At 41.6% G+C, this 71,562-nt stretch overlaps 4 protein-coding genes across 8 annotated transcripts; 1 reads left to right on the top strand and 3 right to left on the bottom strand.

Moving 5' to 3' along the window:
• Positions 1-12,104: 12,104 nt before the first annotated feature.
• On the bottom strand, positions 12,105-24,116 carry slc22a17 (solute carrier family 22 member 17). The gene is made up of 10 exons (XM_071328661.1): positions 23,607-24,116; positions 22,166-22,685; positions 19,960-20,063; positions 19,346-19,500; positions 17,033-17,198; positions 16,261-16,376; positions 16,028-16,133; positions 15,180-15,403; positions 14,391-14,502; positions 12,105-14,185 (listed from the first exon to the last, which is right to left on the bottom strand). Exons 2-10 carry the CDS (start codon positions 22,625-22,627, stop codon positions 13,909-13,911), a joined length of 1,722 nt encoding a protein of 573 aa, XP_071184762.1. The 5' UTR covers positions 22,628-22,685; positions 23,607-24,116; the 3' UTR covers positions 12,105-13,908.
• Positions 24,117-31,854: 7,738 nt separating this feature from the next.
• cebp1 (CCAAT/enhancer binding protein (C/EBP) 1) lies at positions 31,855-33,540 on the bottom strand. Its single transcript, XM_071328660.1, has 3 exons — positions 33,379-33,540; positions 32,796-33,113; positions 31,855-32,627 (listed from the first exon to the last, which is right to left on the bottom strand). The coding sequence occupies exons 2-3, from the start codon at positions 33,111-33,113 to the stop codon at positions 32,310-32,312; spliced, it is 636 nt and encodes a 211-aa protein (XP_071184761.1). The 5' UTR covers positions 33,379-33,540; the 3' UTR covers positions 31,855-32,309.
• A 1,004-nt stretch (positions 33,541-34,544) lies between these two features.
• On the top strand, positions 34,545-44,890 carry ngdn (neuroguidin, EIF4E binding protein). Of its 2 annotated transcripts, none has more exons than XM_071328658.1 (11): positions 34,545-34,634; positions 39,572-39,631; positions 40,342-40,413; positions 40,537-40,674; positions 40,876-40,960; positions 41,080-41,132; positions 41,631-41,748; positions 41,909-42,083; positions 42,230-42,380; positions 42,641-42,707; positions 44,739-44,890. In XM_071328658.1, the coding sequence occupies exons 1-11, from the start codon at positions 34,560-34,562 to the stop codon at positions 44,750-44,752; spliced, it is 1,008 nt and encodes a 335-aa protein (XP_071184759.1). In that variant the 5' UTR covers positions 34,545-34,559; the 3' UTR covers positions 44,753-44,890. The 2 variants fall into 2 exon arrangements, with proteins under 2 accessions (XP_071184759.1, XP_071184760.1); XM_071328659.1 differs by lacking the exon at positions 34,545-34,634 and adding an exon at positions 39,174-39,272.
• Positions 44,891-51,793: 6,903 nt separating this feature from the next.
• pabpn1 (poly(A) binding protein, nuclear 1) lies at positions 51,794-67,737 on the bottom strand. Of its 4 annotated transcripts, none has more exons than XM_071328655.1 (7): positions 67,245-67,737; positions 65,496-65,604; positions 63,681-63,748; positions 63,320-63,426; positions 62,025-62,112; positions 61,244-61,398; positions 51,794-53,230 (listed from the first exon to the last, which is right to left on the bottom strand). In XM_071328655.1, exons 1-7 carry the CDS (start codon positions 67,389-67,391, stop codon positions 53,191-53,193), a joined length of 714 nt encoding a protein of 237 aa, XP_071184756.1. In that variant the 5' UTR covers positions 67,392-67,737; the 3' UTR covers positions 51,794-53,190. The 4 variants fall into 4 exon arrangements, with proteins under 4 accessions (XP_071184756.1, XP_071184755.1, XP_071184757.1 ...); XM_071328654.1 differs by having other exon boundaries at positions 51,794-52,332; XM_071328656.1 differs by lacking the exon at positions 67,245-67,737 and adding an exon at positions 66,857-66,969 and having other exon boundaries at positions 51,794-52,332.
• Positions 67,738-71,562: the final 3,825 nt, after the last annotated feature.

Raw genomic sequence — 71,562 nt, 5'->3', positions numbered from 1 at the left:
TTGGAGGCGCGCTGTGTTAAGAAGCAGTGCGGCTTGGTTGGGTTGTGCTTCGGAGGACGCGTGGCTTTCGACCTTCGTCTCTCCCGAGCCCGTACGGGAGTTGTAGCGATGAGACAAGATAGTAATTACTAGCGATTGGATACCACGAAAATTGGGGAGAAAAGGGGAGAAAAGTTTTTTTTTAAGAAAAAAAAAAGAAAAAAAGATTGAAAGGAATGTGAGTCTTATTCATTACATGTAGATGTTGCTTGCTTTTCTAAAGTCTACCAAACTTGCCAGCAGTTAGAACTTGATTGATAGCCTGAAATGCAAACTTGCAAACTTGATTGATAGCCTGAAATGGCTTCTTGGTAGCTAGTTATGAGTTTGGGGACCTACAGTATCTGGGCTGGCTAAAGCCAACTTCATAAAATGACTAGGTATTACAGCGAAACAACAACATAAAAAAAGATGAACTGGACAGCTCTGAGGGTGACATTCCCCTGTGCCCCCTATGGGCATGCCACCTTTGGTGTCTACTACGGAATGTGCATCATTTCACAGTCATAGTAGAAGTGATTATAATTTCACCCAGGTTGAACTAATACACTATTATCAGATCCCCCAAATATAGTTAGTTGGATTCCCAGGTATTCATAGGAAATTAGTGGGTGTCATGGTCTGTCTCAAAGACTGAGAAAATAGCCTTCATTTTACAGGACCTCACTTCAATGTTATCTCTCTTTTTTGGTGTAGGACAGTCCATGAGTTCTGTTAACTTACCAGAAGTGGCAGGAGAAGCCAGTACAGAGGTGGTTAATGGTACAGCTTATTTTCTACCTTCCCCAAGTGGGCAGTGTGGGAAGTACAGGGAGAACATTCTGAGTTTACAGCCCAGGAGGTCACACACACTGGTTTCACCCGTACTGTAGACAGGGGAAAACAGAAGAAGTGTTAGCTCGTTGTTTCCTTGTAGTCTTTGTATTTTTAATTAAAGGTAAGCAAAATATTTTACTCCTTAGTGGGAAATAGATGTTCCTATATTTACCATCTGTAATAATATTTAGTTGATTAGTACAGTAATGTAATGAATGTTTTGTTGAATAAATATTGTGTTCATCAATAATGAGTAATGTCATTAATTGAATAAATTAATAAAGCAGAACTGTTTCAGTAGCCTAAATGTCTCTTTAATATTGTGCATTAAATTTTTTTAAATTTAACATTCATGTGACCCACAAAATAAAAATATGTATGGTGTCTTTATACAGTAAGATATGTAGCCATGCTTGGTTAGTTGTCCATAATCTATGATCTAATCATATTTATTATAACCCTACCATTGACATTGGCAAGCCTAAAATGGTCCGATTGACAAAACTTTGCCTTCATGTCATGCGAAATAGACATCATGCGTTTGAAAGGTTGGCTAGGCTCTTTTGGCTGTTCTGAGACACTTGTTTCATGCTTTGACACTCTCTCCAGTGTTAGAGCTATGTACAGCAATATGGCAAAACAAAAATGACTTTACTATAAGATTTCTGCAGTGACGCATGGGAGTGAAGTAGCTTAAGTTAATTACATTGACCTCTCAGACTGAAGTGAATCCCTTGCGAGCAGAACTTGTGCATTGCAGGCAGAAAAGCATGCACAAATTCAAAGGATCAATGCAAATAGTAGAAGCTCACACAACCTTCAACATACAGTGCCCTCCGTAATTATTGGGACAGTGAAGCATTCTTTCTTCTTTTGGCTCTATACTCCAATAGTTTGGATTTGAAATCAAACAATGACTATGAAGTTAAAGTGCAGACTGTCAGCTTTAATTTGAGGGCATATTCATACATATCAGGTGAACCATTTAGATGGTAACATCCACATTCATGTAGAAGTGTTTAGAAACATTCTATTCTTATTTACAATACAAGTGACTCCAAAATGACATAATACATTATTTACCATTCATTTCAATTGAGCACAAAATAATCTGAAACACAACCAAAACAAACAGCAAATGCATCCAACAAGTTTGTAGAGTCACACGCTTGTTGTAGTCATTGTGTGCTATGAATATGGGACCAAATACTTAACTCTTTACTACTTTAATACACATATAAGTGAATTTGTCCCAATAATTTTGCACCCCTAAAATGGGGGGGACTATGTACAAAAACTGCTGTAATTTCTAAACGGTTCACCTAATATAGATGAAAGTACACTCAAATTAAGCTGATATTCTGCACTTTAACCTTGTTTCATTTGAAGTATAGATTTGATGTATAGAGCCAAAAGAAGAAAAAATGCTTCACTGTCCCAATAATTATGTATGACACTGTATGTTCATGAATTTGACAGAATGTATTTATTCCCCAGCCCCATCCCACAGCTTGTGGTGGTGCTGCAGTGTGCTTGTTAAGATTCAGCTTCAGCCTACTAGGACTATTGTATCAAAGTATCACAGCATTTTCAATTGATCTGTTTTTGATCATTGCCAGAAAAATAATACCTACATACATTTACATTTTAGTAATAGAAACATTATCAAATCTCAGAGAGAAAACATAAAATCGGATATCAGAATCCTGAGCCTACCTTGTGCTGAGAAGTCTACTTGCTGTGGAGAAGTATTTTAATTTGCCGTAGAGGAGCCTGCTAATAATAGGACCTGATTCAGGTCTGCGAGCAAAGACATTAATCAAACACTCCTATGAAAGTCCACAATTGCTAATTTTTAATATGGTAAATACATGCAGAATCTGCAACAATGTAATTTTATTTTACCGTTATGTTAAACCTTTCAAAATGCAGGTTGTTCATCAGAAATGTATGTTAGATAATAGCCTAATTGGTCAATGCAGCTTTTGTGTTTCACACTTGTTCACTATTTTCAAAATCAATAACCCAAGTTATTAAGAAATTATATTGAAAGAATTGTATTACTGTGTTTATTTCCAGATCAGCTTTTACCTTGTCTGACCAAGTGGAGCGGTTTACTTTGTTAGTGGACACAATACAGACATTACATTTATTTTTTTAAGACTTTCTACCCTCTACATTTTGAGGATGTATCTGTCACAAAGATTGTGTAAGTAAATAAGACATCCTAAATGCTTTACTATTGTGAGTAGTGTAGTCCTATATTGTTTGTGCTTGTCCAATTCTTTGAAAGTTATTACGATTATTTGATTAGCTAACTCATTAGGGAAGGTATTTTGTAATTAATGTGGCTAGATTTTGTGACCTGAAGAATACAGAAATCCAACATGTCCCCAACAATGCATTCCTTAGCAATCATATGATGTGTTGGTAGACACTGTGCTCAGAGCTATGGCCTCTCTTTATAAAGAGCACTGGTGTCCGTTTAAGTGTTGGTATCCCAGGCATCCCACTGCATCAGTTATTGCTGTTGACTTTATTCATTCTTTCTCACAGTTTACGGAAGAACTGAAGAAATGCAGAATTTACATAATACAACATTTCATTGAAAACAGTGTGTGTAAGCCAAATGTAGAATGTGGGATAAAAAGAATAATGAGGCCTAGCTGTTGCCATCTCTCAACTTGTTGGCTTGTGAGGTATAACCTTAGCTGGATCGTTCCACGAAATGAGTCCCTTTTGCGTCCCTTTGATGTTTTAAGTAGAAATTGTGCACCAATATTGCATTTTAAAAGTCTGTTATATTATGTGACGTGCCCTTTAATATAGACCACATGTAAAATTCAATAAATCTGAATAAAGACTTGCTAAAGTGCCAAAATTCTGTATTTTGACATGTCCCTCTGTCTCTGTGAATTCTAGGAAGATTTTAACCCACTTAACTTCAAAATGTTTCCAAGTTTTCATCATCATTGTAAAGACCTAGTTATTTTGTTGCTTTGACAAAGTCATTACTGAAGAGTATTATTGATTTCATGTGATTAGTGATTCATTTTAAGGACGAAAAAACCTGTCCCTCATTTTAAGGTCAACTCTGTTATGTCAACTGAACTCTTGTTTTAATATGGAGAAACATATTTTAGAAATATTTTTTTCAAAATAAACTTTTAACTTCTAATAGTGAAATTCTAGTGTAAAAAAAGCTGAGGTGGTTCTACTCTTTTTGGCCATTTGCTGGTGTTTTGTGGTGGAAAACTGAGTGGGTCGAGCATAACATGTCAACCCTGTTACCCATAAATAGACAGGCTATTAAAAAAAATTGTGTGAAGCTTACATTCAATTGCCGCTCCCTGTTGCAGCGACAAGCTTCCATTTCAACTGTCACAAAGGGATGTATGGCTGATTTAAGATGAAATCCTCAACCCTGTTACGTCAAACTGTTGCGGTCAACCCTGTTGCTTTATTTGGAACTTAGGTTGATCAACCCTGTTACTTTATTTGGCACTTAATAGGCACTTACTATAGTATAGAAAATATGTTTTGTTATTAGTTGAACATCTGCTCTTCATGACAGAATGTTAAAATTAGGTCATATCAAACGTTTTTTTTCACCAAGTTACACTACGCAAAAGGACTCATTTCGTGGAAAGACCCAGTGGTATTGTTTACGCCACATTGTTTCCCTCCCTTTGTCCTTGAGTACAAAAATAACCCAGTGGAATTCCTGCTGAGTGCCTTTGTTTGATTGATTCGGACAGCTTGTGAAGTAGCATACATTGTGGGTCTATTCAATACACATCGTGGAAATTCAGTTTTACAGCTTGATTGACATTTTAAAGGCAATGTTTCCACTTTAGCGGAGACTGCATTCACGGTAAACGCTGCATATGTCGGCTCAATCGGAAATCACCTTCACATTTCTATCAGGGAATCTGTAACGCTTCAGATTGACTAGAGCCGCAGGTGCTGGAAGCATTCGGTCACAAATTAATCCCACCCACTTTTTCTGACTGCTCTATTTATGTTCCATGATCCTGGTCATGACTTCACAATCACCATCCTATTGCCAGGGAGCTAACATCAACCAACAGTCAAATGGCATGACTTCACAATCACCATCCTATTGCCAGGGAGCTAACGTCAACCAACAGTCAAATGTCATGACTTCACAATCACCATCCTATTGCCAGGGAGCTAACATCAACCAACAGTCAAATGTCATGACTTCACAATCACCATCCTATTGCCAGGGAGCTAACGTCAACCAACAGTCAAATGGCATGACTTCACAATCACCATCCTATTGCCAGGGAGCTAACTTCAACCAACAGTCAAATGTCATGACTTCACAATCACCATCCTATTGCCAGGGAGCTAACATCAACCAACAGTCAAATGTAATGACTTCACAATCACCATCCTATTGCCAGGGAGCTAACATCAACCAACAGTCAAATGGCATGACTTCACAATCACCATCCTATTGCCAGGGAGCTAACGTCAACCAACAGTCAATTGGCATGACTTCACAATCACCATCCTATTGCCAGGGAGCTAACTTCAACCAACAGTCAAATGTCATGACTTCACAATCACCATCTTAATGCCAAGGAGTCAAAGGAAATCTAAATGTATTTTATTTGTCACGTGCCGAATACAATTATTATAATAAAAAGAAAAATAGTAACACAAGAGTTACTATTGATCGGGTACCAGATCAATGTGCATGGAGGGATATAATGTATTTGAGGTAGATATGTGCATGAAGGCAGGGTAAAGTGACTAGGCATCAGGATAGATATTAATAAGACTAAAATAAAGAACAGAGTAGCAGCAGCAGCATATTTTGAGTGTAAAAGAGTGTTTGTGTGTGTTTTGTGTCATTTTGCACGTGTGTGTGTGTGTGTGTGTGTGTGTGTGTGTGTGTGTGTGTGTGTGTGTGTGTGTGTGTGTGTGTGCGTTGTGTCGGTATGCGTGTGTGTGTGTGTGCGTATGTATGTGAATGTGTGTGGGTTTTGTGTGAGAGTGTCAGTGTAGTGTTAGTGTGTATATAATGTGTATATAAAGTGCATTTGGGAACTATTCAGACCCCTTGATTTTTCCCACATTTTGTTACATTAGTCTTATTCTAAAATTGATTACATTGTTTTTTCCCCTCATCAATCTACAGACAATACCCTATAATGACAAAGCAAAAACAAGACTTTTTAAATGTTTGCAAATTTATACAAAAATAAAAAACGGAAATATCACATTTACATAAGTATTCAGACCCCTTACCGCTCTGGAGCAGGTTTTCATCAAGGATCTCTCTGTACTTTGCACCATTCATCTTTCCCTCGATCCTGGTGAGTCTGCCAGTTCCTGCCGCTGAAAAACATCCCCACAGCATGATGCTATCACCACAATGCTTCACCGTAGAGATGGTGCCAGGTTTCCTCCAGATATGACACTTGGCATTGAGGCCAGAGAGTTCAATCTTGGTTTCATCAGACCAGAGAATCGTGTTTCTTATGGTCTAAGTCCTTTAGGTGCCTTTTGGCAAACTCCAAGTGGGTTGTCCTATGCCTTTTACTGAGGAGTGGCTTCTGTCTAGCCACTCTACCATAAAGGCCTGATTGGTGGAGTGCTGCAGAGATGCTTGTCCTTCTGGAAGGTTCTCCCATCTACACAGAATAACTCTGGAGCTCTGTCAGAGTGACCATCAGGTTCCCTGACCAAGGCCCTTCTCCCCCGATTGCTCAGTTTAGCTGGGTGGCCAGCTCTAGGAAGAGTCTTGGTAGTTCCAAACTTCTTCCATTTAAGAATGATGGAGGCCACTGTGTTCTTGGGGACCTTCAATGCTGCAAACCTTTTTTGGTACCCTTCCTCAGATCTGTGCCTCTACACAATCCTGTCTCGGACCTCTACGGACAATTCCTTCGACCTCATGGCTTGGTTTTTGCTTTGACATGCACTGTCAACTGAGGGACCTTAGTGTGTGTGTGTGTCTTCCCAAATCATGTCCAATCAATTGAATTTACCACGTGTGGACTTCAATCAAGTTGTAGAAACATCTCAAGGATGATCAATGGAAACAGGATGCACCTGAGCTCAATTTCGAGTCTCATAGCAAAGGATCTGAATACTTATGTAAATAAGGTATCTCTGTTTTTCTATCTTTAATATATTTCTTAAAACTTCGAAATACCTGTTTTCGCTTTGTCATTAAGGGGTATTGGGAGGGGGAAAAAACTTGAATTTAATCAATTTTGGAATAAGGCTGTAACTTAACAAAATGTGTCAAAGGGAAAGGGTCTGAATACTTTCCGAATGCACTATACAGTATAGTCTTGTGAGTGTACATAGAGTCAGTGCAAGATAAGGTCACTGCAGACAGTCCAGGTAACCATTAACTATTACAGTGAAGGCGGAATTGCCGTGCAATCTGACGTAAGACAATGGGGAGCTGGCACATGCTCCTGGGCATGGGAAACGTCTGGAGTCACCCATACACTGGTAGACTGTTCGAATAGTATAATAAATATCAGAGGACCAGTAGCTTCATCAATATTTATATACATAAGGTAAAAGCATTACCTCAGATTTATTGAGGTTTAACAGAAGTAATGTACAGGTTATGGGAAATAGAATTGAGATGAAATATAGAACAGAGAAAAACATGTTTTTTCCTACATATACACTACCGTTCAAAAGTTTGGGGTCACTTAGAAATGTCCTTGTTTTTGAAAGAAAAACAATTTTTTTGTCCATTAATAACATCAAATTGATCAGAAATACAGTGTAAACATTGTTAATGTTGTAAACGACTATTGTAGCTGGAAACAGCTGATTTTGAAAGGAATATCTACATAGGCGTACAGAGGCCCATTATAAGCAACCATCACTCCTGTGTTCCAATGGCAAGTTGTGTTAGCTAATCCAAGTTTATCATTTTAAAAGGCTAATTGATCATTAGAAAACCCTTTTGCAATTAGCACAGCTGAAAACTGTTGTTCTGATTAAAGAAGCAATAAAACTGGCCTTCTTTAGACTAGTTGAGTATCTGGTGCATCAGCAGTTGTGGGTTCGATTACAGGCTCAAAATGGCCAGAAACAAAGAACTGCCAGTTGAGGACTTGTGAGGCGTCTTTTTCTCAATCTAGACACTCTAATGTACTTGTCCTCTTGCTCAGTTGTGCACCGGGGCCTCCCACTCCTCTTTCTATTCTGGTTAGAACCAGTTTGCTCTGTCCTTGAAGGGAGTAGTACACAGCGTGGACGAGATCTTCAGTTTCTTGACAATTTCTCGCATGGAATAGCCTTCATTTCTTAGAACAAGATTAGACTGACGAGTTTCAGAAGAATGTTCTTTGTTTCTGGCCATTTTGAGCCTGTAATCGAACCCACAACTGCTGATGCACCAGATACTCAACTAGTCTAAAGAAGGCCAGTTTTATTGCTTCTTTAATCAGAACAACAGTTTTCAGCTGTGCTAACATAATTGCAAAAGGGTTTTCTTTTAAAATGATAAACTTGGATTAGCTAACACAACGTGCCATTGGAACACAGGAGTGATGGTTGCTGATAATGGGGCTCTGTACGCCCGTGTAGATATTCCATAAAAAATCTGCAGTTTCCTGCTACAATAGTCATTTACAACATTAACAATGTCTACACTGTATTTGTGATCAATTTGATGTTATTTTAATGGGCCCAAAAAATTGCTTTTCTTTCAAAAACAAGGAAATGTCTAAAAGTGACCCCAAACTTTAAAACGGTAGTGTACATACAACATTCCTTACCCCCAGACACCCAGTACCAGTTAACAATATATCTACAGTGAGACAAAGAAAAGTCTATGCTGTCTATGTATGCAATTTACAACACAATATGAGCCCCATACACTCTTAGAAAATAAGGTGGGAACTAGAACCATAAATGGTTCTTCAATTGTCCCCATAATAGAACCCTCTGAAAATAATTACTTTTGTTCCATGTAGAATCCTTTCACTAATAAAAGGTTTAACGTGGAGCTGTTTCACCACTAAAGGGTTTTAAGTAGAATATTGTTAAGCACAAAAGGCTTCAACCTGGAATCAAAAAGGGTTCTCCTATGGGAACAAACGAAGAACCCTTTTTTTCTAAGAGTGTGTTACAGGAATTACTCCATATGAAAGACACAGATGCAGAAACACTGACCTTTCCATTCTGTCTCTGTCCTCACAGTGTTCCCATGGTAGTGGAGCCCAGACATACTTGAACTCCCGAGTCAGCAGAAGTTCCACACAACAGGTTATGGGATGATGTTTACATTTCAGCTAGTATTACTCCAAATAAAGAAATGCTAACTGGGAAGTTCTCTTGTGGAAGTAGCTTTAGGTTACCCTGTTTAAACCATAGAGCCTGATCCATATGTTTTGTCAGGGCTTTCTCTGGAAAACACGACAGACGAAGCAATACATGCTAGATGACAGTAATGACACTGACACAGTGACAGTGATGTGCCAGTGATTGACTAGTAGATGGATAGATGAAGGGAGAGTTTGACAGACATAGCGTTGAGTGACCTCTGTAAAGGGAGGGAGATAAGGGCAAATAATGAGACAGTGATGAAGGTGAAATGATAGGCACATGCAATGGGGCAGGCAAGACATGCTAACATCCAGTACTCATCCCAGATCCAGAGTAGGCTGTTAGATGTGACACATGGTAGAGGTCAGATTTATACCCCTAGCTGCCCAGCCCTATAAGGTCAAGGACACAGTAGCCATTGCCCCTGCCTAGCCCCTAAATCCATTGGATTACCCTTTCATCCATCCATTCATCCATTACCCAAAGGGGCCATTCCTGGGCCATGGTCTGACTATTCCCAAAGTGTGTTGTCACTAGTATCTGGGACAGTGTCCAGGAATGCAGGATATGTTCTGTGTCATCTGCCTTATCTGGGTTGGACGTAGAACACAGGACATTGGTGGCACCTGAATTGGGGAGGATGGGCTCGTGGTAATGGCTGGAGCGGAATAGGTGGAATGGTATCAATTAAAGTCAAAGAAAAAGCAGAACATGTCCCATCATGCTTTACCCAATACTCACCATTGGGGAAGGCATTTAAGGACATTATCAGAAAGAACTGGTACATTATTGATACTGACCCACAATTGAAACCCATTTTTAAATATCCCCCATGTATGGTCTTTAAAAGACCCCAAACGAGGGAGATATTGTGGTTAAATCTGATAACCCACCAGAGAAAAGGGAAACTTTCTTGGACAAGGTTCCGGAGGGTAATTACAAATGTGGCCAATGTGCTCAATGCAGCTTCACGTACAAATGCAACTCACTTACCCACCCCCGCACAGGACAAAGATTTAAGATCAAAGGCATGATTACCTGCATGTCCACCAATGTTATTTACTTGTTGAAATGTCCTCGTGGTCTGTCTTACATAGGAAAAACTCGTAGAAGCCTTAAGACCCGGATCCGTGAGCACCGCAGCAACATACGGACAGGTGAGACAAAACATCCGGTTGCTGTTCATTTTGTACAAGCTGGATATCCCATTAGTTCTCTGAGATACATTGGAGTAGAAATGGTCAAGATCTCACGTAGGGGACGGGACATTGAGAGGAAACCTCTTCAAAGGGAATCTTTCTGGATCCACAGGCTCAACACACTGTCTTCTCTTGGCCTTAATGAGGAGTTTGACTTGAAACCATTTTATAGTTTCAATATGTCCAAATTGTGTTTAAAAAAAAATCCTAATTGAATATTGTATGTATAATACGGTAAACATTGATCACATTCCCTGTGTATGATCATATATTTTGATACATTGAATGTTAATATTGTGAAACTATGTTATACATTTTTTACCTCCTGTTTCAAGAAGTGATGTCACTGAGTACTGCCCCTGTATATAGGACCTCCCACCCCCGCCTGGGACATGGATGCCTGATGAAGACCTAAGGGTCGAAATGTTGTTGTAAATAAATATCACCTGGGAGCATGAGCAGCGGTGTGCAGCGTTTTCCTTTCTGTTTTCCCTGAGTTTGCCTACAACTCCAGCACCTGCGGAAACTACCTGGATGTGCGTATGTTCTTCAGCTTTTGTACACCAAATACATCAAACACATGGTTGGATGCCATTCCATTCACCCCATTCCAGCCATTATAATTAGCTGTCCTCCCCTCAGCAGCCAACCAGCTAGGTTGTGATTGTGAGCTTGGGTTAGGACACAAGTGTGACGCATATGCTGTATATATTAGAAGCCTGTACACATCCGGAACGATGCACCCATTTAATTTAATTTTCCTAACCCAAGCTCACAATCACAACCTAGCTGGTGCCGTAAAGGACCCGAATCAACTGTATCACTATTATTGCTCCTTGTTAAGCTGTCAATTGTATATTAATGTTTTACTTCTTATTGTATGAATTTGTTGTTTATGGGTGTTGTGTGTCTTGTCTGCCACCAGGTGGCATGTTTTATTATTTTCTCGCACAAAAAAAAGGAAACCGCCAATAAAATATGTGACCGACCAGCTCAAATCGGTCTTATGTAGCAACATTTGAAATTGTGTTTTTTACATTGGATAAAAGTAGAGACTTTTATTGAGGAACAATGGGAAAGTAATTTTGCTTTGAAAGTTGATTAACTTGTAAACTCGCTTTTGAGAAAACGGCCTTTGAATTGTTTGCTACTACTATTGGAGAACTCTACTTTGTCTACACTCATTCAGCATCGTTCACACCCTCTTAAGCTTTAGCCCCACCCATCTCTTTAAGGATTGATCCTAGCGTTCTGTCCTAGCAGTCAAGCACCCAAGCTAACATGCTAGCTACTTCCAGACACAAATAAGAGAACAACTCACTAAACATTACTCACCCTTGCAGAGAAATAGAAGTAAACAGCAGCCAGCTTGTCTCTGGACACATGCACATCATTTTTTAGTGTCACTGTTTTTGTTATTGGTTGACAAGAGCAGTTGAACTGGTATCAGCAATGTTTTGCAAGGTAATAAAGATGATTATATCATTGCCGGCCAGCATTCAATAACACTGAAATTATGTTACTGTCACAAAAACACAATCTGGCCACCAGTCATGTTGTAAATTGTTTTCTGGGGGGGGGGGGGGGAAGGTGTACAAAACAAAAAGTCAATGATACAATGTTAAAGGACTTAAAGGACATGTACAAGATCAATATGATGTGGGGCTGTTAGCTTTCTGACGACATCAATACACAGACAAGACACATAACAGCCCATTGTTTACTTAACATTTTATTTTCAATTAAATCAGGTTCAAGTTATTTACATAATTACATTGCTGGATTACTTAACAGATAATCTTAAGCAAACAGCATTGTCTAACATTTTATTACTATTGTCAAGTTATTAATAGTTATTTTCATCATCAATAATATCAATATTAATATTATAATTGTTGAGTGCATTGTAAAGAAACCACCAAAGACCGGCAGAGGGAGGTGTTTCGGTAGGTAAGTGTATTTTTCCCACCCTAACTTCAAACCCCATCCTGCCTAGCCCTCACCTCTGCCCTCCGCTCAGAGAAGGCTGTGGAATAGATTCAGTGAAGGTCACTATACATGATCTACCATTCATTTCTATTGGGTACAACATAATCTGAAAACACAACCAAAACAAACTGCAAATGCATCCAACAAGTTTGTATAGTTACCAGCACGGTGTATTCATTGCGTGCTACAAATATGGGGTCAAATACAAAAATTTTTACTAAATGTAATACACTATAAGTTAATTTGTCCAAATACTTATGACCCCTTCATATGGGGGGGGGACTAGTTTTAATTTCTAAACGGTAAAACAGACATGTATGAAAATAACCTTAAATAAAAGGTGACATTATCTACTGTCGCCTCATATGAAACATTTGATCTCAAAATGCTGGAGTATAAAGCCAAATGAAAAGTTTCAGCTTCACTGTCTAAATAAACACATAGGGGAGTGTAAAGGTGTGTCCATCTATTCTCTACCATACATGTCTATTTACACAAGGTTTTCAGCTCTGAATGCACAGGCACTCTATCATCTCTTCCTATGTCTTCAGAGGAGCCTACAGTAAGGTGGGTCTGAGAGCAGAGACAAGACCATCAAGATTAATGACCCATAAACAGTATTGGCTCCAGGCCACATCTGAAAATGTAATTCATATAATTTTATCACATCCAATCAAGTTTGAGTTACTACAGTACATTAAAATGTAATTTTCTCTCTTTTTTATTAACTGATTGTAGGAGGACGTCTATTACTATTTATTTGATGCAAGTTCACAACGTTTCCTCAAACTACTCTCTATTATAACGTTACTCAATTCATCTTCAATCGATCAATATTATTTTCCCCATTGCCTTTAAGAGCAGTAGACAGATGTGCTCTATCATCTTGGCTAAGTGCCATGCTTTTGCACAGTACAAAAGCACTCTGCCAAGATCCAGCACTATGTAACAAAACTCCTACTGTTTTTTATCAACAGATAAGCCAGCATTCATTAAGTTAAAGAAACTAGGTTTATGGTATTTACAGGGCAGTAGATCTGCCTCTGTGAGCTGTGTGTGATGCCATGCTCTGTCAGATCATACACATCAAAGGTGGGCGTTCTGGAGCATAAGCATGAAGCAGCTGATGCGCTTCCCTGACACGCAGGCCTTATAGGAAAGGTGGGGGGGGGGGGGCAGGTCACTGCATGACGAGCACTCTCCACGCCGCCATCCGACCAGGGCCACACATACGCGTGCGCATATACACAGTCACGTACACACACACACTCACTTCATTGGCAGAAATGGAGACAGACGAACGACGTATGGCCGCCCCACCCACACTCCTGTGTTAGGAATGACTAGAAAATGATATGTTAGAAAGAGTAGAGTGTGTGGTTGATTCTACCATCTCCCTTCACTGGCTCTACACAACCATCTTAACCAGACAGCACTTCTCCCTCTTCATTTTCACCCATCTTCCTTTCTGCAGCATGGACCTGGTGACACTCTGGGCTGGCGTTATGACTGATGTGTGACGTTTGGGCGGCTAGGTCTCTGGGTTGGGGGTGGCCAGCAGGGGAACGTTGTCCCTCCTCCTCCTGCCCAGCGGGGGGCGTCGGTACTGCTCCCCATCGGCCAGCGTCTGGGGCAGGGGTTTCCTCTTGCTCTCGGGCAGCAGCAGGATGGAGAGCACGGCCAGCAGGGCCAGGGAGGAGTACACCACGTGGTGCAGGAAGTAGCCGTAGTGGTTGCGCAGGTCCATGAGGGGCGAGGTGAGGCGGCCCACGCAGCCCAGGGCCAACACCGTGCCCACGCCACTGCCCCTGGACAAGAGGGTAAGGTCAAAGGTCAGTGATTTCCAAAAGAGGAAGGGCCAGGGAAGAGAGATAATACGAGAACCAAGCCTGACATTACACCCATTCACATTGAAGTCTAACATGCCTTTAAGGCCTAATAATACGCCTAATACAAAGAACAAGCCTAGATCATGAAGACTCATGTGACAGTCTATGAGTTGCTGGTCCTTACCTGATGATGGTGGGCATGATCTCTGCAGTGAAGAGGACACAGAGAGAGGCAGCCGCCTGGGAGGAGAAAAGTCCCATCACTGAGAACACAGTGATGGCCGCCTCACTTAGATCTAAGAGAGGGACAGGAGGGAGAGTTAACTTAGCACTGAACTCCCCAGGCTCTGACTGGCTTGTGATTACAGCTGAAACTGAGACATGGCTTTGATTTTACTGCCATTGCAGTGTCCTACCACCATTCAGCCACAAGGTGGCACCATGCAAAGAGGATCTGTGCTTCCAGTAATGAATGTCCATTGAGTCGTAACTATACTGAACAAAAATATAAACGCAAAGTGTAAAGTGTAAAGTGTTGGTCCCATGTTTCATGAGCTGAAATAAAAGAGTCCAGAAATATTCCATAAGCACAAAAAGCTTATTTCTCTCAAATTTTGTGCACAAATTTGTTAACATCCCAGTTAGTGTGCATTTCTCCTTTGTCAAGATAATCCATCCACCTGACAGGTGTGGCATATAAAGAAGCTGATTCAACAGCATGATCCTTACACAGGTGCACCTTGGTGCTGGGGACAATAAAAGCGCACTCTAAAATGTGCAGTTTTGTCACACAACACAATGCCACAGATGTCTCAAGTTTTGAGGGAGTGTGCAATTGGCATGCTGACTGCAGGAATGTCCAACAGAGCTGTTGCCAGAGAATTGGATGTTCATTTCTCTACGCACGCAGCTTAGAGGAAACAGGGGACATTACATCTATTAAGGGCAACTTCCACCTTGAGCACCAACTTACACTCCATCAGTCCGAGGAGAATCAGAGATGCCAGCCCTGTCATTGTCATGGCGAGGAGCAGGATACCACGGCGACCACACCTGTTCACGGTTGCCCATAACAACAGCCAGGCCCCTCCTCCAGCACAGACGGACAGCAGATAGGTCCAATAGAAGCTGGGGGCAGTGCCTCTGACATCACCCCGAAATGAGCTGTAACAATGACTAATGCCATGGGAAATGAACCTGACAGACAACAGGAGAGAGATGGAGATGGAAAATCATGGTCTGTTTGGCAACTACTATATAATCCTATGTGTGCTTACCAGTACAATGTTGATAAAAGCAAGGGCAAACCTTTACATTAGGTTGTTTGTATCTAAGTGTGGCATACATACTGATACTACTATGTTTGGTTACCAGAATGTTGTTACTACTTGAAATGAGTAACTGGTGCAGTTACTGAGTAGTTACATGTAATTAAACAAAGAACTTAAACTTTCATGTAACTACTGTAGTACTACTAATACTACTATGCGTGCAACTATTTAAGGCTAAAATCATAAATTGAAACAATAACAAAGCAGCCACCCCACCTGTGTGTTGGTGAAAAGCTAAGGGATAGACCTGGGGAAATGTAACCACTCTCAAATTCATAGACGGAGCTATGGATGCAAGGACTGACCATCCATGATATCAAAATTATTGTTGTAACCATCTTTTGAAACTATACCGTGTTTGTTTACATACATTTAGTTTACAATTAATTGAAAAAAGTCCAAAAATGGATGTAGCAACTAAGGAATCCAGCTTTAAAGTGTGACCAAACGTGTGAGGGCTAACTTCAAATGACACAGTTAGGTGACTTACGAGGTAAAGCCGAGCACACACATGTTTTTCCAGATGTTCCTGCTGTGTACAAGCTCTGGGAAGGACAGGTGGGGGTAAGTAGAGGGAGACGGCTCCGAGTCCAACTCTGCAATAATGACAACAATGTCACACCACCATGTCACAGTGGAGGCATCACCAGAGACGTTTTCAAACAATAGACAGCAAATCTCATGAAAAGACCAATGCAGAAAGACAAAATGGTTCCCACACACCTGTGAAGCTCTCGTCATCCCTCTCTCTATCTCTTCTTTCACTGAAGGAATTCAGATCAGCTGATCTCTCAGAGAGAAGAAGCCAGCGAGGAGACTCAGGAAATACTCCTGGAATACTGAAACAAAACAGACATTTTCATGTAAATTCCTAGCTTCCATATTACTATATTCTCTCTCCTGGAACAGCAATGTTGTTATATTAGAATGAAAAAAATAGGAATATGCCACTTAAAGGACGCATTTATCTGAAAGAGACTTTTACAGTCATGCGTGCCCACTACAGAATCGAACCCACTATCCTGGCGTTGCAAGCACCATGCTCTACCAACTGACAGAGGACTGCATTTTATTTTCTCTGTGTTAAATTTGCTATTTGCAATAAAAAGTAATGCTATGAAACAAAAGGCGGCAGGTAGCCTTGCGGCTAAGAGCGTTGAGCAAGTAACTGAAAGGTTGCTGGTTTGAATCCCCGAGCCAACTAGGTGAAAAATCTGCCGATATGCCCTTGAGCAAGGCAATTAACCCTAATTGCTCCTGTAAGTCACTCTGGATAAGAGTGTCTGCTAAAATGTAAACGTAAGAACACTGCACCTTGAAGACAAATGCTAATGTATTCTGACTTGAACTAATTGCTGAATGAAACAGGGGGCTTTAAATCAATACAATGCTCTCAACAAGTTAGTTTGCTTTTAGGTCTTTAATCAAATTACTACCATATTCCGCATTCCCTTGTGCATAGGTTTCTGTCCTCCAACACAGCACACACACTCACCCATAGGTGAGGAACAGAGAGAGTGGTGCAGCCCCAGCTCCGAGTAAGCCCCTCCAGGACTGGCAAGACAGAGCAACACCCAGCAACAGCAGCTCCCCAGAAACCGTAGTTAGTCCTGCCACCATGGTGACCAGCAGACGCAGTGAGGGATCACAGAGTTCAAGACCTTTCAATCAAACAAACAGAACAATGAATGATTACAGACACAACAATGTTGTACAATTAGTAAACAGGTTTGGTCTTCGGTCAATTCTCAAAATAGTTTTAAGATGCAGTAGTGTTTTGATGCTATTATTTAGAGCCTTGTGTACTATGGCAGGGGTTCCCAAACGTTTTCACTCGCGGCCCCCCCCTCCCATGGCGTGCAAATACAATTTTGCAGTTTTAAAGCAAATTTTCTTGCAATTCTATACATTTCAACATGTCTAATGTGTAGTCGTGATATTTGAGTGACAAAAAAATTATCTATGGGCTAAGAAACCAACATAAAAAAATGCTAGCTGACATGGGCGAGTTGATCTGGATATTTCTGACAAGTTATGAATAGCTCTCTAAGGTACAGTGCCTTCGGAAAGTATTCAGACCCCTTGACTTTTTCCACATTGTGTTACGTAACAGCGCTATTCTAAAATGGATTAAATAAAAATCTCAGTAATCTACACACAATACCCGATAATAACAAAGCGAAAACGTATTTATTAAAAAAGCCTGGTTCCTCTAGGTTTCTTCCTAGGTTTTGGCCTTTCTAGGGAGTTTTTCCTAGCCACCGTGCTTCTACACCTGCATTGCTTGCTGTTTGGGGTTTTAGGCTGAGTTTCTGTACAGCACTTCGAGATATTAGCTGATTTTGATTTGATTTGATGTGAAAAATAAAACACAGAAATACCTTATTTACATAAGTTTCACCCTTTGCTATGAAATTCGAAATTGAGGTCAGGTGCATCCTGTTTCCATTGATCATACTTAAGATGTTTTTACAAATTGATTGGACATGATTTGGAAAGGCACACACCTGTCAAAATAAGGTCCCACAGTTGACAGTGCATGTCAGAGCAAAAACCAAGCCATGAGGTCGAAAGAATTGTCCGCAGAGGTCCGAGACAGGATTGTATCAAGGCACAGATCTGGGGAAGGTTACCAAAACATTTCTGCAGCATTGAAGGTCCCCAAGAACACAGTGGCCTCCATCATTCTTAAATGGAAGAAGTTTGGAACCACCAAGACTCTTCCTAGAGCTGGCCACCCGGCCAACCTGAGCAATCAGGGGAGAAGGGCCTTGGTCAGGGAGGTGACCAAGAACCTGATGGTCACTCTGACAGAGCTCCAGAGTTCCTCTGTGGAGATGGGAGAACCTTCCAGAAGGACAACCTTCTCTGCAGCACTCCACCAATCAGGCCTTTATGGTAGAGTGACCAGACAGAAGCCACTCCTCAGTAAAAGGCACATGACAGCCCGCTTGGAGTTTGCCAAAAGGCACCTAAAGACTCTCAGATGATGAGACACAAGATTCTCTGGTCTGATGAAACCAAGATTGAACTCCTTGGCCTGAATGCCAAGCGTCACTTCTGGCGGAAACCTGGCACCATCCCTACGGTGAAGCATGGTGGTGGCAGCATCATGCTGTGGGGATGTTTTTCAGCGGCAGGAACTGGAAAACTAGTCAGGATCGAGGCAAAGATAAACAGAGCAAAGTACAGAGAGATCCTTGATGAAAACCTGCTCCAGAGCGCTCGGGACCTCAGACTGAAGCGAAGGTTCACCTTCGAAACAGGACAACAACCCTAAGCACACAGCCAAGACAACACAGGAGTGGCTTCGGGACAAGTCTCATACCCAAGAAGACTTGAGGCTGTAATCGCTGCCAAAGGTGCTTCAACAAAGTACTAAGTAAAGGGTCTGAATAATTATGTAAATGTGAAATTTCCTTATTTATTTATTATTATTATTTATTTTTAATTCTAAATCCTGTTTTTTCTTTGTCATTATATAGTATGGTGTGTAGATTGATGAGGGGGAAAAAACTATTTAATCAATTTTAGATTAAGGCTGTAACCTAACAAAATGTGGAAAAAGTCAGGGTCTGAATACTTTGTGAAGGCACTGAATGCAATGACTTACATGACAAGAAGAACTATCCAATTTCGAAATCGCACCTTGTGCATTCTACTACTCCAACTTTCAAGAGTACATTTAAAGCCAGACTGAGTTCCTTTGGGGGGGGGGGGGGGGGGGGGGGGGGGACCCCCCTCTGCCAACCCTTCGCACAGTTTGGAAAACACTGTACTATGGCATCAGTATCTGGATAGTACTCACGTGTGATGTAAAGCGTGAGGTAGACACCAGCACTAGCAGCAGCCAGGCAAAAGCGCATGACAATAAAGATAGGGGGGGAGGTAGAGACGCACACAAGCACGCCAAATACCACCGAGAGGGTTAGCGAGGTGAGCAGTGTCTTCAACCTGCCCAGTCTGATAAAAAAACAAGGAAGAGAAAATACAAAGATCTTAGGGCATAAGCAGAGGCCTCCGAACACCATGGGCCAGTTTCATGGAAATTAAAGCCAGGCGTAGGCCTCGTAAACATTCCTGGATTAAGCTAGTAATGAACCAGGGTCATTTTAGATCAAATGTTTTGTAATGACCATGTAAATACATAGTAAAATACATATTATGGACACCTATTGTATATTCCCAGACTTTATCAGGACTGAGACAACAAATATACTCAAACCATGTTCATTCCACCACATTTTTAGGACCATTGTCTGGATTCAAGTGCAGTCTAAGCCTGAGTCAGTGAAACTGACGCCGAAAGCGTCATTCTTGTTAGCTAATTCAATTGGCTTCATCTGACTCTCAATCCTCAAGAGGTCTCACCCCCCTAGTCTAACCCTCACCTTTTCCTTTGTATTTCTAGTGTCATCTTACCTGTCAGCAGCAAAGCCCAGTCCCAGGCATCCTGTCAGAACACCCAGGATGAAGGACACCTCCTCGACTGGGACCAGCCAGTACTGACCACACACTAAATCCCACTGGGAGAGGAGAGAGAAGGAAGGAGGTGGAAAACCAACAAAAGGTTACAGAAAGAGAAGAGAGGGAGGTAGACATATGTTTTGTTACGCACAATCATTCCATCAATAGGACATTGTTCCAGGTAATACAAAACAACTAATTTCAACCAAACTACACTATATTGAAATGTTATTTCAATCATTTCCATTTTGTTAGAAATAACTTGAGCATGGCTTTGTTATTACATCTGAAGTGCTCCATTGGTGCATTCACTACTGTTGAAAGCTAAGTGATTACAATGAGATAGCATAGTTTCTGGGCAGAGTCAGGAAGCTGCTGCTAACAATGCCTTATGTAATAGGACCCTATACAGGGACGCATGAAGAGCCTGTCACATACTATCACTCATCCTATCCCTAGTTCGGCATGGCTGAACTATATACACTGAACAAAAATATAAACGCAACACGTAAAGTGCGGGTCCCTTGTTTCAAGACCCCAGAAATGTTCCATAAGCACAAAAAGCTTATTTTTCTCAAATGTTGTGCACAAATTTGTTTACATCCCTGTTAGTGAGCATTTTATCCTTTGTCAAGATAATCCACTCACCTGACAGGTGTGGTATATCAAGAAGCTGATTAAACAGGTGCACCTTGTGCTGGGGACAATAAAATGCCACTCTAAAATAAGCAGTTTTGTCACACAACACAATTCCACAGATGTCTCAAGTTTTGAGGGAGCGTCCAATTGGCATGCTGACTGTAGGAATGTCCACCAGAGCTGTTTCCAGTTAATTTTATGTTAATTTCTCTACCATAAGCCGCCTCCAACATCGTTTTAGAGAATTTGTCAGTATGTCCAACCGGCCTCACAACCGGCCCACGCCAGCCCAGGACTATGTCTGTCTGCAATAAAGCCCTTTTTTTGGGAAAAACTCATTCTGATTGGCTGAGCCTATGCCCTCCCAGGCCCACCCATTACTGCACCCCTGCCCAGTCATGTGAAATCCATAGATTAGGACATTATTTATTTATTTAAATTGACTGATTTCCTATTATGAACTGTAATTTAGCAAAATCTTTGAAAATGTTGCATATTGCATTTATATTTTTGTTCAGTATAGTTACCTCACAAATGATAGCATTCATATGGACGACGTGCTTGGAAAAAATAAGAAATGCCAAACTTGCACACAAACAAGTTCACAAACTGCCCAAACCAGTTATGAACATGAATCAAAAGCATTATAATACCCTTGGCCCTAGACCTATGCCTTCTGTTTCTTCCCTCTTATACTAAAACCTCAATGTCAAATGAGCATATAGACGTCTGCCCTGACAATTCTACTACAAAATGGTGTTACAAGGCATTTGCTTAAAGATGTTTAGTTCAGTATTTCTACTGAAGCCTTATTGATTAATGGTGGAGACTGGTGAGGGCTGTTCTGGCTTCTGTGAGAAGTTGCTGAAGCAGCATAGTGGCGTTATACTGGTCGATCATGACTAAAGGTAAAAATACACTCGTAAATCAACCGCTGAATCGAGCCTTCTATTAATGAACAGAGAGACTGGATGATATTCCTGCTGTCTACAAGCACATGGTAAAACCGCTGCAGTAGTCTGTCTCTTAAATTACAATGACTACTTTTGACCAGTGTATGTTTAGCTAACCACAGAGGGCAACGGGCCGACAGAACAGCTTACAGAAGCACCAGGTTTCCCACCCGCATCACTCATGGAATTCAAAACAAATAGAGAGAGAGTCCACAGTGAGCCAAGTGAGAGCTAAATACCTCCATGGGAAATTGTGGGTGTGGTGGACAACAGTTCTGCTAAAGACATTAGGCCTGAAGCGTCATAAGACATTTTATAATAAGTACACACATCATTACTGCTGCAAAGCATTGGATCATGTTTTCTGACACTGAGAGTGCTGTGACTGTCTATGACATTTTTAATCAAAGCAGTGTTAATGGTGAAGGCATTTTTTACCGTGTAAGGGTAGCAGTGCTTCACTTCTTATCAGAATCTACTCAGTAATCCATTATGTAATTTGGATTCTGAGACCGGGATATACAAACTAATCAAGAAAACAATGAGACTGACAAAGTTCCTTGAGGTACCTCAGTAACAATGTTAATTCTCAATCCTTCTGTGACATTGTAGTCCCAGCCAGCATCGCAGTTCTCCACCCCGGACTGGGTACCGTTGATATACTGCTTGCACTGAGACAGCCCTCCGCTGTCCCCCACTCTGCCCCCTTTCTCCCAGGGCAGAGAGGCGTTGAGGACCTGCGGAGCAGGCGAAGGTCCCGGGAGGCGGCAGTGGTGGGGCGAGGCGAGGGTGAGCAGGGGATCCGAGGAGAGAAGGAAGGCCAGGAAGAGATTGGGCAAGAGGGAGAGACAGATGAGCATCCTCTGTTTCTTCCTCCCTAGGGCCAGGACCATCACCTCCCCCGTGGGAGGCAGGGAGGGTGGAAGCGGGAGGGAGGAGGAAGGAGCGGGAGACGAGGGAGTGGGAGAAGAGGGGAGGGGGGGAGGCGGACAGGGGGAAGGGGAGGGGAGGGGGGACTCAGGTGATGTCATGACTGAGGGTCAGAGAGGTTGTGGTCAATCCTGGGGGAGTGGGAAATATGGGAAATATCTGTGGAGGGAAAACATTAAAAAAATAATGACACTGACCATGACTACTTTCTCACAAATATATTATTAGCTACAGTGCACCTGCAGAATATGATGAAATAACAACAATTGTTCAGTGAGTGAATGGATCTTCATTCTTATTTATTTACAGACTTAAACAGTCTTTTTTTTTTGTTTTTTTAACTTTTATAGTGCATAATCATAAACCCTGGCAAATTACATCTCCAATCCCAAAATAGAGGGAGCAATGCCAACCACATTAAATCATGTTAAGCTTTGTATTACATTGGTGGATATACCCATTCTATTGCTGGGTGAATCACACAGGAAGTGTTTATTTGTAGCATGGCTATACACGTGTAGGGAATACATTATACAGCTGTATCCTATTGCCCAAAATCAAAACAAGGTATTTGGACATGTTGTTTTAAGCCTACACTATCAGCCACAAGTGCACATGGTCTATTATGTTAATGTTCTAGCCTGCTACAAGGCCAGGAAGTTCTGCTAAAGGAATTCCAGTTACATAAGAGGCTTTTCAGACAGGGAACAGTACTGCATGGAAGGAAAAGAGCAAACGCATAGTTTAATAGAGGTAACATAGAGCAACACACAAACCACCAGAAAAAGAACATTCAAGTAACATTGTACGATCTCACTGGGCAAATACGTCAATTTAACGTCTATTATACGTTGGTTCCACGTCATTTCATTGAAATGACGTGGAAACAACGTTGATTCAACATGTGGGATGAATAAATGTCAAGCCTACACTGAAATGGTGGTGTCATATTAGGTCACTGACAAAAATGCACGCACGCACCTGCCCCGGGCAGACAGACAGCAAAACACATTATTCTGTAAATATACAATATTGTCACAGTTTGGGTGGCATGGGGACAGTAGCAGCAAAATGACTTACCCCTTTCCAGTATTATTATAGTCGTCAGATATTATAATACATCCGGTAGGTTAACGATTGCCCACTGTCACTTTCAAACGTCCGTTTTGGTAAAGCCAAAACATTGCAGGGGATAAAGGGAACAGTGTTCCGAATTGAGTTGGGTTTTCACCGCATTCCCTTTACTCTTCCTATGCGTCTTCTCTCTGTCGGCTGTCGAATATTCCATCCTCCTGTGACATAGGCTACTGTCCCAGGGTAGTATTGTATGAAGCACTGGAAACTAAAGTCATGTCAGAGAAGAAAACGCCGTTTCAACATAGACACCTAATTAAGCAATTTTTGGGCTATATTGTCATGCTCGACTTCTATGGTCCCTGATTTCTAATGTTGTTGCGCGACTTAAGTGTATTGTCCGCCGACATGAAAGAAAGTGTTAAGTAATTAAATAATACATTATTATTTCCGAAATCATCTTAAAGGGGACGGGTGACAGCCATAGTCGAACCGATCCTCTCTGGGACAAAGGGGGTGGAAAACTGCAATGGGGGAAGCGACATTCAGACTCGTGAGAAATCGGGTGAAATCGTTGAGGAGACAGACGTCCCCTCTTTCATTGTAAATTAAGCCATCTGCCGCATGGTGGGGCCATAATTCATAGATTATTCTCAAGGTTGAAAAAACGCACATTATGAGTTGTACTACACTGAACAAAAATATAAACGCAACATGTAAAGTGTTCCATGTTTCATGAGCTGAAATTAAAAATCCCAGAAATGTTCCATAAACACAAAAATAGCACAAAAATACTCTAAAATGAGCACAAAGTTGTTTCCATCCCTGTTAGTGAGCATTTCTCCTTTGCCAAAATAATCCATCCACCTGACAGGTTTGGCATATCAAGCTGATTAAACAGCATGATCATTACACAGGTGCTGCATGCTGCTTCATTCGTAGATGATGTATAAAAAACAGAAATGGTGACGTCTGGTTTGCTTAATATAAGGAATTTGAAATGATTTATACTTTTAATTTTGACACTTAAGTATATTTTAGCAATTACATTTACTTTTGATACTTAAGTATATTTAAAACCAAATCCTTTCAGACTTTTACTCAAGTAGGATTTTACTGGGTGACTTTCACTTTTACGTGAGTCATTTTCTATCAAGGTATCTATACTTTTACTCAAGTATGACATTTGGGTACTTTTTCCAACACTGCCTCAGACCACGTGTATGGTGTCGTATGGGCGAGCTGTTTGCTGATGTCAACATTGTAAACAGAGTGTCCCATGGTGGCGGTGGGGTTATGGTATGCGCAGGCATAAAGTTCGAACAATGAACACAACTGTATTTTATCAATGTCAATTTGAAACCACAGAGATACCGTGCCATTCATCTGCCGCCATCACCTGATGTTTCAGCATGATAATGCACGGCCCCATGTCGCAAGGATCTGTAAACAATTCCTGGATGCTGAAAATGTCTCAGTTCTTCCATGGCCTACATACTGTAACAGGCTGCAGGGCAGTGTTGCCAACTAATTTTCAGGATAATTTAGAGGGAAATTGCGTGCATTTTAGCGTTTGAGTCACTTTTCAAAAGTTGCTAAAAGTTCCAAATACATTTTTAAAAGTAGCTACATTTGTTGCTAGGTGCTATTTAAAAGAAAGTTGCCAGGGTAGTCTGAAAAGTTGCTAAATTGGCATCACTGCTGCAGGGTTAAATGTAACACTGGTCGTAGTCCCCTGCTCAGATGTTTGCATGCATCAACTAATGGTTGTTTGCCACATCATCAACTGTGCCATTGGACACCAGATTGCTCTTACATAATTATGTGGTTAGCTGATATGTAAAATACCTATCCAGGCATTTTAAGATCTGGCAGGGGTCAGCAGCATCTAAGCAGAGGAACACACCAAAAGTCTTCACTGGTAAAGATAAGGGGTAACTGAAAATGATTTGAATCTGATATGAAAATACACTAAATTAGGGCCCTCGCTAGTGGTGCAGCTGTCTAAGGCACTGCATCGCAGTGTTGCGGCATCACTACAGCCTGGGGTTCAATCTTGGGCTGTGTCACAACCGTCCGTGACCGGGAGTCCCATAGGGCGGCGCACAATTGGCCCAGCATCATCCGGGTTAGGGGAGGGTTTGGCCAGGGGGGCTTTACTTGGCTCATCGTGCTCTAGCGATTCCTTGTGGCGGGCCTGGCACCTGCAGGCTGAATCTGGTCATCAGTTGAACAGTGTTTCCTCTGACACATTGGTGAAGCTGGCTTCTGGGTTAAACGAGCGGGTGTTAAGAAGCGCAGCTTCATGTTTCGGGAGGACGCATGACTTGACCTTCGCCTCTCCCGAGCCCGTTGGGGAGTTGCAGCGATGAAACAAGATTGTAATCACGAAATTGGTGGGAAAAATAAGTAAAATAAAAACAATACACTAAATTGTCCAATTTTCTTTACATTTGCATGCCCCCAAATGTGTTGGAAAACAGTTGGTGACATAAAGTGGTTTCTGTGAGGGGGTTTAACAAAATGATTCTGAAATAAATTAATCTAATAATTGATAATTTTTCAAAAGTTATATATATTATAATCTAATTAAGTTAGATCTATATGTATTTTTTTTAATATATACAATAAGGGGAGCCTAAAGAAAAATAATACACTTGTTTAGAGATCAAAATTGAAAACAGTCTTTACAGTTTTTTCTGAGTGCTGAGGCACTATCTTTGAAACTAGGATATTTTTGCAAAACTCTACACACCTTAACCAAACCTTAACCAAACCAGCAAAACATTATACATCTCTTGCAAAAGCAAATAATTCTTGCAAAACTCTTCAAACTCTTTTTAAAAATGTTGTTTTTGCGTCAATACAGTACACACAAACCATCATTTGAATAAGCACACGAAGCACCAACTACGCACTGATAGTATAAATGAAAAACACTTGTGGCTTTTGCTTGTTCTGTGTGCAGGGCATAGCAGTTTGCAAGTTGTGTCATACATATAGTAAACACACATACACACAGGTATCCAAACGTGTAAATATGGATGTGTATTCCGAACATAACACACTATCAATACAAATAATGAGGGGAAAGTTTTTTGTTTTTTCTCAAAATGTTCAAACACTCCTCAAACAACAAAAGCGCAGTAGAAGAAAATAAAAACGTTGGTGCTAGAAAAAAAAGAACAGATTTTTTTGGGCTACATCTCGCCTTCTTTGTGGCTATAAGACTTCATCCACATCACATGCGATGTTGTCTTGAGCTAGGCAGCGTGGAAAGTATCGCCTGGAGTGCCGTATCCAGGCCTGACCCCTGATCCATGTCTCCACAAGCCTCCTCTATTGCCTGTAGAAGGGGTATGCGTTGGTGGGGCTGGCGATCATACATCTTCCAACGCCATGCAGAAAATAATTCTTCAATAGGATTCAAGAACACAGAGTTTGGGGGAGATTGAGTACAATGAGAAGTGGGTGACATGTGAACCAATTGCGTACCACAGCATCCCGGTGGAAACAAACATAGTCCCAGATGATAAGGTACCTGGGCTGCTCTGACCCTGGTCATTAGGGATTAGTCTGTTGTGGAGGGTGTCCAGAAATTTGATCATGTGTGCAGTGTTGTATGGGCCTAGGATTGCATGATGGTGAAGGACGTCATTTGACTAATAGCCAAATTGTTATGTTGCCACCACGCTGTCCCGGAGCATTGATGATGGCACGTGTCCGATGATATTTCTGCCACGGCCCCTTGTTTTTGCAAGGTTGTAACCTGCCTTGTCCACATATATTAGCTCATGATGCACTGCATCTGCTTCTAGCTCCATGACTCTCTTAGAGGGACAAGACAAAACAATGTAGCACAGTAGGAAAAGACAGGGATCAGTCAATATGATGTAGCACCATACACTTCCAGATCCAGTACCAATGATAGGATAGTATAGCTTACCTGCACATATTCATATCTCAGTTGTTTTACACGGTCTGAGTTTCTTTTGAAAGGGACTCTGTACAGCTGCTTCATCCTAATTCTATTGCGTTTCAGTAGACGAGACAGTGCAGAGAGACTCACTTTGTTGAAGTTTTGGAATATGGTGTTATCTGCCATTATGTGGTCCTGCAGTTCTCTGAGTCTGATGGAGTTATTTGCAATGACCATATTTACAATGTGTGTCTCCTGCTCTGGGGTGAACAGTCGACCATATTTTAAAGTATCCTGATGATACCTGCAACAGTATAGCGGCTCAGATTTGGGTGAACCCATTGTCCAGCCTCCCTCATGCTCATCCCATGGTTGACAACATGGTCAACCACAGTCACTCTGATTTCATCAGTTATTGTGTTCCTGATTCCCCTTCCTCTTCCTCTTCCCCGTCCTCTCCTCCCTGTCCTACTTCACCTCTTCCTTCTCCTCCTCCTCCTTCTCCTCCTCCTCTTACTTATTCACTTCCTTGTCCTCGTCTTCCTTGTCCTCCTCTAGTTCTCACCCCTCTTACTCTCTACAGTTTTGCTAGATGTGTGTTATTAAATTGCAAACTGAGTGTAAAGCATTGAGTTGTGTTTACAGTTTTGCAAAAGTGTGTTACAAAATTACAAACTGAGTGTAAACCAGAGAACGTGCATTCAGTTTGGCACACTTGGTAAATGCATTGGCTACAAGTGTTAATGGTTTAGTGTTAAGATTTAAGGTGAGTGTGTTGGGGACAACTAAAAAGAGAAGTGACTAGGCAATCGGGATATATAATAAACTAGCAGCAGTGAAAGTGTGTCTGTGTGAGTGTGTGTGTGACATCAATATATATATGTGTGTGTGTGTGTGTGTGTGTGTGTGTGTGTGTGTGTGTGTGTGTGTGTGTGTGTGTGTGTGTGTGTGTGTGTGTGTGTGTGTGTGTGTGTGTGTGTGTGTGTGTGTGTGTGTGTGTGTGTGTGTGTGTGTGTGTGTGTGTGTGTGTGTGTGTGCGTGCGCGTGCGTGTGCGTGCGTGTTGGAGTGTTGGACGTGTTGGAGTGTCAGTGCAGTATGGGTAGAGTCTAGTGAGTGTGCATAGAGCCAGTACAAAATAATTAAGATAAATAAATAATAAAGGGGGTCAATGTCAATTTTCCGGGTAGCCATTTGATTAACTGTTCAGCAGTCTTGTGGCTTGGGGATAGAAGCTGTTCAGGTGCCTTTTAAGTCACAGACTTGGCACTTCGGTACCATTTGCCCTGCGGTAGCAGAGAGAACAGTCTTTGACTTGGGTGCCTGGAGTCTTTGACAATTTTTGGGGCCTTCCTCTGACACCGCCTGGTATAGAGGTCATGGGTGGCAGGGAGTTCGGCCCCAGTGATGTACTGGGCCGTAGTCATATGATTAGATGTGCATCTTTTAATCGTCTACACCTGTCTGAAAATGTGGGCACAATCAGAATATAGACAAGATCAGGACAAAGGATGCATGTTAGAACCAGGTATAAACAGGGCTTAAGAGGTCTGAACCTCTTGGTTGAAGATATCCCTCTAGTGGTGTGGGGGCTGTGCTTTGGCAAAGTGGGTGGGGTTATATCCTTCCTGTTTGGCCCTGTCCGGGGGTATAATCGGATGGGGCCACAGTGTCTCCTGACCCCTCCTGTCTCAGCCTCCAGTATTTATGCTGCAGTAGTTTATGTGTCGGGGGGCTAGGGTCAGTTTGTTATATCTGGAGTACTTCTCCTGTCTTATCCGGTGTCCTGTGTGAATTTAAGTATGCTCTCTCTAATTCTCTCTTTCTCTCTTTCTTTCTCTCTCTCGGAGGACCTGAGCCCTAGGACCATGCCTCAGGACTACCTGGCATGATGACTCCTTGCGGTCCCCAGTCCACCTGGCCGTGCTGCTGCTCCAGTTTCAACTGTTCTGCCTGCCGCTATGGAACCCTGACCTGTTCACCGGACGTGCTACCTGTCCCAGACCTGCTGTTTTCAACTCTCTAGAGACCGCAGGAGCGGTAGAGATACTCTTAATGATCGGCTATGAAAAGCCAACTGACATTTACTCCTGAGGTGCTGACTTGCTGCACCCTCGACAACTACTGTGATTATTATTATTTGACCATGCTGGTAATTTATGAACATTTGAACATCTTGGCCATGTTCTGTTATAATCTCCACCCGGCACAGCCAGAAGAGGACTGGCCACCCCTCATAGCCTGGTTCCTCTCTAGGTTTCTTCCAAGGTTTTGGCCTTTCTAGGGAGTTTTTCCTAGCCACCGTGCTTCTACACCTGCATTGCTTGCTGTTTGGGGTTTTAGGCTGGGTTTCTGTACAGCACTTTGAGATATCAGCTGATGTACGAAGGGCTATATAAATAAATTTGATTTGATTTGAAGATGTCGCAAGGTGTGTTCACTATGTCGCCTAATTACCCCGTTCCTTCGGGAAAGCATGTCCCCCGCTACATTCTAACAAGTGTCTTCTAACAAATCACTTTTCATGGATGCGCTGGGGTGCCATCCCAATTCTGACACCAATGTAGACTGTCAATACACCAAAAGGTTCGACCATCTTGACATGGTTGCTAGGTATGTTAGGCCTACTAAGGTTGCTGCAATATATAGAAATATGACAAATTAATTTGTGTGCCACTAATCAACCATTTTAAAACCTAATTCTGTTTTTTAAAGCCACACTAAGATGTACATTTTACAGCAAAGAGTGCTGGGACACCAATACAAATGTAATGGAGCAATGCACCTCGTGACATTTTCACATGCAAATAGCACCTGCTTTTTGTTTACAACTCATGGGTCTGAATAACTTTGTAACATACTTGAAATAATAGGCTTTTTGAATGTTAAAGGGGAAATCAGTGATTCAAAGAAAAAAAACAAGCAGGTACTTACTTTGGTAAACAGCTGATGGATGGGGCTGGAGAAATGTAACCACTCTCAAATTCAGACAGAGCTATGGATGCAATGACTGGCCAACCGTGTGATAAAAATCCTGGTTTAAAACTACAACGACAATGACAAACGATATTAAAACAGGCTTATGGACGGGATTCAATCAGAAAACGCATTGTAGTGCGCTTGACATTTAGAGGTATTTTCAGAGTAAGCTGACATCTGCAGAGTTTACCGTTTAATGAGATCTCCGCGAACGCGGGACTATTGTTTTTAAAAGCTGCATTGTCAGCAGCCCTCTAACAATTGATTTATGGCCTTTATTTTGGGGCTTGATGGGGTACGACAGTTTAACTTAGTTCATGTGGCGATTATACGTGAAATTATTCAATTATCAATGGCTATTTCATTCATTTAAAAGTCAAGAAATGGATGTGCCAATCCCAGATTGCCCCTTTAAACTTTGTCTATGATGTTCAATATGACAATAAGTGCTTGAAAATCGTCTGTTAATTTCCTGTTGCAAAATACCCCCTCCATTTATTTTCTAGTTGTGGGTTTATATATCTTTTTCTAACATGCTTGCTGTTGAGTAACTTGGGATGAGGTGAAATACTGTCTTTCCTCATTCTGTGGAGACATTGCAGCAGTCCTGGGACCACAGATTGCCCCACAGAGACATTGAGGGTAATTTCAACACACACATGCACTCTCATAGCCATTGCATGCACCAGCATCAGTATACAGCTAACTATGCATTGTCTTACTCCCTCTTTAACAAACATAACATTTCCTAGAGGTAAAAAAAAAAGAGACTGTGAGCACATGTCATGGTACTTTATCAAAGATGTGTGGCCCCAAAAATGTTTTTCCTATCTATCTGTCCCTTGACTGCAATCGCTGCCACAGGAAGGCTCATTCCTGTGTGCTGATGCTATCTTTTTTGGTTTTCTGTCCTGTGCTGTGTTGAAATATTACCCATCCCACAAAGGCCGGCCCAGCTTTCTACCCATAAAACGACCATGTCATTGTGTTTGTTTTTAACGGCCTTTGTGAACAGAGTGAGGGGGGGGCATCTCTATATGTGCCCTTACATAAAATACTACACTGGAGAAGCAAAATAGCAGGAGATAACTGGGTTTAGGCATAGCCATTACTATAGCCATTTTAGATACAATACAATCACTTGGAGGAGATTGGGCTAAAGTGGAATTGTTATTATATTGGGATGCGTTATGTTATATTATCAGCTAAAAGGAGAAATGGCATATGCCTGGATTCATTTACTCATTTTCATTTCAAGCAGTAGTGGTCACAAATGTTTAGTGTTGTTCACAAAATACTATTTTGGTCTCTTTTTGTACCTTGATTTTACTGTAAGTCAGCTAACACAGACAGTTGAGAAAGAGCTATAAAATATTTTTTATTAAAAAATGTTTGATTTGCACAATTACATAACTTTTGCCTGATATCTAACATTTCTTGACAACTGCCTTATTCTTAGTGGTGCTTAATTCAATGAATCTTTTTGAAACCATAAAAGGTATTGGGTAATCATTCTTGCCATGTAATTTCAGAGAAAAGGTAGTGGAGGTAGAAAGTGTACTGAAATCTGTGTCATCTAACCAAAGACAAAAGGCTTTTAAAGTACTTGGAATTTTGTGTTCTTTGACTCACAGCCTTTGTTGACTTAGGCATTAACCCTGCATTATATCAACATTTGGGATACTCCCAGATGAAAGCACTTATGTGACTGTTTTATAACAATGTACAATTTCCACCAATGTAACAAAAGAGCATATTTTCATACAGAACCACACATAGTTGCTGTCATTCTCTACAACACTCCCCAACACACTCAACAGCCCTCTTCCCTGGCTGCATTCTCACCCCTGGGCTGTAGGTGACGCTGTGACAAGATGTGTTTGAGAGTGTCCAATTCATGTGTGAGTTGCCCTATGAGAATCTGCAGCCGGTGGTTCTCCTCATGGAGCTGCAGAGCCCTTTGGTGGGTGAGCTGTATGCGCCGCCTGGCCTTGTCTCGGCTCTTCCTCACGGCAATATTGTTCCTCTCCCGCCGCAGTCGATACTCCATGGTGTCCTTGGTCAGGCCCCTCTTCTGCAGGGGGCTTCGCAGGGGGCCGGGAGGAAGGGGGAGGAGGAAGGGGGAAAAATCCTGTAGGACAGGGAGGAGGGATGTAGACGGTTTGGAAGGAAGAGATAACTTTGAAATTGAAAAAGACAAAATGGATGCAAGAAGAAAAAAACTTAACATTGAACTACATGCTAACTGCAACATTATGCATTCTCATGAACACAGAACCCAAGCGGCGTATCCATATACCTGTTGCAGTATGTGACTCTGTTGGCCAACATTCTCCGTGGAAGGTGTGTTGTGACAAGGTGCGTAGGACAGGTATGACATTCCCATCATCTGCTCTGTCATTCTGTTACTGCCCGTCCTGACCAATCCCTGAGCCCCCATCGACTGGCTGTATGGAATCCCGTCCATCTGAGTCATATCATTGGTAAAGGGTGCCGGGGTCGATGGGTCAGGGTTCAAGGCCACGGTTGTAGAAGCGTGGGTGGGAGTCTGCCTGAAGGTTGTGAATGTGTCAGAAACTGGAGGGCTATACTCTTGAATCACAGAACACTGAGACATCTGTTAGGGATTCAGACACAATATAGTAACGTTCAGACACATTCATTATCACGTCCATTGTTAATTAATTACATGATAACTATAGGCCTATTGTAGTGTTTTAAATTGTATAACAACATTCTAGTACTAACATTGTCAAGATTAATTTCCATCTATGATGAAATTCTCTTTTTGCACAACACGTAGCCTACAGTACATAACTGTCGGTTTTGTACGCGCTTCAATATATTATGAGCATTTCCCACCAGGATATTGACTGACTTACCTCTGAATTTGTTTATCGTCGTACTGCCTTTTCTGTTTTGTGAGTTCCTCCCTCAATGTTCTGCTCATAAACACTGTAAAGACAGGTACTCATCTGATTATCACACCATCACTTCCTCTAAGTTAAACACCACCTCTCTCTCTCTCTCTCTCTTTCTCTCTCTCTCTCTCTCTCTCTTTCTCTCTCTCTCTCTCTCTCTCTCTCTCTCTCTCTCTCTCTCTCTCTCTCTCTCTCTCTCTCTCTCTCTCTCTCTCTCTCTCTCTCTCTCTCTCTCTCTCTCTCTCTCTCTCTCTCTCTCTCTCTCATCACCCATGGGCTTGTTTTTTCTTATGGCCTTGTTTCTTGCCTTTAATTTACTTCTCCTTTTTTAGGATCACATCCTGACATTAGTATTTTTACATTTACATTTAAACACTCATATTGCAATTTAAAAACACACTTCTAGCAAAACTGTAAACATAGTTCTCTATATTGATACACTATTTCACCAATTGCTTTTCCACATTGACAGATGTGAAAACACTTTTAGATAATGAGGTCACTTACAAATCGGAGCTTGAGCACTATAAATACGCCACAGGTAAACATTTGGTTTGGACAACAATGGAGGCCAATATTGGACAGAGAGTAGGGGGGGTGAGAACTAGAGAAGGACGAGGAGGTGAAGAAGTAAGAGGGGGAGAAGGAGAGGACGGGGAAGAGGAAGATGAAGGGGAGTCAGGAACACAATAACTGATGAAATCAGAGCGACTGTGGTTGACCATGTTGTCAACCATGGGATGAGCATGAGGGAGACTGGGCAACGGGTTCAACCAAATCTGAGCCGCTATACTGTTGCAGGTATCATCCAGATATTTCAAAATGAGAAACAGTAAGTAACTGTAAGTGCTGTAGTCTTACTGGTACAGTAAGATGTACTGTACCTTCATAATGAGAAGGATCTATCACTAAAACCATTCAAATGTTTATACAGAACTGCAAGAAAACCATCATCTGGTGGAAGAGGTCGCCTGTTCACCCCAGAGCAGGAGACCCACATTGTAAATATGGTCATTGCAAATAGCTGCATCAGACTCAGAGAACTGCAGGACCACATAATGGCAGATCACACCATATTCCAAAACGTCAACAAAGTGAGTCTCTCTGCACTGTCTCGTCTACTGAAACACAATAGAATTAGGATGAAGCAGCTGTACAGAGGCCCTTTCAAAAGAAACTCAGACCGTGTAAAACAACTGAGATATGAATATGTGCAGGTAAGCTATACTATCCTATCATTGGTACTGGATCTGGAAGTGTATGGTGCTACATCATATTGACTGATCCCTGTCTTTTCCTACTGTGCTACATTGTTTTGTCTTGTCCCTCTAAGAGAATCATGGAGCTAGAAGCAGATGCAGTGCATCATGAGCTAATATATGTGGACGAGGCAGGTATCAACCTTGCAAAAACAATGGGCCGCGGCAAAAATATAATCGGGCACCGTGCCATCGTCAACATCCCGGGACAACGTGGTGGCTATTAGTCAAAACGGCGTCCTTCACCATCATGCAATCCTAGGCCCATACAACACTGCACACATGATCAAATTTCTGGACACCCTCCACAACAGACTAATCCCTAATGACCAGGGGCCAGAGCAGCCCAGGTACCTTATCATCTGGGACTATGTTTGTTTCCACTGGGCTGCTGTGGTACGCAATTGGTTCACATGTCACCCACTTTTCATTGCGCTCAAACTCCTCCCATACTCTCCGTTCTTGAATCCTATTGAATAATTATTCTCTGCATGGCGTCGGAACGTGTATGTTCGCCAGCACCACCAACGCATACCCCTTCTACAGGCAATGGATGAGGCTTGTGGAGACATCGATCAGGGTTCATGCCTGGATAGGGCACTCCAGGCATTGTTTTCTTCTACTGCGCGTTTGTTGTTTGAGGAGTGTTGGAACATTTTGAGAAAAAACAAAAACACATGTTCCCCTTATTTGTATTGATAGTGTGTTATATTCGGGAATACACATCCATACTTTACACATTTGGATACCTGTGTGTATGTGTGTTTACTACATGTATGACACAACTTTATTGCAAACTGCTATGCCCTGCACACAGAAAAAACAAAAGCCACAAGTGTTTTTAATTGATACTATCAGTGCGTAGTTGGTGCTTCGTGTGCTTATTCAAATGATGGTTTGTGTGTACTGTATTGACGCAAAAACAAACATTTTTAAAAGAGTTTGAAGAGTTTTGCAAAAATTGTTTGCTTTGCAAGAGATGTATAATGATTTGCTGGTTTGGTGTAAGGTTTTGTGGTTAGTGTGTAGAGTTTTGCAAAAATAGCCAATAGTTTCAAAGATAGTGCCTCAGCAATCAGGAAAAAAATGTAATGCTGTTCTATGGTCAGTAATATATAACCATTAATTATTTAAGAATATAACCTATAAATGCCGCATGAACTTAGTACATCTCAACTGTCTTATCTATAGAAGTACATCGCCTACAACATCATTGGTCTTAAAATTGCAACAATTTCTAAAAACATGTTTTCACTTTGTCATTATGGGGTATTGTGTGTAGATGGGTGAAAATGTTTTTTAAATTCAGGCTGTAACACAACAAAATGTGTAATAAGTCAAGGGGTATGCATACTTTATGAAGGTACTGTATCTGTATTTCTGTGGATATACAGTATGTATTATGCACAATGAATGTTCAAAACATTAGGAACCCTGCTCTTTCCATGACAGACTGACCAGGTGAAAGCTATGAACCCTTGTTGATGGCACTTGTTAAATCCACTTTAAATCAGTGTAGATGAAGGGGAGGAGACCGGTTAAAGAATGATTTTTAAGCTTTGATACAATTTGATAAGCTTTGATACAAAAAATTGAGAAATTCATTTTGTATGTACCATTCGGAGGGTGAATGGGCAAGACAAAATATTTAAATGCTTTTGAATGGGGTATGGTAGCAAGTGCCAGGCGCACCGGTATGACTGTCAAGAACTGCAATGCTGCTGGGTTTTTCACACTCAACAGTTTCCTGTGTGTATCAAGAATGGTCCACCACCCAAAGGGCATCCAGCCTAATTGACACGACTGTGGGAAGCATTGGAGTCATCATGGGCCAGCATCCCTGTCGAACGCATTGGACACCTTGTAGAGTCCATGCCCCGATGAATTGAGGCTGTTCTGAGGGCAAAAGGGGGTGTAACTCAATATTAGGAAGGTGTTCTTAATGTTTGTACACTCAGTGTATAAGTATACATTATACCCTTACCAAATCAAAGTTTATTGGTCGTGTACACATATATCAAATCAAACTTTATTTGTCAAATGCGCCGAATACGACAAGTGTAGACCTTACTGTGAAATGCTTACTTACAAGCCCTTAACCAACAGCGCAGTTCAAGAAGAGTTAAGAAAATATTTACCAAATAAACTAAAGTAAAAAATAATGAAAAGTAACAAAATAACAACAACAATAACGAGGCTATATACAGGGGGTACCGGTACCTAGTCAGTGTGCAGGGGGTACAGGTTAGAAGTAATTTGTACACGTAGGTAGGGGTGAACTGACTATGCATAGATAGTAAACAGCGAGTAGCAGCAGAGTAGAAAACAAATGGAGGGGGGGGGTCAGTGTAAGTACGGTGGCCATTTGATTAGTTGTTCAACAGTCTTATGGCTTGGGGGTAGAAGCTGTTAAGGAACCTTCTGGTCCTAGACTTGGCGCTCTGGTACCGCTTGCCGTGCGGTAGCAGAGAAAACAGTCTATGTCTTGGGTGACTGGAGTCTTTGACAATTTTATGGGCTTTCCTCTGACACCGCCTATTATATAGGTTCTGGATTGCAGGAAGCTTGGCCCCAGTGATGTACTGGGCCGTACGCACTACCCTCTGTAGCGGCTTACGGTCAGATGCCGAGCAGTTGCCATACCAGGCAGTGATGCAACCGGTCAGGATGCTCTCGATGGTGCAGCTGTAGAACTTTTTGAGGATCTGGGGACCCATTCCAAATCTTTTCAGTCTCCTGAGGGTGAAAAGGTTTTGTAGTGCCCTCTTCGCGACTGTCTTGATGTGTTTGAACCATGATAGATCGTTGGTGATGTGGACACCAAGGAACTTGAAACTCTCAACCCACTCCACTACAGCCCCGTTGATGTTAATGGGGGCCTGTTCGGCTCGCCTTTTCCTGTAGTCCATGATCAGTTCCTTTGTCTTGCTCACATTGAGGGAGAGGTTGTTGTCCTAGCACCACACTGCCAGTTCTTTGACCTCCCTATAGGCTGTCTCATCGTTGTCGGTTATCAGGCCTACCACTGTTGTGTCGTCAGCAAACTTAATGATGGTGTTGGAGTCGTGTTTGGCCACGCAGTCATGGGTGAACAGGGAGTACAGGAGGGGACTAAGTACACACCCCTGAGGGGCCCCAGTGTTGAGGATCAGCGTGGTAGACGTGTTGTTGCCTACCCTTCCCACCTGGGTGCGGCCCGTCAGGAAGTCCAGGATCCAGTTGCAGAGGGAGGTGTTTAGTTCCAGAGTCCTTAGCTTAGTGATGAGCTTCGTGGGCACTATGGTGTTGAACGCTGAGATGTAGTTAATGAACAGCATTCTCACATAGGTGTTCCTTTTGTCCAGGTGGGAAAGGGCAGTGTGGAGTGCGATTAAGATTGTGTCATCTGTGGATCTGTTGGGGCGGTATGCGAATTGGAGTGAGTCTAGGGTATCCGGGAGGATTCTGTTGAAGTGAGCCATGACCAGCCTTTCAAAGCACTTCATGGCTACTGACATGAGTGCTACGGGGTGGTAATCATTTAGGCAGGTTACCTTCACTTCCTTGGGCACAGGGACTATGGTGGTCTGCTTGAAACATGTAGGTCTTACAGACTCAGTCAGGGAGAGGTTGAAAATGTCAGTGAAGACACTTGCCAGTTGGTCCGCACATGCTTTGAGTACACGTTCTGGTAATCCATCTGGCCTCGCGGCTTTGTGAGTGTTGACCTGTTTAAAGGTCTTGCTCACATGTTATTGCAGGTGCAGCGAAATGCTTATGTTTCTAGCTCCAATAGTGCAGCAATATCTAGCAACACATTAACAATACACACATAATCCAAAAAGTTTACAAATATTTGAAATATCAGAAGAGCAATATCAGAGTCTAGATATAGTTGTATAGGATGAGCCATGACTACAATACAGTATATACATATAAAGTGGGTAAAACAGTATGTAAACATTGTTAAAGTGACCAGTGTTCAATGACTCTATATACAGTGCCTTCAAAAAATATTCAGACCCCCTGATTTTTTCCAAATTTTGTTATGTTAACAATCCTCAGCAATCCACACACGATACCCCATAATGACAAAGCGGAAACAGGTTTTTACCCCGAGACTTGATGCTGTAATTGCTGTCAAAGGTGCTTCAACAAAGTACAGAGTAAAAGGTCTGAATACTTATTTATGTAAAGGTGAAATCAGTTTTTTATTTTTAATAAATTAGCCCCACAAAAATTTAAAACCTGTTTTTGCTTTGTCATTATGGTGTAACGTGTGTAGATTGATGAGCGGTAAAAACAATTTAATCAATTTTAGAATGATGCTGTAATGTAACAAAATGTGGAAAAAGTCAAGGGGTCTGAATAATTCCCGAAGGCACTGTACATGGGGCTGCACTCGTCCATAACCCAAAATATGAGGTTATTATGTTGTGTTAGTTGTTTATGTTTTATTCACCGTGGGCATTTTGCTTAAGTGCATTTTCCATAATTCTTTGGATATGTAGTCAACGTGATACGAATTACGAAACTCTTTCTTGCGATTCCACTGTCCCTTAGCGTTTTCCGTACATGCAACTTTCAATCAAAATGGCGGCTTCTTATAGCGAAAACGTGAGTTGGGCTTTATGTTTTTCGTTTTATGTCAAGATTTTGGATATTTCTTTAAACGTTTCAAGATTATTACAGCCATATCTCATGATTGAAAAGACCGCAATTATCCAGCCACTTCACACAGGGCGCGCCATAGCTAGTTACATAGCTAACTAATTAGCTTAGCTAGTAACGTTAGCTAAATCCGGTAGCTAGCTAACGTTAGCTGTACTAATTAACTATGGGACAGTGTTTGCCTGGGCTTACCAACTTTGAAAGCAGTACTTATTGTAATATTTTGATTTGCTATTTTCTTTCAGGATTTGATTGACAGTGATGGACCCAATGCTGTGCGGCTGTTGAACAGTCTTACTGAACAGGTTAGGTTCAGAATAAAGCTAGCTACAGATTTGACACCAGATAATGAGATATAACCAAAGATTTGTGGCATCTATTACTGAGCGTTAACGTTACAGGTTTGCCTATGCCAAACGACCTATACTGAACGTCTAAAATGTCTGTGACCAGTTGCAGGTGGTTCTTTTAAATTTCGAAAAGGCTCCATTATTAAAATGGTAATTTTGCATCAAGAAATAATCCAACAATGTGTACACCGCCATCTTGTCTATTTCAAATCTTCTCTCATTGATTGAGGCAGGTGGGTCCACCCCAAAGTGCTGCATGTCATGATGACACCCCTGTCTCGATCAATGAGAGATTTAAAATTGACAAGATGTCTGCATACACGTTGGATTACTTCATGGAGCAAACATTTTTTTAAATTTTAAAACCACCTGCAACTGGACACAGACATTTTAGAAGATTCAGTTGAAAAATCTATGACAACGTTTTGTATAGGCAAACCTGTAACGTCCAGTAATAAGCAAAGATTTCTGGTATCAATATCACATTATCTGGTGTACGATCAGTAGTTAGAATTCAGCCAGCTGTTTGTCTTCTGTAGCTTCCTTGCTAATGATGTGACATAGCTACGGTAGTGTTGTTTATCAGTCATATCTATTACTAGTTACTGAGATCTATTACCAGTCACTCGGATGTTTAAGGTCTGTCTGTACACATTCAACCCTAGGTGGCATCAGTTACAGGGCAGGTTCGAGATTTGTTAAAGAGGGTCCAAGGTGGAAAATTCCAAACATCCAAGGTAAGTACTATAATAGGATTCACACATATGGTCGTTGAGAGTTCACATTGGCATGGACTCAAACACGCAGCATTGTCTCGCTCAAATGATTTATGCAAATGTACATTTCCCACTCTCTTGTAGGGTTTGTCTTTCCTTGACCTTAGATATCAGCTGCTGCTGTTTTACCTGCAAGATGTCACTCACCTGATCAGTCTTAAATCAGAGGGTGGTAGTGTGAAAGACAGTGGCGCCCTTCACAGACTGGTCACCGTCAGAACAGTAAGATGCCCTTCATTGCTGGTCACTACATGTTGTACCACTCAGTGTGTGGGGCTGTACATGTGCAACCTCTCCCATTTTCATCATCCCAAATTCAAATTTCTGTTGACTTCTTGCATAGTCTTCTTGGTCTTGTTTGGGCTCAAGAATTCCATCTTGGACCTCTGTTGCTATATTCTAACTATTGTGTTGCTCTACTAGGTTCTGGAGAAGATGCGCCCTCTGGACCAGAAACTGAGATATCAGATTGATAAATTGGTGCGCACAGCAGTGACTGGGAGCTTAGGTGAGATATGATATTGAGTAAAGGAAGCAAGTCTTTAATTGTTATGAAAAATGTATGTACTAATCAGAATGCATGTGATATACATTCCTTGATTGTATTGTAAATTTTTTATTTTGTAGGGGAAAATGACCCATTGCAGTTCCGTCCCAATCCGGATAACCTTGTTAGCAAAGTAAGCACTTCTCATCTCTTGGCATCCCTCAATCTATGTTAGATGAATACAATTATAAACCGGGTAGTTTGACTCCTGGATGCTGATTGGCTGAAAGTTGTGGTATATCAGACATAATAAACTAGGTGGTTCGAGCCCTGAATGCTGATTGGCTGACAGCCGTGGTATATCAGACCATATACCACAGGTTTGACAAAATATGTATTGTTACTGTTCTAATTACGTTGGTAACGAGTTCATAATGGCAATAAGGTACCTTGGGGGTTTGTGGTATATGGCCAATATACCACTGCTAAGTGCTGTATCCAGGCACTCTGCTTTGTGCATAAGAGCAGCCCTTAGCTATGGTATGTTGGCCATATACCACATCCCCTCTGGCCTTATTGCTTAATTATATTATTATTATTCATAGTGTTCTTTGTTCCCTATCACAGAATGAAATCTGGTTTGCACAACAGCTTATGAATGTCTTTTAAATTTTTTAAAAAAATTCAATAGCTAAGTGAATCAGAAGACTCAGGGGATGAAGATGGAGAGAAGGCTAAAGGCGCTGAGAAAAAAGTGCCATCTAGTGGCAAGAAATATGTTCCCCCCAAGATTGCCCCAATGCACTATGGTAATGTCAAATATATATATTTTTTCTTATTTTCTCTCTGTTAAATCGTATGTACACATCCCCCCCATTAAAAATGCACCCAAAGCTGTCTTATTTCTGTGATGGATGATGTTACAAAACCATGGCTGTGATATATAAGACCTCTTTACTTGATCAACAGAGGGAGACCTGACCGATGCAGACAAAAAGAAGGAGCTGGCGGACAAGCAGAGGCGTGCCGCCCTCCGCAGCTCTGTGATCCAGGAACTCCGGCAGCAGTACAGCGACGCTCCCGAGGAGATCCGCGAGCACAGGGACTTCCAGACGGATAGACAGAGCCGAGAGCAGCTGCACAGGTCCGTGCTGTCATCATCAGACACATTGATCACACAATCATCAATTAGATTATTGATTTGTGACTCATTTAACTGTGTAGTACTACAGTAGTTTGAGCCCTCTCATTTGGAGGGAGTCCCTTCATGTATTTATTTTCTTCCTTTAGGAAAAACTTTGAGGAGTCGATGATGGTGCGTCTGCAAGTGCCCCGAAATGAGAGAAGTGCTAAGAAGAGAGGAATGCTGGGCATGTCTGGTCAGCTGAGCGGCATCACACGGTTCAGTGACATCACAGCCCTGACGGGCGGAGAGGGACAGGTGAGTTGGACACATTATGTGACACACACCAGTCTTCTACAGGTCACACTCCTTGCTGACATGCAGTGATTGATCATAAAAGATATATATGCCATTTCGCAGATGCTTTTATCCAACGCGATTTAGTCATGCTTGCATAATATTTTACATACAGGTGGTCCCAGGAATAATGGGCACACTTCAGATTTATTCTCCACTGCTGAGTTATGATATTAATATATGATAGTGTTGATATAAACATTCTCTGTCCCTCCCTTCAGGACACGGATAACCCGGGGCCCAAGAAGAAGAAGAAAAAACTAATGAAGAAGAAAACTAAAAGAAAAGGTGAGCCTGAGTTTTGTTGACATCATTGAATATGTTTACATGCACAGTAATAATTCAATATTAATCTGATTATGGCAGTAGGCAGATTATGCAATAGTCATGTAAACACCTTACTCTGCTTAACTTAATATGCTTACTGTCAAAAACGAAGTAAGCATACACCGATTAAAACAATCTTTCGAATTATTAAGACACGTAAACACCTTAATCGGCGCTCCAGCGGTGTATTTGATCTGCGCATGTGCTAGCACTAGCTGAGCGAGCTTCCCTCTTTAGCCGAGTGAAGTGTTTGGAACAATTGAATGCATGTGTTTTAGAAGTAGTTTTCACATACAAACGTTATATGTCCAAACTCCGATTCAAATATGCTTTCCAAAAATAACATGGACGCTGTGGTAGAACGTTTATTTTGGTTGGCTATTTTATGCATTTATCAGAGTGCCATCAAATTAAAATTAGAACATTTTTTATTGGTTGCATACACATATTTAGCAGATATTGCGGGTGTAGTGAAATGCTTGTGTTCCGAGCTCCAACAGCGCAGTAGTATCTAAAAATTCACAACAATCTAAACGTAAAAGAATGCAATATATAAATATTAGGACAAGCAATGTCAGTGGCATGGACTAGTATACAGTATATACATATGAAATGAGTAAAACAGTATGTAAACACTATTAACCTCTCTTGGGTACGTGAGACGTTAGCGTCCCACCTCTTCAACAGCCAGTGAAACTGCTGGGCGCCAAATTCAAATACAGAAATACTCATTATAAAAATTCAGAAAACAAAACATATTTTACATAGGTTTAAAGATGAACTTCTTGTGAATCCAACCACGGTGTCAGATTTTTAAAAATGCTTTACGGCGAAAGCATACCTTACGATTATTTGAGAACATAGCCCAGCAGACAGATCATTACAAACAGTAACCAGCCAAGTAGAAGAGTTACACAAGTCAAAAATAGAGATAAAATTAATCCCTTACCTTTGATCTTCATATGGTTGCACTCAGCAGACATTAATTTACTCAATAAATGTTCCTTTTGTTCGATAAAGTCTCTTTATATCCCAAAACCTCAGTTTTGTTCTCTCGGTCGCGCGCATGAAAAGCTCTGTGACACTTTAGGGTCCACTCATTCAGACTGATCTTACTTCCTCATTTTTTAGAATACAAGCCTGAAACAATTTCTAAAGACTGTTGACATCTAGTGGAAGGCATAGGAACTGCAATTTGAGTCCTAAGTCAATGGATACTGTAATGGCATTGAATAGAAAACTACAAAACCAACAAAAAAAACTACTTCCTGAATGGATTTTTCTCCGGTTTTCGCCTGCCAAATCAGTTCTGTTATACTCACAGACACTATTTTAACAGTTGGAAACTTTAGTGTTTTCTATCCAAATCTACCAGTTATTTGCATATCATATTTTCTGGGCCCGAGAAGCAGGCAGTTTAATTTGGGCATGCTTTTCATCCAAAATTCCGAATGCTGCCCCCTACCCTAGAGAAGTTAAAGTGGCCAGTGTTCCATGTCTATGTACATAGGGGAACAGTCTCGAAGGTGTAGAGTTGAGTAACCAGGTGGTAGCCGGCTAGTGACAGTGACTAAGTTCAGGGCAGGGTACTGGGTGGAGGCCGGCTAGTGATGGCTGTTTTTCAGTCTCTCGGTCACAGCTTTGCTGCACCTGTACTGACCTCGCCCTCTGGATGATATGGGGGTGTACAGGCCGTGGCTCGGGTGGTTGATGTCCTTGATGATCAGTAGCCTGATTTCAGACCTGTCCATGTAAACAGGATTATTAGGGAACTCGTTTTTCTTGCAAAGCATGTAAACGTTAATTGAACTACTACTAATCTGACAATCAAATTGTGTGTATTGCATTTAACAGTACTCATTGTCAGGCCATCAGTGATTTATTTTGTTAAATTTTGTATTCAATTGATTCTCAATGTTAGACCATTTTACAATAACTTGGAGTGCAGTGATTATGCATTGTTAGTTAATCAACATTGTTCTTTGCCTGCAGCTTTCAGAAGATAGGATCACGAATGGAATCCTAAAACCACAAAGCAGGATGAAGAATGATGATTTAGGCTAAATGGGACAATTTACTTGGAATAGCTTTTCAGGATTGTAGGTGCTCAAACCATGTGTATTATAAAGGAGAATTTCACCCAATGTTTTTTTTCTTCTTATATTCTTATATTATCATTAGTCCTTGTTTGATATTCAGTCCTGTGTGCATTTCAAGATGATGCTCCAAAACATTTGAATATGCAAATTCCCCCCATTTTGAATTCACAGGGCAGATATGTTTTCCTTATTGGGCATCAATGGTGACTGGTTAAGCCACACTTTCTGGACAAGGGATTTATACACTGCTCAAAAAAATAAAGGGAACACTTAAACAACACAATGTAACTCCAAGTCAATCACACTTCTGTGAAATCAAACTGTCCACTTAGGAAGCAACACTGATTGACAATAAATTTCACATGCTGTTGTGCAAATGGAATAGACAACAGGTGGAAATTATAGGCAATTAGCAAGACACCCCCAATAAAGGAGTGGTTCTGCAGGTGGTGACCACAGACCACTTCTCAGTTCCTATGCTTCCTGGCTGATGTTTTGGTCACTTTTGAATGCTGGCGGTGCTTTCACTCTAGTGGTAGCATGAGACGGAGTCTACAACCCACACAAGTGGCTCAGGTAGTGCAGCTCATCCAGGATGGCACATCAATGCGAGCTGTGGCAAGAAGGTTTGCTGTGTCTGTCATCGTAGTGTCCAGAGCATGGAAGCGCTACCAGGATACAGGCCAGTACATCAGGAGACGTGGAGGAGGCCGTAGGAGGGCAACAACCTAGCAGCAGGACCGCTACCTCTGCCTTTGTGCAAGGAGGAGCACTGCCAGAGCCCTGCAAAATGACCTCCAGCAGGCCACAAATGTGCATGTCTGCTCAAATGGTCAGAAACAGACTCCATGAGGGCCCGACGTGTGGGGGTTGTGCTTACAGCCCAACACCGTGCAGGACGTTTGACATTTTCCAGAGAACACCAAGATTGGCAAATTCGCCACTGGCGTCCTGTGCTCTTCACAGATGAAAGCAGGTTCACACTGAGCACATGTGACAGACGTGACAGTCTGGAGACACCGTGGAGAACGTTCTGCTGCCTGCAACATCCTCCAGCATGACCGGTTTGGCGGTGGGTCAGTCATGGTGTGGGGTGGCATTTCTTTGGGGGGCCGCACAGCCCTCCATGTGCTCGCCAGAGGTAGCCTGACTGCCATTAGGTACCGAGATGAGAACCTCAGACCCCTTGTGAGACCATATGCTGGTGCGGTTGGCCCTGGGTTCCTCCTAATGCAAGACAATGCTAGACCTCATGTGGCTGGAATGTGTCAGCAGTTCCTGCAAGAGGAAGGCATTGATGCTATGGACTGGCCCGCCCATTCTCCAGACTTGAATCCAATTGAGCACTTCTGGGACATCATGTCTCGCTCCATCCACCAACGCCACGTTGCACCACAGACTGTCCAGGAGTTGGCGGATGCTTTAGTCCAGGTCTGGGAGGAGATCCCTCAGGAGACCATCCGCCACCTCATCAGGAGCATGCCCAGGCGTTGTAGGGAGGTCATACAGGCACGTAGAGGCCACACACACACTACTGAGCCTCATTTTGACTTGTTTTAAGGACATTACATCAAAGTTGGATCAGCCTGTAGTGTGGTTTTCCACTTTAATTTTGAGTGTGACTCCAAATCCAGACCTCCATGGGTTGATACATTTGATTTCCATTGATATTTGTGTGATTTTGTTGTCAGCACATTCAACTATGTAAAGAAAAAAGTATTTAATAAGAATATTTCATTCATTCAGATCTTGGATGTGTCATTTTAGTGTTCCCTTTATTTTTTTGAGCAGTGTATTTATAAAAAAAAAAAAAAGGCATTTAAGAACAATCAAACATGGTTAAACATTTATCCATACTGAATTCACTCTTGCTCAAATTGAAGTGTATTGTTGAATTACATTAACTCATTGTCTATGGCCCATATTTTGTAACATAAGGGCCTATTGGATAGATTGTTTAAAAAATGGGGGAAAAAATGTTTTGAAAAAAATAAAACAAACATAACACAATCCACAGTCACTGATATGGCAGACAAAATCCAACTTTTTTTTTTTTTTTTTTTTACAGCAGCAGCACTGAGTAATTGCATTAAATATTTCCAGTTTTAGCGGAGACAACCAGCAAATTAGTTTCACAGCACCTTACATGTATACATACACTTCCTTAGTCACCCCATTCATTCTGTCCAGTTTGAAATATAGTTGAGTAATGGAGACCATTGAACCTGGGCTTTCTGTTAGAGGTCATAGGTGAGCTTTTCACAAGAAAGTCAATCCACATTTTAAATGTAGGAGAGGAGTTAAAGCCCGCAGTAGGAGAATACATTTTTTGGCATAGTATGTGATAGTCAAACACTTTCTCTCACATTTCCATTAAGAAGATCGGTACACGGGATTACATCAAACTGTACATCAAAATATTTTCTGTGCAGCAGTATGTATAGATTGCCAAAATTGGGTCATCTCTACAACTCAAATACATGCATATAAGTTCCACTTTCAGAGGTACGTCATTTACAATCAGGAGAAATTTCCAATTTTATGGAGTCCTTACTTCCAAGTATTTGATTGTTTCTTCCTAAGCTAATAAAACCTCATTCACTGCTTTAATACATACAGTAAGGTTTATTTTACATATAACACGTACATGGTATGCTCCACAAATACAAAAACGCAATTTGCCTTGAAGTAAAATGTGTATGTTGTCATTCTAACTGAGGGTGTTAGGCACCTGCATCTTAATAAGGGCGCTGGAAAAGATCAAGGCCACTGTCTTGTCTGTCCTATCCATATTCACGAAGCATAGTCCTGCCTTTCAGGAAGAAGCTTTTACTCTTTTTGCCAAAGTCAAGCATAAAAGTAGAAACTACCATTTTAAAAAACGGCAGCATGCCAACTTTACTTTCTCAAAAGAACTGTAATTGTAATGTCAAAATGAAGATTTCAGCCTAAAAAGACATACACAATATTATTTATCACGAGGGCCATAAACAATACCTAGTAATGCTTATTTATACTGCCAGAAATATTCAAATGAGGGCACACGTACACATGTAAACATGTTTTCCCCATTTCAACAGAAGTGGTGGAATAGGGCTTGAAATGCTTTCCTAAATATAGTAAGCAAATTAAACAAATTACTATATTTAACCCCAACTGTAAAATACATCATACTGAATGACAGTACAAAATTGCCACCATTTCATAACAGAAGATTGATCATTTTTTATGGAGCTAGATAGCTGCCAAAGGTTTAACCAGATAAGCCTGAGGTGTATAATTCAACACTAGCACCGATTGAGGGTAATAAGAACTTAAGCACTGTAATTGTGAGGAAAGATTACAATGGCGGAGTGCACTGCTCTAGCCCACAACTCTGTTATGTTGCTATCTTGTACAAAGATGATATGGTAGCACTTAATTTTAGAAAACATGAATTACCACAAAATGGTAATTTTCACTAATTACCTCAAAATTACTAATGGTTTAGACTAGATATGGCCTTCAAATGAACACCCCTGTATTGGGTCTCTGAAAGTACAGCTAATAGATGAGGTTTGGTTTTCCAAACCCGAGCAAGGCCATGTTATTGTTTCCACGTTAACATCCCCGTCACCTCCATCCTGTTAGCTCGCCAGCTAGAGCCAGCTCCTCTCTGTGTTTTGTCTTAGCAGAAGGTCAGGTTTCCAGAACACCCTGTGACTTTCCCTGAATCAGCTGTTTAGATGTTCGGAGCACCAGAGAAAAAGAGCAGCCTTGGCAGAGGTGACGTCATTAGATCGTAAAAAGCAGAGGTGTAGGGGTGGGGGTAGTAGTTGGGGGGATTGGGGGCTGTATTGGGGGGGGGGGTGATAGGGCAACAGACAGAGGCAGACAGACATAGGGAAAGAGGAGAGGAGCAGCTGATGGTCCAGACCTTAGCATACACAGGCCTCTCAGCTGGTCTCAATACCTGGGTATTGTATTATACCTAGCGGCTCTACTGCTTATTAGGGAGATACTGTATGAGAGGGGAGTAAAACCTCAGTCTTGGTAGATTAATGTACTACCCGCTTGTCTTTTGTTCATATTTGTAGGGCAAGAAGTGTACATACCTGTACTGTACATAAGTTAGGTGGATATTCATCTAGGTTAACTCAGAACTAAAGTCTTGCATAATTGGTCAGGTGCTCTATTAACGTACATATTGTTAGGATTGTAAGAAAAGCCATGCGTGATACATAGACGTGAAATGTAATCTGTGAACGTACACCATGTTACGATTATGGACTAACATTTTAGGCTTGAACAAATCTTGTTGCAATTCTGACATATAATACCTAGTTTTGGAAGTTCTCTCACCAACAACGTACACCAAACGGCCTGTGAGGAGTGCTACTCGAATGAGCATAACGCCGTATTAAAAAAACAAGTCAAGGAAACAGGAATCCTGCACGTTTTCAAGTTAAAAGTCTTGTTTCTCTAATAGTCCACAGTTGAGTTTACTCCACATTTAGGTCACTAATGTAATAGATGCGTTTGCCAGCACAGGTCTAGATAGCGCTAGCTGTATTATACCTACAACAGGGAAGTTCCAGTCCGCTAGGTGTATCTCTACAGCATGGGCATATCTCTGGGTGACGTAGACATCCCCATGCATGCACTTTATCAAAATATGACTAATTCAATATTGCACCATCCCATTCTCTGGGCTCTGTCTGCAATCATAACCAGTAGTATACACCAGGAATAATGAAACATTCACTATTCATCTATGAATTATGACCACTGGCGTCTTCGCCACAAAATATTTTTTTATAGAATATTTTAAAATGTATTTCATTGTTCAATCTTGCCAAAGCATATTCTGTAGGACTTAATATGAATTTAAAGTATTTTGACATTTACATGGATCGGGTCATGAACATCTGGACTTTGAAATGAGGGAGAGGTTAAACGTAGGCTAAGTCTGGCATAAACTTATTCCCACACTTTACAATACCTCTGTTGCAGTGGTTTAAGGTAGTCTCCGTATTTGCATTTTCCTCCATCGCGACACTGCTTCCCAGTTGAAGAGCTTGTGATTTCTATGCAGCACCATGCGCCTTCCCGAAAAGCACCCCTCAGCTTCAGAAGATGCCCTTCTGGAGGCATGCAGCCAGTCATTGAACCCTAATTTAGGCCTATTTGCCTACTAGCCAAATGAAGTGCAGAGCATGCATGATGTGTGCAACTCATCACTCCAACGTATTTGAACATTTAATTATTCCTTCATTCAAGTCAGTCAGTATGTCATCCATTCTGTCATGTCTCTGAATGGCAATAAGAACTAAATCAAAGAAAATGGAAGTTATTCATGTCTATTGAAATCCATGTGTGTATTCAAAATTATCCAAAAGTTCTTTAGTCTATCACTTTAATAATTCAATGTTTAATTTAGGCCTATTCAAATAAAAAACTGTAGGCATTGCAATTTTGCTATCATTTTGGGTACTGGTGTCTTGCTGAATAATTTTAGAACTCCATTTGTGTTTAACTTTTTATTATTATAGACCCTAGCTCACGGCCTCTAAATACAAAAAAAAAAAAAAAAAGCACATGCAGTGGCTAATAGGGAAAACAGATCTGGCAATAAGAATAGGTTATAGATCGTTTTGACCATTTGTGACCGCTTGGCTATTTAGCTCAGGTCAGGTTATAGCCAAGACTTAATATTTTGTTTTCTCATGTATTGATATAGCCTCTGCGTGATGGGGTTGTGCAATGCAAATGGCTATAACAAGCCCACACAGTGGAATTCACAAATACAAAATGCCTAATTTAAACCCTAGTTTTTGCTCCCAAATACTGGAAAGTGTGATTCATCGGGTTACATGATCACCACAGCAACCCATGCAGCTATAAAATGATGCAATTATATGGCCAATAACAGCATGGCATATTTATATAGTGGAATAGGTTTAGCCTAAATCATATTTACTTTCTATTTTGCAGCTCAGGCGGTTATTCTAGAGAAGGCTCTTCTGTGTCTTAATAGTATCATTCTCATTGGTAATTTGTTTAAGACCCAAGCCTATACCATCTACTGGTATAACGTCGTTATGCAATGTCGTTCTAAAACAAGCTCTAGCCTTATTTTGAAAATGAAACCGGAAGCTGCAAAGCAACTAACGTTAGCTTCTACGCTAAAGTTGCTTGATTGACTAGCTAACTTCGCCTAGCTACGTTCGGTTCATGTCATTTGCAGATGCCACATTCCTGACACGTTTGTACGTATAAAAATTATGTAAACGAGTAAAGGGAGATGTAACGTAATAATTGAACGTGTAAAATCTAAATGTTCATTCATTGGATCTGTACGTTTACAGATCCAATTTAACGGTTACATTTCACGCATTGCTTTTCTTACGCTCCTAACAATTTCGGTATGTTCAACTTTTGGCAGCTATCTGGCACCATCATGTTCTGCCCAGCGTCCTCTGAGCGACACAAACGCTATTCAAATGTCTGGCGACTCGTTACAACTTCAGTTTTATGCACGACATGATTATATTCGTGTGTAATCAACAAAAGGTGGTATTATTGTATTTTTTCATGTTGAGATCTAAATCCATCCGAGAACATCACAGCGAGATTATACTAATTTTGCTACAAACGCTAGGGTCTCCCGTTTCATATGCGGTATTGTAAACGGAGTGGCGAGGATCACAGGCAGAGGAAATTGGTCCTTTGTCTGGATACGACAAAATGTGACGTGACGCATTGCAAATGTAATTTCACATTCTGCATCTCAGATTAAAGCGGAGAACGGCATGTGAAGCGGAACAACCAGGGCCTTAACGGAGAGCACAGAAATTGATGTTGCGCCATTCAGATCTCCCTGTACACAAACATGTCGGTCTGAACCGGTCTTGGACCGCTTAAATTTTACCAAAATGCTTTGCAACTCTTGGACAAAAATCAAACATGTCATTTTTTACAGTCTTTATTTTTTTTTCTAATTACAGACTTATGGGTTAAAAATAAAAAAGCTAAACTTTTTTTTTTTTTAAACCCACTCCTGTTTCCAAAAACCAAACCCCTCCACACAAACCCACCCCCCTTAAAATAAAAGCTCCACTCTTTAATTACTTTAGCCCCTGTCCGAGATCAGGCCAGGGCCCTAGTACCCCCCCCCCCCTTCTCTGGTCCCATCTTTCTCACTCTCCCAACTAAAACAGCTGCTGCCATCTTGACATTAGCTCTCTCTATAAATATGTGTGGTGGTTGGTTGTGTAGTGTCTGCACAATAAGTGTGTGGGCCTAGTGTGTGTAAGACAGCTCAACGCTTGTTGTAGTAAATGCCCCCTGCGGTAGCCCTGTGATCGCCCTGACCCCCTCCCCCCCACACAGACAGGATGGGGTGAGTGTGCATAGCAGGAGCAGAGAGAGAGAGAGACCCTGCCGAGACATTGGGGGGCGCCGCGGCCACCGGAGCAGGGGTTGTCAGCCTCCACTGGTCCTGAAACCTGAAACGACAAGAAGTGGTCTAATATACAGAGAGAGGAGAAAGAAGAGAGAGGGACATGGAGAGGAGGTGAAGGATATGGAGATGAGGTGAAGGACAAATGGGAGGAGAAGCAGCACAGAAAGGCAGAGGGGTGCAAGGAGAAAAAAAATTACCAGACCCACAAAAAAAAAGTAAAGTTGGCAGAGCTCTGGCCATGCTTTCTTGGGGTGAATGCCATGGGCTAAAAGGAGATTACATTTATTTATTTACCCACTGAAAGGCAATCGCTGTCAGAATGACCAAATGCTGGAAGATACTGAAAACAAGAGAGCATGGGATGGAACCAAAGGGAGATGGTAACAAAAGTGATGTGTTAAAGGATGGGGCAGGGTAAGTGGCAACTGGTCAGAGAACAGAGAGACAAGGGAATATGAGAACTCCAATATCACAACCTAAAAAATAAACAACATTTTTGCTATTGGAAGTTTCACATGTACGGTACATAAAAAAAAGCAAAAAAGATTGACTTATCCTCGATGTTTGCTTTTCGAATGTAAGCATTTGGGGGCTGTGTTGGCTGTGACCCTCACACCCAGACAAAGGAGACACATCTGCAGCCTGAGATAACATCTTCTCAAAAGAAATGCCACCAAATCTCCCCAAGGGCCATCATATACCTTACCAGGGTGACCGCACCAACTCCGCACACGCACGCTCACACACAATCGCACACTGCGGCCAGTTTGTCTGTCCAGGATATATTTATAGATATTTTTTTGTCTTTTTTCTTCTCAGGGTTCCTTCCTTTATTGGGGGACTTTTTTCATTCTTTTTTTGTATGGGGACAAGGAGGTGATAGTAAGGGGGTTTGGGGGTATTAGTAAGGGGAATACCACGATGTTGTTCGCCCTCGGCCCCTGGAAAAGAGAGAGAAAAAGAGGGTGAGTTTCTTGGCTTAAAAAGACAGACACCAATTTTAGGTGTGAAGTGTGTGTATGTGTGCAGGTAGAACGGGGGCCTGGTGAGATCTCAATCCTTCAGGTAGACTGGGGGGGGTGCATAAAGATTTTAATGTATACCATCTTAATGGCATTGTGCCTTTCATAAGTGTTGAGTTACCACAATTTCATTTAAGAATAATTGACAGTACAGAAAGAAGCCGAAACCAGCTTTGTCAACAGTAAAATGTGTAATTCTCAGATTATACAGGACTATAAAAATAATAGTAGGGGTGTGGGGACAGTGAGGCACTCGCTCTCCCTCTTTCTCTCTCTCCTCTTTCTCTCTGTGAGAGCAGCTCCTGAGGTCGCTGTTGGGAGAGAACCTGATAACAGCAGCCTCCAACCCACCTCACAAACCCTCCCAACAGAATGACAGACACACTAGAACAGTCCTTCACATGCTATAGGACAGGCCACATTCATCTCCAGCATGCAGACAAACAGACTTGACTGACCCATTCTCCTGACAACCTGGACCATCAAAAAAAGACACACACACAGCCAGCATCAAAATCAAACATTGCTTTTCCATTCTCACACATCACCACCGTCAGACCCAGGCATCCAGTGCCCACAAACACAGGGGTTACACTAAAGCAGAAACCACTGGTTAGAATGCTGAAGTCAAAATCAGGCTGCAGGAATGAACCCTCCATTCCGGAAGTGAAGGCAGTGGGTGGGACTGCCTGGCCAAGTGCATTTGATGCACCAATGTGTAGTTAACAATCAACCACTCCTAGGTTAGCCCATCTCTGGATAATATGTATGAGCGCAACCTGGTCTCAGAGAATTTCACATTATTCTGTAAATAAATTCAAGATGCTCCATTTAGTATGATATGTTTCGTACGTATTAAATTTGTGGATGTTCATCGCACATTTCGTATGATGTAATTCGTAACATACAGTACCAGTCGAAAGTTGACACTCATTCCAGGGGTTTTCCTTAAATTGTTTACTATTTTCTACATTGTAGAATAATAGTGAAGACATCAAAACTATGAAATAACACACATGGAATCATGTAGTAATTAAAAAAGTGTTAAACAAATCAAAATACATAGATTATTAATAGTAGCCACCCTTTGCCTTGATGACAGCTTTGCACACTCTTGGCATTCTCTCAACCAGCAAATGTATGATATTACGAATTCTAGCTAGTGGCTAACGTTAGCTAAGCTAGGGGTTAAGTTTAGGAGTTAGGTTAAAGGCTTAAGGTCAGCTAAAACAGTTAAAGTTATAGCTAACATGCTAAGTAGTTGAAAAGTTGCTAATTAGCTAAAATTATCTGTGATGAGATTTGAACTCGCAACCTATTGGGTTGCGAGACGTTTGCGATTTATGTATTATGTAACCATATTAAAAATGTAACATATCATACTAATTTGAGTGTCCCGGTTTTACGTTTACGTATTATGTGTAGTCTATGAGACCAGGCTGATGAGCCATCTATCAGAGTGCATGGAACATGAGATTCTGACTTGACCAAAATCATTTCCAATCACGTCATCCTACTAATTGTCTTAAATAGGACTCTGCAGATAGCATATTTTAGCGGGGCACTTTTTTTTTTATATCAGTGATTGTTCAATCATATCAGCAGCTCCCACAGAGGGGGGACAAATAAGGTACTACAGATGACCAACTGATACCATTAGTCTAGGGGAATGGAAAGGTTGGTCCATTGGTCAGAATCTCATTGCATGTCAGTTGGTGAGGATGCTCATTTTGATTGCTCTGCAGCCCTCAGTCTCTCAGCAATACATATTGAACAGGACATGGGCCCAGAGACAGAGCTCCACCGTGAGGCCCACTGTGAGCACTCAATGAGTCATCATGGGAACCCCCCTCTCACCTCACACTGAGAGACACAGCAGGACACACACTCCAGGGAGACACACCAGACTCCCAGTGCACAGCGCTTTGATCCACTCCAGGTTTTACATACATAGGGGGTAGGCTTTTGTATGGATTGAAAACAAATACAGATTGCAGGGATGTTGCTTTGGAAAGGTCACAGGCAAAAGACGGCTCTGGAGCAGCTGCACCAGGTGAACAAACAGGATGGATATATTCTATTTCTCTGAACACAGTGTCTCCTAACAGTGAATCATTAGAACAACATCTAGTTAACTGAGCGGAAAAGTACAGCAGGAAAACTAATACTATATAAATATACACACGTGCCAATTAATGTTTAAGCAACAACGCTAACGTGCCTACCTAGAGAACTTATAGAAGCCATCCATGGTACACTAAAGACACCCATTTGCATTTAAAACTTACATGGCATCTTAATTGTTCTTATGGTCGCGTCAACATTCTAAAATGGAATCCAACCATTAGCACCGAACAAATGAAAACAAGTCACTCTTTGCCTGTCACCTTTTTAAGCATTAATGACCAGCACTGTGGGAGAGATGCTCACTCACAGTCAGTATGTATACATAATGTATGTCCAAGTCGTACAAAGAGCCTGCCACGCATACATGTACAGCCTGGGAGGATCGCACTGCCGTGCACTGAGAGTTTGGCTGCCTCCTCTGAAACGGTTGTAGGTGGCGCATGCAACAAGACCGCTCCACACCGACTGACCCATTTGACTCCCTCCACCAGTCTCGCTTACCTTTCCACTCACCATAACCCCACTCTAAAAGGGAACCTCTCCTCCACTGTGCTCTGGATACACACCTTCACTGATATTGCTGGAATGTTGTTCAGCAATGCTAGCCAATGCTTCAGTCCCCTCCCACTACAGGCAGGCTTATAGACGTTCAGTGCCTATAGAAAACGTCTCTTGGATTTCTTCACATATTATTGTGTTACAAAGTGGGATTAACATATTTTTTAAATTATAATTTGTCAATCTACACAATATACTCTGTCAAAAAGCAAAATTCTAACCTTTTAAAGATGAAAATTAAAACACTAATATACCTTGAAATGGACAACACCTTTGGCAGCGATTACAGCTGGGTACATTTGAGTCATTTAGCAGACACTTATCGTGTGATTTACAGGAGAAATTATGGTTGTGCCTTGCTCACGGGCACAGATTTTTCACCTAGTCGGCTTGGGGATTCAAACCAGCAACCTTTGTTACTTGCCCAACCCTCTTAATCACAAGGCTACCTGGGTAAGTCTCATAAGAGCTTTGCTGTATTGTGCAATATTTACCCAATATTTTTTTTATTCTTCAAGATCTGTCAAGGTGTTGAGGATCATGGCTGGCCATAGACTTAAGCTGATTTAAGTCTAACTCAGCTACTCAGGAAGAGTCACACTTCTTGGTTAGCAACTCCAGTGTAAATTTGGCTTTGTGTTGTCGGTTATGGTCATGCTGAAAGGTGAATTCCTCTCCCAGGGTCTGGTGTAAAGCAGACTGAACCAGGTTTTCCTCTAGCATTTTGCCTGTGCTTACCTCCATTAGGTTTCTTTTCATCCTGAAAAACTCCCTAGTCTTTGCCAATGTCAAAATATCCATACCATGATGCAGCCACCACCATGTTTAAAAGTAAGGCATTTACTCAGTGATGTGTTGCGTTGCATTTGCAGTTAAGCCAAAAAAAAGCATTCCTTTGCTGTGTTTTTGTTGCAGTATTACTTTAGTGCCTTGTTGCATACATATGCATGTTTTGGAATATTTCACTCTCATTTAGGTCATTATTGTGGAGTCACTACAATGTTGTTGATTCCATCCTCAGTTTTCTCCCATCACAGCCATTGAAATCTGTAGCTCTTAAAATCACCAATGGCTTCATGGTGACAACCCTAAGCAGTTTCCTTCCTATCCTGCAGCTCAGTATAGAAGAATGACTGCATCTGGGTGGTTTAATACAGCATAATTATTAACTTGACCATGCTTAAAGAGATTAAATGTCTGATTTGTTATTGTTACCCATCTACCAATCACTGCCTTACGAAAAGCTCACTGTTCTTTGTAGTTAAATCTGTGCATGAAATTCAATACTTGACATAAACCTTACAGATTTATTGGGGACAGAGGAAGGGGTAGTCATTAAATTGTCAGCCCCTATTATTTCACAGTGAGTCCATATAACTTATGTGATTTGTTAAAGGTGGTACATATGATGATATGATATTTTTTGCATTGTAATTTCAGAAAATGTCCATAATATACTGTATCTGCAATAATAGCGAATCACAACGCTGTGAAACACTGATATTCTTCTATTGATTTCGCCTGCCGGAGCAGCGACAGTTATCAAAATGTGAAAACATAAAGTCGGAACGGTTATCTAGTGGAAATCGTCCTGTCATCTCCTAGTTGCAAAAATAAAATGCTAAAATTTTTTTCGGCACTGGGTACATTTCAGGTCTGCTGAGTGCAAACTTGAACGTTGTAAAAATTCTATGCAACTTCCGCTGTGCAATTACTGTGAAAACTTAAGTTGTACCCGCTTTAAGTTACAGTTTTAACAGTGGCCAAGTAGGCTACTGGATCATAATGTAAGCCTACAAGAGTGGTTCTACAATTTTTAAAAAATTACATCCCATAACATTTTAACATGGAAATAGCTGTTTTATCATTCAGCATATATATACATACATATATATATAAAACGTAATTTTTTCCCCATAGTGAATTAGATGGTGCAAAGATTCCGTACAATTTTCAGTGCTTGTTTTGTCACAAACTGAAATTGAGCAAACAGCAATGTTCCCTCTAAGCTGTGCGTGGGTGCGCAGCTCCCCACAGACTGCTGCGCTGAAGTAATCAGCCCGTGCAGAGAAGCACGAGATTGAACTACTCAACTTTTTAGAGTTGAACCCTTTTAACACTATCAACGTTTCGCTCTACTGTGGGAATTGCGCTTGACTCAAGGCCCCAATATTAGCCACTTTCAATCTAACATACCGAAAACAAAACAAACAATGCAAGACTTAGTATGCAAAACTATCTGTGCAAGAGATGTTCTTGGCGTAGGATTCTATTGCAAGGAACTCCCAAATGGCGCAGCGGTCTAAGGCACTGCAGTGCTTGAGGCGTCACTACAGACCTGGGTTCGATCCCAGGCTGTGTCACAGCCAGCTGTAACCAGAAGACCCATGAGGCGGCGCATAATTGGCTCAACGTCGTCCGGGTTAGGGGAGGGTTTGGCCGGCCGGGATTTACTTGTCCCATCGCGCTCTAGCGACTCCTTGTGGCAGGCCGGGCACCTGCAAGCCGACTTCAGTTGCAAGCTGGATAATGTTTCTTCCGACACATTGGTGTGGCTGGCTTACGGGTTAAGCGAGCAGTGTGTCAAGAAGCAGTGCGGCTTGGCAGGGTCGTGTTTTATGACACATGGCTCTCGACCTTCACCTCTCCCGGGTCCGTAGGGGAGTTGCAGCGACAGGACAAGACTCACTACCAATTTGAATAAAATATATATATATATATATATAAATTCATATATGGATTCTATTGCATTGACAGGCTCGACGCAGGCCCATACTCTACACAGACCGGTGCGCCATAACCAGACCTGCAGTAGGCCTATATGCAAAGTGCCATATATGGATCTGTCCCATTCACGTTGAACTGTGTTTACAGCATGAGTGGTCATGAGTTGATGCGCATGTTTTGAGATCAAAGCAAGCGCTGCATGTAGCCACCTGTGCACGTTTTGTTCATATCCTTTGCTAGTTAGTGAGTTATTAGCCAATTTCTAGTCAACAATGGAGAGTGGTTGCTTTCTACAAGAGCACAAAATGTTTACATTTCTAGCCATCTTTGAAAAGTGAGTCAGGTAGAGAGCTTTTTTGTAACTCTTAAAGGGGCAGCGTTGTATTTTGAGACTGTCTTATAAAAGCGAAGTAGCCAAAGGCAATGGGTAGCAAAGTTTGTCTGATTCTCTATAATAATGGCATGTGAATAATAATAATGCATTTTATTTATTTAACTAGGCAAGTCAGTTAAGAAAATTCTTAGTTACAAAACGGCCTACCCCGGGCCGATTGTGCACCGCCCTATGGGACTCCCAATCACGGCCGGATGTGATTCAGCCTAGATTCGAAACAGGGACTGTAGTGACACCTCTTGCACTGAGATGCAGTGCCTTAGACCGCTGCACCACTGGAGCCCTTGTAAAGTGGTTTCTTGCCTCAAACAACACATTCAGTCACCTTGTCTGAAGGACAAGTGGATAAACAGACAGGGTAATATAAAGCCCTGCATTTTTCCCCCCCACATCTCATGGAATGTGGGCCTACATTGAACACCACACATTGGCTGCTACTGTAGGCTGAAACAGCTGTCTGAACCTAGTGGTCCAAACCGCAATTTTCAGTTTTGTTCCACCAGCTTCAAAACACTAATAACTATATTTTTTGTAATTGAAAATATATTTCACAGCCATTTAAAAATGGTACAATTATTCACTACACTATTCACTGCTAGTTCTCACACAATCTGAAATTGAGTGAACAATGTAGAATTTTAGAATCCAGGAAATGACAGAGCCATTTCCTCTAGATAACGCAGCCCAAAGTCAGAACATTTTGACAACACCTGCTGCTCTGGCGGGAGAAATCAATAGCCGAATATCACAGCCAATCACAACACTGGCGGGTAAGTAACACTATCATTCCACTATTAGCAGCAGATATTATGGAAATTTTCTGAAATTACAACGCGAAAATTCCAAAAGCCGTGTGGCTTAGTTGGTTGAGCATGGCTCTTGCAAAGCCAGGGTTGTGGGTTCGATTCCCACGGGGGCCAGTACAAAAAATAAATGTATGAAAAATGTCCGCGCTCAATACTGTAACATGCTGACCACACCGCTCGTGTCGCGTGCTCTGCAAAATAAATGTACACATACATGTTACTCAATCATTGCACCCACACTGCTCATGAGCGTCTGCATGGCCAGGTGCTAAAATAGAACTATGTTCTATTTGTGGCGCTCAGCAAGTCCTGCCTCTCCCATTTCCTCATTTGTTTTTAGGCGCATATACCCACATGGGTGATTGAAAGATGAACTGAAGTCCACATTCAGTTAATCTTTGTGCTAATGCGCCGTAAAGTTGGTTGCCAACCGCCATATAAAGTCCAAAGAAGAAAAAGAAGCCTGAAGGAGGAGAGATGACAAAAAACTAAATTGGGTTTGCCGTTTTATCTGTGGATGAATTGTCAGAGTAGAGGACCTTGTGCATTTCAGGTATAATAAACAACCCAATGTTAATATCCCAGTACAAATTAGCTAGTAACAGCAAGCTAGCTAGCTAAATTGCCATAAAGGTTTAATGCTTTTCGACCTGTCCCCAAATTAATATAGTTGGTTCAGTTTGTTTTGATATTTCAACCTGCGTGCCCTGATCGCTTCTGGTGTGGGGGGACAAAATCAACATGCGGGCGTGCGTGCGGTTTGGTCAGCATATAAGTCGCTCTTGATAAGCGCATCTGCTAAATGACTAAAAATGTAAACATTTAAAAATGTTTATTAATTAAAATCCTGTGTAGCACCTTCAAGTAAAATTAATTCTGAACTAATTTAGGTTTGCCTAAACAAAGGGGGTGATTAGTTCTGCAACAACTATATTTCTGTAATTTAATTTTTTATTCCTTTGTAAAAGTGTAGAATTTTATTTTCACTGACATTATGGAGTATTGTGTAAATCAATGAAATGTTTTTATTAAATCTATTTCAATCGCACTTTGTAACAACAAAATGTGAAAAGATTAGACTGGTGTAGACTTTCTATAGGCACTGTAGAAGGGGGGGGGGGGGGTGCTTCAGGCTTTACGGTGTCCTCACTGCCCACCATCTCCCTCTCTGCTCATCAACACTTCCTCCATAATCTCACTCAGCAACTCATTCTACTGCCCTTCAACTCACTCGCCCTCACTCTTCCATACTATTCCCCTCCCCCAGGTAATGGCCAGCTGTCTCTCAGTCTCAGGGTATGAGTGTCCCGGGGTGCTCACCTGAAGGCCCGTCCTCTGCCTCTGGGCGGTGTGTAGCCACTGTAGTACCGTGCGCGCGACGGGTTAAAGTTCCCTCCTCGTGAGCGGAAGCGGGCCCGAGGAAACCCGCGGTCTGTGGTGCTGATACCTGGCCTGTTTGTTCTCTTCACACCCACCTGGCAGGATCAAGACAGGGGAAACAGGAAACCACAGGTTAGACAATAGCACAGGTCCACAGAATTCAGAAGGGCACAGGGGTCAGTCCCATTTAACACCCAGTTAATGTAGGAAATGGAACTGAAATTCAATTCATACAGCTAAATTGCTCAGAATTTAGATTTTCCCCACTTTAATTTATTTGAAACGGAATTGACTGACAGTAGCTAGGTTACCATCCAATTGGCGACAGATTTTCATACAAATATTCTAAAATCGGCATAAAAACAATATACGCAAATCAGAGACTTGTTTCCATCAAACTGACTTGCTGCAGACAAAAAAGGCTGTGCGTGATGATGTCGTGCAAAGGCGCATCAAACTCCTCACCATGCACTTTCATCACCCTGGGAAGTTAATAACTTAATTAATCTGTAACCTAATAAACTGTAGTCATAGTGGGAGGACCACACAGCATATCACGTGACGCCCAAGTTTACTTCAAAATTATGGTTATTATATCAATATTTGGCATAAATATCTGTAGTTTCCATGACAGGCGTGACTTTTTTCCCCAACATGTACTTTACTCGCATAAAAAAGGTTGGATGGAAACCTGGTTTATGAAACAGTGTTGCGTCCTCACCTTAATCTGCCTTCCTCTGAACAGAGACTCGTCCAATGCCATGGCCGTCCTCACAGACTCCTTGTCTGAAAACTCAATATAGGCAAACCTGCAACAGCAGCAGAAATAAAAGAGCGTCATGAAGCACTAAAATCACAGAGCACAATTCACTGAAAAATCATGGACACCTCTTTTCAATAATTCCCTAATAATGAGAATAAAATGTGTGATGAGCAACAGTTTAGCAACCTGATCATCATCCTAACTGGTTTCTCATACACAAATACAAGCTTTAGAAAATAACTCCAGGCTATTAGAATAAGCAGTTACTTTCAATTAACTAAAAGTAACACTACTGAGACCTGAATCAAACAGAATAATATTAGCTAGTTTAATTGCATTACTTCAAGTGGAAAGGGAATGATAAAAGCTTTTATACTAGTCATGAATTGTACACCTGTGCACGTGGCTATAAAATGGACATGCACTTGAGTGAGCTAGACCACCATGTCAGTAAAGAAATCCTCTGTGCTGCAGTCCGAGTCATCTCTCTATAGAAAGTTAGGGCAATGCGGTTTCAGTCTTTCGAGAACGCCACTTTCTCCTCCTTAGCTGTTGCTAAGTGATATACACTTCTGCATTGTGTGGTTTATTTCTGATAGTTTTCAAAAACCTATGAAGATGTCAAGTGAATGCAGATATGCAATTTGCTGACAACCCCCACCTCACCACACTCTGAGGGTCTAACCAAGCAAGCACCTACAGACTAGGTCTATGAGCAATGTGACAAAATAAGGGGTAGGCTGAACACAGATCTGTAACCTTACATTTGGGAATTTCAGCTTGTATCTATTCAATAATGGATTCATGCGAATCAGGGGCAAACGGATCATTTTTTAAATATTTTTAACCTTTAGTTAAACAGGAAAATCCCATTGAGATAAAGGCCTGCATGTACAAAATCATTCAATTCAAAACATGATGATCAGACTTGTGAGCATGTAGATGATCTTGAGGCTGAAAGTCTTCTTAACTCTAGATCACACTGCTCTAGATGACTAGGACCATGTATTTACGTACCTGTGAATAAAGGTGCACTACTTCTCTAACCCGCACATAGAATGTAGGCAATTACCCTCTGGGATGCCGAGAGGGTATAGCTAGTAAAATGGTGTCTACACAATCTTTAGGGTGGAGGCTGTAAACGTCTTATTTACTCTAGATGACTGATAGAAGAACGCTGCATAGTGTACTCACAGGTCTGTAAGTGAAAGAGCACTACTGCACATGGAGGGAATGAGGGTGTAGGCATTTACCCTTTGGGATGCCCTGTGAACTTGTCACACAGGATGGTGACTCTGTTGACAGAGCCGCAACCGTGGAAGTGGGCTTCTAGCTCCTCCGCCGTGGCGCCGTAATCAACCTGTCCACAGAGAGGGAGAACAGTGAGATACCGCTGACACAGTGGCTAGTCAAATCCACATACAGAATCAACTCAGAGCCAAACCCCAAATTGAGGTTTTTGCATTCAAAGTAGTGTGAAATCGTGCATGTCAATTTGAAACTGTGCTACACTCATCATATGATAGAATCACCTTGAACACATACCCAGGTGAATTCCACATTCACCCAAAATAGAAACACCATCTGAGGTTAAGGAGAGGGTTGAAGCCTTACGTTTCCAACATAGATAGATCTCGCGTCGGCTTCCATTTTCTCCTCGATGGACATGATGACGGGACCGGCTAGAGAGCAAAATTGAGACAAATTTATATACACTACACTATATACACTCAAAAGTTTGGGGTCACTTAGAAATGTCCTTGTTTTCCATGAAAACATACATGAAATGAGGTGCAAAATGAATAGGAAATAGTCAAGACAAGGTTGACAAGGTTATAAATAATGATTTTGAATTTAAATAATTGTGTCCTTCAAACTTTGCTTTCGTCAAAGAATCCTCCATTTGCAGCAATTACAGCCATGCAGACCTTTGGCATTCTAGTTGTCAATTTGTTGAGGAAGAGATTTCACCACATACTTCCTGAAGCACCTCCCACAAGTTGGATTGGCTTGATGGGCACTTCTTACGTACCATACGGTCAAACTGCTCCCATAACAGCTCAATAGGGCTGAGATCCGGTGACTGTGCTGGCCACTCCATTATAGACAGAATACCAGCTGACTGCTTCTTCCCTAAATAGTTATTGCATAGCTTGGAGCTGTGCTTTGGGTCATTGTCCTGTCGTAGGAGGAAATTGTCTCCAATTAAGCGCCGTCCACAGAGTATGGCATGGCGTTGCAAAATGGAGTGATAGCCTTCCTTCTTCAAGACCCCTTTTATCCTGTACACACCTCACACTGTACCACCAAAGCACCCCCAGACCATCACATTGCCTCCACCATGCTTGACAGATGGCGTCAAGCACTCCCCCAGCATCTTTTCAATGTCTCACGACTGTTCTTTGTGATCCGAACACCTCAAACTTAGATTTGTCAGTCCATAACACTTTTTCCCCCAATTTTCCTCTGTCCAGTGTCTGTTCTTTTGCCCATCTTAATCTTTTCATTGGCCAGTCTGAGATGGCTTTTTTTTGCAACTCTGCCTAGAAGGCCAGCATCCCGGTGTCTCCTCTTCACTGTTGACGTTGAAAATGGTGTTTTGCGGGTACTATTTAATGAAGCTTCCAGTTGAGGCATCTGCTTCTCAAACTACACACTAATGTACTTGTCCTCTTGCTCAGTTGTGCACCGGGGCCTCCCACTCCTCTTTCTATTCTGGTTAGAGCCAGTTTGCGCTGTTCTGTGAAGGTAGTAATACACAGCATTGTACCAGATCTTCAGTTTCTTGGCAATTTCTCGTATGGAATAGTCTTCATTTCTCAGAACAGACTGACGAGTTTCAGAAGAAAGTTCCTTGTTTCTGGCCATTTTGAGCCTGTAATCGAACCCACAAATGCTGATGCTCCAGATACTCAAAAAGGCCAGTTTTATTGCTTCTTTAAATCAGCACAACAGTTTTCAGCGGTGCTAACATAATTGCGAAAGGGTTTTCTAATGATCAATTAGCCTTTTAAAATTATAAACTTGGATTAGCTAACACAACCATGCCATTGAAACACAGGCATGATGGTTGCTGATAATGGGCCTCTGTAGATTTTCCTTTAAAAAAAATATATATTTATTTTAAATCTGCCGTTTCCAGCTACAATAGTCATTTACAACATCTACACTGTATTTCTGATCAATGTGATGTTATTTTAAAAGGGCCATTTTTTTTTGCTTTTCTTTCAAAAACAAGGACATTTCTATGTGACCCCAACCTTTTGAACGGTAGTGTATATTTGGAAGGGTTTGATATTAATTAATCTCTGTCTTGTAGCTGCTCTGGAAACTTCTGTGAAATACAAAAATCATTCGGTCTTCTCAAACAGTAATTTTTGGGAGACATGTTCCGAGGCACCTTATCACTTTCTTCCCAAATAAACTCACCTGGTGGAGGGCTAAGATTCATCTGTTTCTCCACCTCGTTCTGTAACTCCTTCAGCTTTTCTGCTTCCTCCTCCATCTCTCGCACCCGAGCTTTGATCGCCTCCAGCTCCTGAATTTTTTATATATATAAATCAATACATCAATAGCAACACACACCACACTAGTCGGCAGGCTTGACAGACACATCATGGGAAGAAAACAAGAAACATGTACTAAAGAAATGATTTTATCGTATTCATCCATGCCGTGCAAGCGCATGACACACTTGGCAGTTCAGTAGCCTAAGATGACCCTGTTCCTGCACTGGCTGCTGAGTGGAACAGGCTCGCAGCACATGACCATCGGCCCGGGGTCTTTGTATCAGGCTTCACCATTCATTTCACAGACTGCTCGCTCAGCAAGGATCCCCACCGCCCCAGTGATGGCCAATAAGACGGTGGTGCCATACATCCTGTTGGGTGGTATCCCTTATTGGGTTCAGGCCTCCTTGACATTGCTGCATTGCAGCGCAATGGGAGTTGCTCCAAATCCATCCTTCACTACTGACACTATTTGCATTGCAGGTTAATCCATTCCAGGTCTTGGGGATGTCTTACATGGCCCCATTGATCATAACAACCAATAGACAAATTCAACAGCTTCAAGAGGAAACTACATGGCTTATTTGATTTGGTGATGACTGACTGCATTTTGTCGCATATTTAGTGTAGTCTATTCCCTCCTGAAAATATCGAAGGATGCAAGCCCAGCCCTAAAAAATACCGCACCCCCAGTCTCGTGCTTACAGAATTTCTTTCGAACACATTCTATGCCAAAGACCACGATCACACATGCATATACAAATCAGAAACATTCTAGATAACATTTAAATGCAAGCCAACAGCTTTAATTTGAGTATTTTCAACCCGCATCTTTGCACACTACCACAGTAATATCCATAACCCACTAATTTATCAAGAGATAATATCTACTTATAATAGTCAAAATTACATGTTTAAAAATGTTTGCGTTTCGCAAGTCATTCAATGCCTTTACTGAGAGAATAAACATGCGTGTCAGGTGCATGTCTGCAACATCCCAATTATTAGCTAGCCAGCCAACTACCATTACCTCGTCGGCTCCCTCCCACTAACGTTTTATCCAGCCCAAATATCCATTAATCCCTACTACAACAGAGCAAGTGCCACAATTCTCTGCTAGCATTCTAGCTATATAACAGTTAGATAATAAGTCAAAACATTAAAGCTTTTTTACAAGTCATCACTTAAATTCACGGAGTTGACGATCATGTTCCGTACGCGCATCAGCGCTTCCATTACAGCAGCTGTCAGCGTATGAGAAAAGAAAGGAGGCGTGTTTACCGTGAGCTCTCGCAGTGTCTGCGGATGGACTCGCAATCCGGCGGCTAATGGCGGCCTGTCCTACCCTCGCCCCTGTCTACATCTCCGTCTTGCATTTTTGCGACGAATACTTTTCCCCCACTAGGTCGACAGCACTGGCGCAGAGAAACTACCAACGCTGCTGCGCCAAAATGGCCGCCAAAATCACGCATGTCACCACACATTTCTACTGAGCCTCAATGTCGGATATCAACCAAGAGATTTTAAAAAAGACTCCACCGGGAATAAAAAATATAGCTGATTGCAGCTTAAAATAACGTGCTTACACCCGCAATCTCTATCGTACAATACACATGTATTGTCTCAACTTGAGTGAGGGTTTTGGGCATAAACTATGCCCTTCACTTACCGGGTCCTCGATCGCGGCCTCTCCCTCCTCTAATCCAGGTTCCTCATCGCCAACACCCGGGTCTTCTAGTTCTGGGTGCCCTGGGTCTGAGTCCAGCAGGGATTCTTCCGTCATCCCTGAGTCCATTCCGTTACCGAACTCCGCCATCTCCCAATTCCGGTTTATCCGACGCGCCTCGTGGCTTAAACCAACGTTACAGGCCCCTACTCACACAGCGGGAGAGTGAGTGGGGCGAAAGAAAAAAAACGGCGGAAACCGCCGCTTAGCAAAGTTAAAACGTGAAATAAAAGGCCAGCTTCGACTCTAGCCACTGTCCGAACGGGTACCAACTACAATTGCAAAGGCTACTTCAGTTGTGTGTGTGTATCGACGTTTCAGCGGAGAGCCTAACGTTACAGTTGATTTACATTAAGAAATATACATAACATAAAAGATTCTCTTCACGAGTGCTGTGTCCTCAGTTCAGAAATGGAAGTCGGGGGTGGAGTTACGTACTGCGGGCGTAAACTCGCAATCTTATTACTCAATTAAGCATTGTAGACACACCTTCTACCGTCTTTCGTTGTCGTCTATTGGATATATGGCAGCACATTTATGCATTCTTACCAATTTCGCCTTACACTTCAAACTCTGATTCGATTAGAAGTATGTCAATCAAAAAGCCCACCCAATTTGTCTTTCGACCTATGACTGTATTTTCATTAATTCTCTGCTACTCCACTAGCACAGATAGAACAATGAGACAGATATTTCACCGGATGTATAAATGTGAAGCATCCGCTTGGCATTTGCACAAACTACCAAATCTGGTATTGAGAAAAAGCCCAACATTCTACAAAATTTTCTGTTCCCAAAACTAGAATATGTTATGAACAGAGTGGACTAAGTCTTGTACACTTTACCCTTTGCCAATATATATTTTTAAATCACGTTAATTAGAAGGAGTGCAAAGGCGAATTGAGTTATTGCACACGCGCACTTCACAGAGTAGGTGTTCCCTAACGGAAATAAATCGACGCATGCTAGAACGTGCCAATAGTCTCTCGTTTGCTCGTGCTTGGCTCTTCCCACCTCCTTGCTTGTTCTTCCCACTGTGACTAATTATTTCCCATTGGAAACGACAGGCTGTGGTCTGTCTTGGTTAAATTATATAAATATTTGCTGCTAGCGTGACACCTTCGAGTCAGGTAAATCCACCTCAATCAATGACCTATCTTTGGCAGCAATACACACTTTCAATATTAAAATAATAAAAATGATAACAATTCTCAGAAATGGTGGGGATTGATGTTACTGCAAGAAAAGTCTAGTGAGAGAAAGTGTTGTGAATAAAGCACATAGCTAAATGTTTACCATGTAATTTATACAGTTTGTTTTTATTAAACTACCAGATCAGGTTGGGTTACAGATTAGGTTGTAATCTAGAAAATAAATTGCTGGATGTGTAATAGCTGTAAATATCTAACTGTAGACGACCAATGTATATTGAGAGCTCCTCACAGATGCAGTAGAACTATCATCAGCTTATGCTACTGCGTCCATGTGTCCAGGCCCCATAGGCCTATCCAAATGAGCTTTCACAAAGGCCCTATAGGTATCTCACCTCTGCCACCAGTGATGTACACATAAGTACTGTAATTGGGTGCTATCTTACTATCCTGCGGTCCAGAGATGAGAGCTCTACCATCCACACCAACAGCCCAGGGGCCTCATTTATCAATCATGCGTAGGCACAAATCTGTGCGTAAACCATGCGTGGGATAATTTCCAAGCAAAATGTGAGATTGATCAATATGAACGTTTGCTTGTGTGTGCATAAATTTACGCACAGTCATGACCATGTGTATGCACAGTGCCAAGTGGTGAAACTGCTTGTCAAACGTAGAATGGGGAAAATGTGTGAAATTGTGAGAGTAGGCCTAATAATTTAATAATTTTTCTATTTGTGAATTCATGCAACATACTGTATCTTAACAGGCTATGTATAATTTGACACCCATCAGTACATTTGTTAAGATAATAATCCATATAAAGTCAAGTATTTTGTTCAATTAGAGAAGGTATTCCCAAACTGGGGTTCGTGTAACACAGGGGTACGAGCAATGCCGTCGGGGGTACGCCAAATAAAAATGTGATTCAGATTTTTAAAATAAAAAATAAAACTTTTTTTTGGTTTTGTTTTTTCACATTTTCAAACTGTCTATTTATATTTTCCAACAGGGCTATACATTTGGGTGAGGTTTTTTTCTCGCCTGAATAGCCTCGTTTCAATGCCAAAAATAAAATTAAACCATCTAGTGTTCAGCGAAATAGCAACACAATGTCAAATACAGGTATCCTAGTCAAATAATTAACATCCAATCACATTAACCGTTACTCTCTTGCGGGAATTCCACTAATGGTCCGTATGTAGCCAAACGTAGCTGCTGCTCATTCCGTTTGCTCGAAAATTGATAAATGGTTAAAAAAAGTAAGGCCCGCGCCCATAGAGACACATACCAGCTCTACTGATAGTACTGCTACTACCAGCAGTCCTGCACCTGTCGACGACACAAGTTGTTCTGCTTCCATGAACACATCCAATGCTAGCATCAGTAATTCTACATTTGTTGTTAGCCCAGCTAGCATGGACACTGACAGTTGTGAATCTGATGCAGCTGAAGAGCTTCTGCCCCATTACCCGTGAAAGCACCGAACAACAGACAGGGGCGTTGAACCTAAGTCCTCCACAATAGTATGGGGCTTGCCTGTCCTAGCCACTCAGTAGCTCACCATATAAGACGCTTCTAGCCCCTTCTTATTAATGGTATCTCTTGCTTTTATACATGTCTTATTACTTGAAAGTTGTCTTAATTCTCGCTCAAAAAACTCCAAAGGCTTATTTTTCAAATTGGCATGTTTTGTTTCTAAATGTCTGCGCAAGAGTGAAGGTTTCATCGAGTTGTGAGATAGTACTTTTGCACATATAGCACACTGTCACTGGGGAAAGGCACTACTCCCAATATAAGTGAACCCCAAATCAATGTAGTTCTCATCATATTTGCGCCTCTTCGATGGTTCAACGCCCCTGTCTCTTGTTCGGTTCTTCCTGCTGCCGCAGATATGGCTGGGACAATGCTGGTGGAAAAGGCCCAAAACATTATACAGACAATGCCTTCATCAAACAAAACTGTTTCACGATGCATCAGTGACAAGGCAGGAGATGTTTCGAAACAATTACTGCTTCACATACAAGCCATTGAATTCTATGCGTTACAGCTGGATGAGTCAACAGACGTGGCTAGCCTGGCACAGCTCCTGATATACTGTATGTCTGTTACGTTTATGGGGGGTAAATTAAGGAAGACATCCTCTTCTGCAAACCACTGGAGAGGATATTTTTAAAGTACTGGACAGCTTTGTGACATCAAATGGACTTTGGTAGTCAAGATGTGTTTGTATCTGTACTGATGGCGCAAAAGCCATGACAGGGAGACATAGTGGAGTGGTAACGCGCATGCAAACGGTATACTGCAGCATCCACCGAGAGGCTCTTGCTGCCAAGGGAATGCCTGACAGCTTGAAAGATGTTTTGGACACTACAGTGAAAATGGTTAACTTTGTTAAAGCAAGGCCCCTGAACTCTCATGTATTTTATGCATTATGCAATGATATGGGCAGCGACCATGTAACGCTTTTACAACATACAGAAGTGCGCTGGTTATCAAGGGGCAAAGTATTGACACGTTTTTAATTTTTTTTATTGAGAGACGAGCTTAAAGTTTTCTTTACTGACCATCATTTTCACTTTTCTGACCGCTTGCATGATGACGAGTTTCACATACGACTGGCCTATCTGGGGGATGTTTTTTCTTGCCTGAATGATCTGAATCTAGGATTACAGGGTCTCTCCGCAACTATATTCAATGTGCGGGACAAAATTGAGGCTATGAATAAGAAATTGGAGCTCTTCTCTGTCTGCATTAACAAGGACAACACACAGGTATTTCCATCATTGTATGTGCAAATTAACTCAAACTTACAGACAATGTCAAATGTGATATAGCAAAGCACCTGAGTGAGCTGGGTGCGCAATTACTTTCCAGAAACAAACAACTGGATTCGTTATCCCTTTCATGCCCTGCCTCCAGTCCACTTACCGATATCTGAACAAGAGAACCTCATCGAAATTGCAACAAGTGGTTCTGTGAAAATTTAATTTAATCAGAAGCCACTGCCAGATTTCTGGATAGGGCAGTGCTCAGAGTATCCTGCCTTGGCAAATCGAGCTGTTAAGACACCGATGCCCTTTGCAACCATGTACCCATGTAAGAGTGGA

The sequence above is a fragment of the Salvelinus alpinus genome, chromosome 10, assembly GCF_045679555.1.
Source record: "Salvelinus alpinus chromosome 10, SLU_Salpinus.1, whole genome shotgun sequence".
Taxonomy (NCBI): domain Eukaryota; kingdom Metazoa; phylum Chordata; class Actinopteri; order Salmoniformes; family Salmonidae; genus Salvelinus; species Salvelinus alpinus.
This window is presented reverse-complemented; position numbering and strand designations above follow the sequence as displayed.

Bases quoted from the DNA above. Each gene is read 5' to 3' on its own strand.
- slc22a17 (XM_071328661.1), bottom strand. From the start codon at position 22,627: ATGACATCACCTGAGTCCCCCCTCCCCTCCCCTTCCCCCTGTCCGCCT. The intron at 19,501-19,959 runs GTAAGATGACAC...TTTTTTTATCAG, and splicing joins CTGGGCTTTGCTGCTGACAG to ACTGGGCAGGTTGAAGACAC. The intron at 16,377-17,032 runs GTGAGTGTGTGT...GTTTTGTTTCAG, and splicing joins TCTCTGTTCCTCACCTATGG to TATTCCAGGAGTATTTCCTG.
- cebp1 (XM_071328660.1), bottom strand. From the start codon at position 33,113: ATGTCTCAGTGTTCTGTGATTCAAGAGTATAGCCCTCCAGTTTCTGAC. The intron at 32,628-32,795 runs GTATATGGATAC...CCTGTCCTACAG, and splicing joins AGAGTCACATACTGCAACAG to GATTTTTCCCCCTTCCTCCT.
- ngdn (XM_071328658.1), top strand. From the start codon at position 34,560: ATGAAGCAGCTGTACAGAGGCCCTTTCAAAAGAAACTCAGACCGTGTA. The intron at 39,632-40,341 runs GTTAGGTTCAGA...ATTCAACCCTAG, and splicing joins TGAACAGTCTTACTGAACAG to GTGGCATCAGTTACAGGGCA. The intron at 42,084-42,229 runs GTCCGTGCTGTC...TTCTTCCTTTAG, and splicing joins AGCCGAGAGCAGCTGCACAG to GAAAAACTTTGAGGAGTCGA.
- pabpn1 (XM_071328654.1), bottom strand. From the start codon at position 67,391: ATGGCGGAGTTCGGTAACGGAATGGACTCAGGGATGACGGAAGAATCC. The intron at 65,605-67,244 runs GTAAGTGAAGGG...TAAAAAATTCAG, and splicing joins AGGCCGCGATCGAGGACCCG to GAGCTGGAGGCGATCAAAGC. The intron at 63,427-63,680 runs GTAAGGCTTCAA...CTCTGTGGACAG, and splicing joins GATCTATCTATGTTGGAAAC to GTTGATTACGGCGCCACGGC.